The following is a 72,089-nucleotide window of genomic DNA, read 5'->3' as shown; positions in this document are numbered from 1 at the left end:
GTCATATTAATTATCGGTAACTTCTCTCGTATTCTTCGTCAACTTCACGGTCATATTTTAGATGATGGAAGATTGCATCCAATTCAATATAGCATGCAAAGAGATTTCAAAATATCGTTCCGAACAATGGACACTGCTGCAAACACATGAAGCAAGCCTGAGAGATGGCACAAACCCAACCTGCGTATTTCCTCACTCCACTCACATTTAGAACCCATCAAAGCCAAGTGTGCCACGGACCCTCTTAATGAAGCTATCAGGCCAAGCTTCATTAGTGACCATGGCCGCTCACTGCAGCAGTAGCACCAGCGGTAGTGACCATGCCATCGACATTGTTAACGGACATGGGATTGTCAACCGGCATGGATCACACGAAGAATGTTCGCCTTCCAATTTCACAGAAGACAGCGAAGACGATGCCAAGGCCTCAAATCCTCGAGATTTCATGGCGATTTTCAGAGAACAGCTCTGCGAGATACTGGAGGTATATCAGCCATACTCGTTTGTGTTTTCACATTTTCTGGCCTCCTCCTTTTCTCATAATCCCTCTTTACTGTGGAATTCGTTGACTAAAACGCTGCCCATATAGAGAGTTCGTAGCTCTCTTGACAATTGGGCAATTTGTACTCGATACATTTTAGTTTTACATAAAACCCTATGTACGTTGTCAGCTCCAGGGGAAATCATTGGTTTTAGAATTTCGTTTGGCCATCCCGCAACAGACCTTATCCTGGAGAAGGTCTCTCAAACATTATATTTGTCAACAACTTAGAGAAGGAAAAACCCTTATTACCAATTATTTCTCGCTCTGTACTGTTGAACCCTTATGACAAATTATTTATAACCCTCTAATTTGAACACTTTGAAGGATCTTTCCCCAGCGTGCTATTTCATTTTCTATCTTTCAAATTGAATGTTTCGAGATACTGCACTAGCCACAACGATTGTCTTTCTGTTAATACGCCAATTTTAGGGTTTACTGGCCAGCAGCGGAGGTAAGTTATAAATTTCATTAAAACCCATTTCATGCAACGATCCAAAATATCGTTCCGAAACAAAGATTATCACTGAACGCATTCCGGATCTTTCAGTCTTTGGGAAATCCGCTTGATTTCGCAATTTTTGAATTTCGTTAAAATTATATTTATTGAGATTTCCATTCGTTATTGCTTTTTAATACTTAGGGTATTTAAAATATTGATGGAGGTTTTCTAAATAAAGTGAATTTTTTTTTAAATATTGGCGGAGGTTTTCCATTAATATATATTTTTTTTAATTTACTTTTTATTTATAAGTTAGAGGTTATTATTCATTAATTTATTCCTAAAAAGGTTATATAACATGTTATCCTTTTATTTTTTAATTTATGTTTTATATTTTTAATTTAAATTATTTTGAATAATTTCTTAATTATATTTTATATTTTTAATTTAAATTAATTTTCAAAAAGTTGTATATAATTATATAATTGTATTTTTTTGTTTTATAATAGTATTTCAAAAAACATTTAATAGCTTATAAAATCACAACCGATGTTATGTACATAGCACCGTTTATACACAACACAAGATATACAACATCGACACATCACTGCATATAATACATGTACACAACACCACAGGTACAACATGTACAACATATACACAACAGTAGTACTTCACATGGAGAGACTACACTCTCTCTAGCAGGCAACCTAGCTTCTAGGGGAAACATTCTTAGAGCACTCTAGTATTCACTTGGATTGGAGAAAGAAGGCAAAGGAAAGCGAGAAAGCACAAGGGAAAATTTGGATCGGTAACTACAGTTGGATTTCTTTGCAGTTATTGAGTTGTGTGTATGACTTCCTTGTTAGTTTTGGAATTCATGGTACATGCATCTAGTTTCTTAGTTATGTGTTGTCATTGGCATGGAGGATTCCCTGGATTGACAGCGGTTTGAGCCTTGTCATTTCCTCGATATCCATGGTGTTGTGGGTTTCCCACTTGATTGTTTTATTATTGTTGCTCATGCACTTATGGTTGTGCTTTGAGTTACTAGTTCTTGGAGCCTTGGTTTGACAAACACTCTGGAAGTCCTAGAATAGCTTGGGTTGAGTTACTAATCCTGGAGCCTTGGTTGGAAAAACGATCTGGAGCCCTTGGTGGGTTAAGTTACTAGTCAGAGAACCTTGGCTGGATAAATTCTCTATAGCCTTGTGGCAGTTGTGGGTTGAGTTAGTAGTCCTAGAGACTGGTTGGAACAAACACTATAGAGCCCTCGACACCTTGGGTAGAGACCGATCTAGGTTGTGTTGGTGATGTCTGAGCATGAGGTGGAATCGATGATGGTTGAGGTGGTTTGGAATTTGGAAGACTCGGTTTGGTTTTGGTTGGTTTATTCCATATGATCATACATTCATGTTTGAAATTTTTATGAATAGTTAATGAATGCATCAGATAATAGATATTATTGGAGCTATTATGAGAGTTCATTAGACCTTCTTGGAGAATCTCAAATAAGTTCCAGGCCCCTATGTTCAGATATGCATTCATTACTTGTAGATTTCATGTTCACCATATGTTTGACGAAATGATTGTCATGCTTAGGCTTGGTTAGATAAATTTATTTACTAAGTTTTTTATGAATGGATTTGTGTTGATGTTATATATAATTCTAGAAAGTCTCACTAAGTTTTGGGCAGTGTTTGGGAGACAAGCCCTGAAAAGGTGGAAATTATTTTGGGGACGTAGGCTTAGAACTAAGCAATTGGGTGAGATGGATGTTGATGCTATTTTGGATCGGTTTGTACATATATTTAAGGTTATGATATTCATGTATGAGGCGATATAATTGTGATATTGTGTCATACTAATATGGACTGACTTGTGCAAATGTGATAGCCTCCCCTGAGATACATTGAGGTATGAGTGTGATTATGTCATATGTTTGGTTTATCTAACATGATATGTTTACAGTTTGTCTCAATCAAGTAAACTCATATTAATGGTAATTAAATCCCATCATGCTTGAATGCTATTTTTTTCTTTTTAAAATATTTTGTGCATTTAATAATTATATATAATGGCATAAATAGGATAATTGATGTAACTCGAGTAGTTCAATTGGAAGCCATGGGATCTAAGAGTGGTTGTAATAGTAGTAGTTGTTGAAATTTCACTAGTCATATTTTCCTAATCATTATATTCGATTTAAAAAATCCAATCTCATATGATTAGCATGAATAAGCACTTACCACTAGAGACAGGTGACTAGTATTTTGATGGTCAAAAGCACAAAGAGGAGTTATGGAGGTGAGCTTCATTGAAATAATCTATAAAAAAAACATTTCCAAATATTAATATAATAAAAGTGAAGAAATGAAATCCGATTACAAACTTAGATATGTTATTTCTGACCATTTTAACTGAAGTAATTCATACCTTTATCTAGCTTTTCAAGGACTACACATAGTTGATGATTTCCTCTAACACAAGTGTAAGCTAGTATATAACATACAACGTAATAATAATTTTCAATTCAATCGCTCAAACAACATTAATCGTTAATTCAACCATCTTTAAAAAAACCATTGACTCAAAAAACAAAACCATATTGATCCGTCATTAATTTAGCAATCAGATGTAAGTCATCAATTCAATAAATATGAAAAGAGAGAAGATTTTTTCAAGCTCTCACTAGACTTTATAAGATTTAAATGACAACATAAGAAAATATTCCTTTTACAAAATTGTGTCACGATAAATAACTTTTATCTTAATGCACCTACTACCTTTTCTATATATGCATTTTATTGATACTTCAGCTTTTTTAGTGTTGTGAAAGAAACTATGTAAAAAGAACAGCAATATTACACTTTTGAGCAACCAGGAATAAGGTTTTGTACAACATTCATGCGATCACTAGTCTATGGCCTTTTGAATTACATTTCATTGAAATTTAATGGATATAAATATATTATGCGTCAAAACAATAAATTATTAATGTTTTATACGTATATATACCCTTTCCTTCTAGTTACGACTGTCTATAAACTGTCCTCTTCTTGATCTCATGTGGATATAACCCTTCTGAGAATACAATGTTGCATTTGACCTCTACTTCTTCTTTGCTATTGTTGATGATCTCAAAAGCCTCAGGATCGTGTATGAGAATTGGTGGAGTTTCATGTTCACTTAGGTCACGAGATGTTCTAGTCAACAAGATCGATGCATGGAAACACTATACAAGATTAACAACCGATGTTAGAAAAGTGTGAAAACGCTGAAAAAATTCAATCGAGTGAAACATCATACAAGTTAAAGAATGAATAAATAGAGCTCATATGCACAAAGAAGTCATGGAAATGATGTTGCATGAGTGGATCCATAAAAGCATTAATTAATTGTAGACAAGTTTTCCTCACTCCGTTGCAAATACGAAGATAAATTAGTGTTGAAAATTGGGTACCTGTGGGATCCATAAAGGCATCATGCATTGCTCACAGATATATTGTTGTATGCAGAAGACCTAATATAGGATATCCCACTGAATAAACCCATTTTCCAATTCCAATAAAGGCAATAGTTGTTTGTGCATTCCATGAAAGGATAAGATGTATGGATATGACAATTGCTCGACAAAATGGTTTGGTTAATCATTGTATGCCATTATTCAAATCTGAGGAACCCTGAGGTATTTTGTCATACACCTCACCCGTCACACACATCATCATAGCAACATCAATAAGCCAGTGGCCATCGTGTACTGGAGTTGCACATAATGACGTATCTCTACAGATAATGGCGATTGTATCCCCAGATGCATAGTCAAGGTGGAGAATGAGGCCAATGTGGTAAAGGAAAGTGTGGTTGTTAATGGAATATTTGATACTTGAAGGAAAATGTTACCTATTGGCATGTCTTTTCACGTGCACATCATATTACGTTCGAATGTTTTTTACTTTAGGGAAATGTTGTTCTAAAAATCAGGTGTGACAAAGCAAATTCACCAGCCCCAATTTGTCAGTTTTAATGATGAATATTGCATTCTTTCATTTAATTCTTAATTGAGTTCAAGTTTTACAGCGAATATTCACTTTATTCTGTGCATGATACTTTGGAGATAGGCTTCTGCCTTATAGTGTACTCCACCTGCAGATGATGAAATAACAAAATATAAGTAGTGAACTCTATGTTTCGACATTAAAGTCCACCTATACTTTAGACATGAGGTTTTAATCTTACACTATGCCCCACCCATAAGTAAAGAGAGTGGAACATTATTATTGTGCAAGATTTGGTTGATATTGAATTGTACCTTTCTTAGCTTATTTCTCTTTAATGAGATTAAAACCTAATAGCTTATATTAATTAACGCGTTAAAATAATGAGATTAAATTTTACAAAAATTAATTAATCTAAAAAAAATTAAAACCATTACTAATTAAACCTCTAAATATTATGTTTAAAAAAATATAAAAATTTAATGTATTAAAATAAAAGTGTTTAAGGTTCGTTGTAATCTTGTGATTGTTGTTTTAGAATTGAATTAGCGATGTCAATTACAAGTGGAAATTATATGCAAGTGGAAATTTTATTGAGTAACACCCCTTGGAATAAGATTTCTCTAAAGTATCAAATGGAAATGTCTCCACGGAGGCAGAATGGTGAAAGAATGCACATGAATGTTGGCTGAGCAGAAGGAATAAATAAAATGAATATATTTTAGATTAAAAATTCCACTCAATGTTTTCAAGATATTATTAAACAAACTTCAATATTACGGGTGAGGCCAATATTCTATAAAGTTTAACCTCTAACCATTGGTTGGGCCACTAACCATAAACAAAGAAAAAAATCATGTATGAATAGTGAAGTCTATAATGAATTTTTCCTACTTACATTAGTATTGCTCACTTAATGCTCAAATGAAATGATTCTGTAATACCCCCTAGCTGATTATCCATGTAAAAAAAATATAAGATGAAGGTAATGGGACATATATTCTAAGACGAATGGTGAGAAGTAGGTGTCACTTTCGGTTTATTTATGGTTAAGGAAATTGGCAAAGGAAATGGAAAAGAAAAAAAAGTATTAATTGGCATTTATTTATGAAAATAATGGAAAATAGGAGAAAAGGAAGGTTAAAGGTCATAAAATTGTCCGAGGATGAAATTGAAAGAAAATGAAGAAAAATAAGGAAAATAGAGGCCTTAATGATAAAAAGACTTTTGAGGATCACTTGACAATCTTTCATCAGTTCAATTTTGGGGCTCTATTCTATTGTCTCATTCTCTTCCCACTTGATTCCTCATAAAGCATGATCCTTGGAAATTTTGTCAGACAATGACATAAACACATACATCTATACATATATAGACATCAACATAATCTAGATCAGAACATCATTACCTAATATTGTAAGATCAAGGTTAATATAACTCCCTTTAGCCTCCATGACATGCACAACATTGAGAAGGACAATTCTCAACATAGCCAACACATCTAATACCTTAGATTCATTCACTTTACCTTTCCTGTCACCTTTCTCATGAATGTCCTACCACCATCCATTTATCCCAATGGACCCAACCAATCAAGCTGAATATCATATTATTTCCTTCAACTATCATTTAATCATGCACGAAGCTTCATTTGGGTCTTACATTACCTGTTGGGTTTCATTTAATGCTTCCCAAGTTCCGTTAACTTCCCTCTTTCCCCAATGAATTCCCAAGTCCCCCAAAACATAAAAGGAAAGAACAAGGAGAAACATGAAGAAAACCATGAAAAACCAAAAACATTATAATACCACAAACAAAGTGGCATGGCCATGTACTAGACATAAAATAATCTGCAAATCAAGTGCAAATAGATCACAAAGCATCGAAATCACAAGACTAGTAAAAAATAACCAGGACTCAACCCCATGGGTTCCTAATGCCTCCAAGGGAAAGATCAACCTCACCCTTCTCCAAGATTCCATGGCCATCTCTTTTTCCATGCAATCCCCTACATCATACTTCCATAAACATGTAACTATTAGTGCACACATAAATGTAACAATATACTTGTTATCTTACCTTGTTGTGTTGAGCACACTTCCTTGTAACTGAACACATACGTATGTTATCTCTCAAGGGACTCCAATTCCTTGATGAATCCCCCATAACATGAAACCAAATGTTACACCTGTCAAATACATGTTCATGAGAATAACATATGTCCACGCAATGTCAGGAAAAATAAAGGATAGGAAGACTTCATGTATTCATGCAAAGCACTCATTCATTTCGAAAAAAGGTCTCCAAACATAGCCAAATGAGTTTTCACCAGATTCTTTTCCTTTATATTTTTCCTTACTACAATGGAGCCTTTATATGTACTATCAGATCACCCTACTGTTATTCATATAAACAAATCATCTGTTACCTTGTCATGCTAATACCAAGCATGTTACCTTGCAACTATTCACACATGTTAGTCACATGTTCCAAAGATCAAGACATAATGTATATTAATTTGAAATCAACCTTTACCAAGACTGTTAGCCATGCCATAATCAACTCATAGTCATTAATCATAATACTACAACTAGCACTGACTTACACTCATGTGCATATTAGTTTTCCCAACGCATATTGTGATAGTAAAATAATTTTAAAACAAGATAATTCCTTCATGCAATATTATAGACAAATACACATATAATGCAATTAATCAAACATTGAGACAAACTGTAAACATATCATGTTAGATAAACCAAACATATGACATAATCACACTCATACCTCAATGTATCTCAGGGGAGGCTATCACATCTGCACAAGTCAGTCCAACACCCACTGGAAGGGAGTTGCAAACCCCTAATATTTTCAGAGAGAAATGATTAAGTATCATTATGGATTGCAAATTATAAGTTTTTGTTCTTGGAGGAGCTATTATATTACAATAAAGGTTAAATAACCAAAATTTTAATGAGTATTAGGTTGGAATCGTGTATTTACAAAATGTAATCCTTCATAAGCTATCCCTTGATAGTTTACTTATGCTTCAAATATTTCCTCACTTTATATTTTTCTTAGGCTTAGTATTTTAGATTAGGGAAGCGATATGAGAAGTTCAACTTATTTGAAGATAGGTAATTCTTGTGCAAACAACAAATGCCTTGATTTATTGAAAGTGAATTTTAATATAAAACCTTATAATTTTCAAATCCTCTTGATATATTCTAACAAGTTGTATAAATTTCATTATTATTACATAGATATAGACAAATTCTTTTAGTTCACTTGTTAGTTAATTATTTTAGGAGTCTCTATTGATGTTATTTCAAATACGTTTTTTTTTGTTGTCCACATCTCATTCACCATATACTCTTACAAATGAGATGGTTCTGCAACAAGATTTCTGCTAGATTGAATTCACTCAATACATAATGAATATGAACCATAATATAAATACAACATTGAATTTAAATATAAATTTTAAGAATAGTAAAAGTATTATAAAAAATGAAATTGTATTGGATATTATATATATATATATATATATATATATATATATATATATATATATATATATTCAATTTTTTTGCTACAAGAAAAAGATTTCACCCTCAAAATTGTCCCTAGATGCAACTTTCAAATAATTCTAAATGCATCAATTTTTTATTATATTATATCATCTATTTAATTATTTTTCCTACACTAATTTAAGATATGAATAAGCCAAAATAAGTCATTTTTTATTTGAAATTAATTGTAATTTCTAACATCATTATTATTACACTATTCCTTTTGTTTTTTATGTCATGTGAATCTTTATATGGCTCACACCCTTAATCTTTGGTTTGAGTAGCCATGACCCAGGGATATCTAAGTTCTCAATATCTCTCGAGGGCACCTGACCTATGCTACAAAACTCTTTAACATGGGTGGATTTTTTCCCATGAGATTTCGAACTGGTAGTATTTTCAACATGAAGTGCCTTAACAAAACACTATGTCACTACCTATTATATGCCCTATAAACTTATTATTACTTTATTTTTAATGTTATGAAATAATATATTAATCTATTCTATAATATACAATATTAAAACAATAATAAAGTGTAAATCTTCACCAGAATCTTATTATATTACTTTTACGTTTATAGTATCCATAAATTGTTTGTCCATGATTTTTTTCTTTAAAAAAAATTAACCATAAACATAAATTTAATTTTGAAAATTTAGAATTATTCTTAGTATAATGATATACTTCATAGTTTCATACTAACTTGATTAATACTCTACAATCACACGTTGGTGAACAATGAAATGTCATAATAAACATGTACGGTGAATCATGGCTACATCAGACATGTTCAGGGTTAAAATTCAAATATGAGGAAGAAAGGGGAAGGGAAAGAAGAACCAAAGTGATTAAATACGGTGCGACTATTCTATTGGTACAATATTGGTACAAAAGAAATTGAATGCGATGGATCCGAAAGAAAATCTACACAAACATGAGACTCGTAGAAACCTCAAAGAAAAAATATTGGGATCATTGATTATTCTATTGATGTGATGGAATATTGGGATCATTTTGAATTAATTTGAATTGGTTAGGTGGGCATATCTATACATTGGGGAAGTGATTTATTCTTAAACAATTTATCCATTGAGGAAGTGGTACAATTAAGGAAAAATAAAGAATATATATATATATATATATATATATATATATATATATATATATATATATATATATAGATATAGATATATAAGTTTTTGTGGGGTTTACTTCTCATTAGGTAATAGGTTCAAATCTTATGGGGAGGGGTTGAGGATGGGAGATACCTTTAGAAAAATAAAACTATCCCAGGGGGTGCATTGAGATTCCAACATGCCTTAATGAAAAGATAGTATGGAACTTGTTATAGTTTTGTTGCAACATAGTGTTAGGTGCCTTTTTGGAGAAGATCATGATTGTTAAGGATCCTATCTTCAAGTTGGGCTCATCAATCGGTACAAAAAAAGAAGACAATTTCTTGGGTGGTTGATAGGGAGAATTCATTGGAGAACACATCTTGGGGACGATATAGAGTCCATTATCATGGGAGCATCCTTCTTCTAGCTTACAAAAGTGCCTTCTTCAAATTTATAATAGATTTTGAGATCTGGGTCTTGTTAAGAGCCTGTAGTACCTCTAAAAGTATTTAATATGGCTTCTAACACCTAGGGAGTACCCCTCTCTCCCTCCCTCTCCCTCTTCCCTCTCACTGTTCCTCTCCCTCTCCCTCTCCCTCTCCCTTTCTCTCTCTCTCTCCCACACTCCCTCTCTCTCCCTCCCCCCTCTTCTCTATCCCTCTCCCCCGTCCTCCCATCTCTCTTTGTCTTTATCTCTCTCCCCCTAACTCCTTCTCCCTCCGTCTCCCTCTCTTTTCCCCTCTCGCCTCCCTCCCTTGTTGCCTCCTTCCATCTCTCTCTCTCTCTCTCCCTCTCCCTCTCTCTCTCTCTCTCTCACATACACACTCTTGCTCCCTCTCCCTCACCCTCTATCACTCCCTCTCCCTCTTCCCTCTCACTGCTCCTATACCTCTCCTACTAATCTCTCTCTCTCCCACGCTGCCTCGCCAACACGTCCCCTCTCCCGCCTCTCTCTCCTCTCTCTCTCTCTCTCTCTCTCTCTCTCTCTCTCTCTCTCTCTCTCTCTCTCTCTCTCTCTCTCTCTCTCCCATATATTCCCCACCTCCCCGACGTCCGTCTATTTGTGCGTGTGACCCCCCCTCTCTCCTCCTCCCTCCCTTTTCCCATCACCCCTCTCTCTAAATAATAACAAAATATAATTCACATAGGTAAAATAAAACATCCCTCTCTCTCTCATAACAAAAGATAATAAAAAATAAAACATCTCTCTCTCGCTCTCTCCCTCACTAATAAAAAAATATATAATAATTTTTTCACATAGTTAAAATAAAACATGTCTCTCTCTCACTAATAAAAAGATACAATAATTTTTTCACATAGGTAAAATAAAACATGTCTCTCTCTCACTAATAACAAAATACAATAATTTTTTCACATAGGTAAAATAATACATTTCTCTCTCATAACAAAATATAATAATTTTTTCACATGGGTAAAATAAAACATCTCTCTCTCTTTTTTAGTAATATCTCTTTCTCATAACAAAATATAATAATTTTTTCACATAGGTAAAATAAAGAATCTCTCTTAACAAAATATAATAATTTTTTTGACATAGATAAAATAAAATAATGGATCCTTTCTGGAAGATTCATTGTTTTATTTTACCTATTTGGAAAAATTATTATACTTGAGAGAAAAGATACAATGTTTTATTTTATCTATGTGAAAAAAGTATTACATTTAAGAAATAAATCCTATTGTACTTTCGATCATAAGATCTAAAAAAATTATTATATTGTAACAACCCTATGGTAATAGCTTGGCGTAAGTTATTCAGTTATGGAATAGTAATTCTTCTTAAAAAAGATCACGAATTAGTTTCAAAAACTAATTCTTATTATCCATAAAGCTATCAATTAAAGAATGGCAGAGGATGCCGCTAAGGGCGGCTTGGAAATTGGAACTGATTCTTGGATTCGGAATGGCGATGAAGTAGATTTTCTTGATCGTTGACAGATTTGAACATTAAAAAAGGTTCTCTGTTAATCATGCCTGTTTAGCATCTATGAGATGTTCGTCATGGTAAGGTCCGCAAGAAGTAATTGGTTTTCTCGTACATCAGTAGGACTTACAGACTTAACGCTATGCTATTCTGGAGAGTCGAAAGATTGCAGCGATACATTGTCAAGAGAGCACTTGGGGTTGGTTCTCCTGTACCCATTGGGACATATGGCTCTAGACGGACAATCACAAGCTCTACCCAGATCAATTTGGCGGGAAATTCCATACAAGCGACCCTTACGGATGACGACCACGTTGCAGAGAGTTGGGTTTATCAACAAACTGGGCAGAAAATAGTAGGGCTTGACATGGAATGGTGGCCCTGTTTTAAAAAAAGAGGATCGCAGAACAAGACTGCCTTGCTCCAGCTCTGTACTGAAAATGACTGCTTGATTATTCAAATGTTGTTTCTGGATTTTATGCCAGAGGCTCTTGTTGGGTTTTTGAAGGATCCGGAGATTAAATTAGTGGGTGCGGGTGTTCGAGCTGACGTTGCTAAGCTCCAGCGTGATCATGGTTTGGAATGTGGAGACCCAGTGGAGCTGGGTCGCTTGGCAGCCGAAAAGTTCGGGAGGCAGAAGCTCAAGCAGGCCGGGCTCAAGGGTTTGGCCATTGAGGTTTTGGGGTTAAATCTTCCCAAGTCCAAAACAGTTTCTATGAGCAATTGGGCCTCAAGGAAGCTTCAAGAGAAGCAGATCGAGTATGCTTGCATTGATGCCTTTGTTTCTTTTTCAATCGGTAAGAAACTCTTGGAGCCTGAAAACTGATTTTGCCTTGTAAGGGCTTTGTTTCTTCCAGTTATTTTTTCCAGATGGTTCCCTTAAGTGACCCTAGGCAGGGCAGGGCAAAACAGGGTTTGAGAATTTTGACGGTAAAGCATGCGGTGAGAGATTATCATTATGGTTATCATATTTAAAGTTTGAAATTATTTGCTTATGCTTGTTTACTTGAGCAAAGGTCTTCTCCGGCTACGGTTAAATCTGAAGCTGATTCCCTGCCCTTTTAATCTGATCTATGGCTACTCCTGTAAGGAGGTGCTTCGGAAAAGTAACAGAAGCTTAGCCCGAAAACACATGCATGTAGTTGTTCATGTATTTATGTTGTTATAGATCTGGTTGCAAGACCATGTATTTATGTTCTAATATATATGCTAGTTAGCTAGTATGTTATGCGTGCTCATGCATATGAGTAGATGTTAAAAGATCTCTTTAGATGTTGATTATTGTTGGAATAATATTGTAACTAATCTTGTTGCCAAGATTGTTGATGACTGCATTGACAGGAAACGATGGCAGATGGTGCCAAGGAAAGTGATGTTTAACATTATGGCAGGAAAAAGGATTATTCGTCCATGCAGATGAAGTCAAGCTGCAGTATTGTCCAATGCTAGAACAATTATGCCACAAGGAATGTTGCATGTGGCGGTATGTAAATAAAAGATTACATGTAAATTGTATTAGCTTTAGCTAGTTATGTGACAGCTTAATGATAATTCATTGTAAAGATTTTAATAACAATGGTTAAGGGATGGAATCCCTTATGAGCCATTGAGTGAGGGGTGAAAACCCTCACGAGCGTTTAATAATAAGATTAAACGTTTGCTGGTTTTCACCCTACGGGGTTTCCAGGGTATATCAGTGTTCCATGGTGTGATTGATGTGATTGCCTTTTTGTGTCAGTTGGATGACGTTGAATCCTTGATGTAGATGGCTCTTTATTTGATGGCATGATTATAATGTTCAAGCATGAGATTAATTAATATGGTTGTGGAAATCATGAAATAGATTAATTAATATGGTTGTGGAAATCATGAAATAGATGCAAGGATTCATGAGATATATTATATTATTACACTACCACAGTGGTGGTTAATGGTTATGTAACTTACCGTCTGTTATTGCAATATACTTGATGCATTAATTCTATGTCTAATGGTTAATGATGATTGTGGAGTTATGAATATGATAAATTACTGGTGGGTAATTTGTATAAAAATGCTAATCTCCTACTTTTACCTGCGAGGTTATCGGGGTATGTGACAAGTGGTATCAGAGCTAAAGGTTGCAGTACTGGCGCCTTTGGGAATTGGTAAGCGGAAAGGATATTGAGGTACGCCATCAGTAGGCATTAACTCAGGTATGAGTTTAATCATTCGCATATTCATTTATGTCGTACACTACTTTTGGCATGGTAGGTGTGATTCATGTTTATAACTTCTTTGAGAAGTAAGTAATAAGTTGTTGCATAACTACGTTCATAACGTTGGATTCCTGATGAGGATAAAAGACAATGAAACTTTTGTCGCACTTACAAACAAAATTGAACACTCATTACACTTAAGAACAATATTGAACACTCATTGAGGAAGTGACAATCAACTACCAACTTTTGATTTGCACATATGGCAATAACAACAATGAATATATTGAACTAGATTGAAATTACAATGAACGAAACTTAATGAGCCAATGCATGAATATAAAATTAGGGGGAACATCCTTGAATAAGATGAAAAATTGTTTAAAAAAGGACATTAGAAGAACCCCTTCAGATATTGAAAAACATGCAATGAGTCAAGCAGCGAGACTTGAGTGTCATAACTAACTTTTGATTTAGCCTGGTCATGGATGCATGAAGATGATTGGTAGTTGAGATTGGTTAGTGTTGTATGACTAACCCATAGAACTTATATGCATTAATTGAATTGGACTAAGATTGCTACAATTCGTAAACAAGTGAAGTTGATTGATGTCACATGCATGGAATGTGTGTGTGAAGATTCTTACTCTCTCTGTGCTATAGTTCCAGTTGTTTATGAGAAGAGTTCTTAATTTTATTCACCATGAGAATGCATGATGAATAGTATATGCTTATGTCCTAATAGTTTTAATGATGATTACCTTCTAATTAACTGAAATCCATTAGCATGGTATGTGCTTATGTTAATCATTACTTGTTGGGAGATAAAAACCATTGGAGCCTCGATTTAATGATGGTTGAATTTATCTCTACTATGGGAATGATGGATTTCTTATGCATGTTGCATTCAGTGTGAGGTTAATTGTAAAGGCATGTTCAGTGGGTAACATTTCTAGGACCCATTCATGGTATAATTACATGTGATAATTACTCATAAATAGACTACCTGTGTTAATACAGTTGTCAGTAAACTCTAACTACCTTCCCCAACTATAGATGCTTCCAAAGGAAATGGAAGCAAGGAGAAGGAAGAAGACCGTGCTGTAGGGACAGACGGAGATGGGAAAAGAATCGCTAAGTCTGGTGATGACCAGATGGAGCAAGTTTTGAGTATCAGAATCTTGCAGAAGACTCTAAGTCTGGGGACGACTAGATAAGCACTCGATGTGCATGTGAGTATTCCCTTGACCATGCTTAAGGAGTTGGAAATGATAACTATAGTGTATTGATGTTAATGATTTTCGTAATGTCTCCTTGAAGTCATTATTCTGAAATGAACACATGGTACTTGTTGCATCTAGTATCAAGTGGTAACTCTCATGCATGTGTGTCACTTAGGAGATTATGCTTCTAATTGCATAAGTAGAGCAATTGCTTCCGGTAAGGGTGGTTTAGTTTGTTAGTTATGCATGTTGATCCAAGGATAAGATAAGTATCTTGCTCACTTTCTTGAAGAACATGTATGAATGTTTTATATGAGAAAGTATTTGAATGCATGCAGTAAAAGAATGGTTCTTTTATAGATTTTCTTAGTAAAGAAAATGCGTTAATGCTTGCAGTTCAAGATTGATTATTTTGTATGTTTTCTTTGTAAAGAAAATAGGTAGTTCCTATTAGGAAGACTCCGCGTGAGTCTTGTGTGTGAAATGCTTGTCTCTTGTCTACAAAATCCTTGCTAAATATAGCCAAAGTATCTTCTTGAGAAAAGAGGATGAGGTACATAAATGTCCTGAGGACATAGCATGGAAGGTGGCCAAGTTTTCTTGAATTAAAATATGTACCTTTATTTGATAAAAGATTCTTGAAAATATATACATATATATATATATATATATATATATATATATATATATATATATATATATATATGCTAATTGCATTATGATTCTAGTTAGTTTCTAAGTTCTAGTGAAACGATTATGCATTACATGCATGATAAAGATAGCTAAAGATGTGCTTCTAGGCACATAGATATTCACATCTATCTTTCTTGAAGAAAGAGTGTATTATATATATACTTAAATATAGTCTCATTCTAGAAGAGTGTGCATACTTCATGTATGAAGATGAAGGATTCTATGAGAGTTTTCTTGAAAATAAAAATAGAGGTTCTTTCCTTAAAGACACATTGGAATAGTGTTCATACAAGAACCAAAATCCTTACTTGTTTCATGAAAAGAACTATGTGCATTGAAGTAAAGTAATTGTGTTAGGAGAACACATGTTGCATATTGGTAGCTATTGTGACTTTGGAATTATAAGTCTGTGTGTACTTAAAGAAAGTGGTCATGTTAGCTTCCTTGAAAAATAATAATCTCTTGGAGAGATTGTCTTGTTGGATGAGCTGTGTTGATTGCTTGATTTTGATGCATAAACGATAAGTAAACCTTGTTTTTGCATCTTGATTTTTATGCCTAAAGATAGATATCTTTAATCATTTCTTGAAAGGGAATCTTGAGAAACCCTCACATCGGAAGATAGAGAAATGAGGATTAAAATGACTTCCTTTAAGGAAGAGGTATGTGGTTTGTTGTATGAAATGATGGTAGTCTTCTAGTGAAGGGAATAAGTGTTGCATACATTAAAGAAGGGCTTATATGATAAGCAATGGTATGCACAAGGATTAGTCATTGTGACATAAGAGTTATGTTCTTGTATGTTAGAGAAATTATGTTTAATTACACTAACGATGCATGACTAAAGCCAGCCATAGTAAACGTAAGATAATACTCCAGTAATGATGATTTGGATTAAGACAACAGACTATGGCAAAAAATTGGAAATGCTGAGAGTATTAACTCAACTGTTGTTGACATTTATACATTAATGAGTATTTGCATATGCTTTTATACATGACAATATTGCATGCATGAACATTCTTGGAAATGGAATATGTGTTAACTGATGCATATTTATAACTAACGTTGCTGATGGGATTAAGTAGTGGTAGCTTAATGGCAACAAGAAAACTCATCACATAAATTGCTGCAATGTGAAATGCAATTATAAATGAGAAAGAATGATGTTATATGATATGCATAAATTATGTTATTTGGAAAATTGCATGCATACAACGTGTATGATGGATATGTTTCCCATCAATCTTGATGTTGTGGACCCATGTTGGGGGTTAAGTGTAAATGCATGATATACATGCATGTTTGTTGTGCTCATGATAATGTTCATATGGTTCATTGTGTAAATTACTTTGAGAAAGAATAATAAAAGAGAAATTTAACATGCCAGACAGTTGCGGATAGTTGGGTTGATGACAGTTACCTGCCCGGAGGGGTTGATGGTACTTGTCTGCCTGGATTGTGAAAGGCTTGAATGCCTTGGGTTGATGACAGTTACCTGCCCGGAGGGGTTGATGGTACTTGTCTGCCCGGATTGTGAAAGGCTTGAATGCCTTGGGTTGATGACAGTTACCTGCCCGGAGGGGTTGATGGTACTTGTCTGCCCGGATTGTGAAAGGCTTGAATGCCTTGGGTTGATGACAGTTACCTGCTCGGAGGGGTTGATGGTACTTGTCTGCCCGGATTGTGAAAGGCTTGAATGCCTTGGGTTGATGGCAGTTACCTGCCCGGAGGGGTTGATGGTACTTGTCTGCCCAGATTTACTCTCCCTGGAGTTCTTGAGCTGGTTGGCCAGTGGAATTCCATGTTAGACCTGGTAAGGTCTCTATCAAAGAAACTGTCTGGATGTGAAAATGACTCGATTTGGTTGTGGGAACCAGTTCCCATGGGTTGGGAATTCTTTAGTCCATTGTGGTCTCATGGCTAAAGGAATTAACTAATCAGCTATATGTTATGTTAAAAATGAATTTTACATATAGTTGTGTAAAATATGTTATGCACATTTAACAAGAAATGAGCATTAGTGCTCAATAAGGAGTAATTGGAAATTTTAATTCCTTTATTGTGTTATTAATGTTGTGAACATCTTGGTGGGAGCTAAGACAGTTCTTGCTTGATGCAGTGATTGACTGTTTGATGATTAGAGAGCTAGGTGCTCTTTTGGTACTTCTCGAAGTACTTTGCGGATGTCTTTAGTGAGAATTCATTCAGTATGCACGTGGAACAGTGATTTATCGTTTGATGATTAGTATTAGTGCTCTTTAAGTACTTGTAAAAGTACTGTGATTTAGAAAGCATCTAACATTGCACAATTGATTGCTAGTCAAAAGTATCTCATTTGACTCAAAATATAGTGACTAATGTGATTGAATTTGTTAGTCATATATTACAGGAATTACTTACCGTGGAGGAATGAAGAGTTTCCAACCACTATTAAAATACTTACATGAAAGTATTCATGGTTTTCAAAATAGATGGTAAGTAATGGTAAGTTGACACAGAAAATTGTTATTATGAATGAATAAGGGCCAAGTGGTGGCGATTAGAAGTTGCATATTTTTGCAATTACGAATGCTTACGACTATTGATGCTTATAACTAATGATATTTCTTATGACTATATCATTAATATTTTGTTTGTCGTCTTTTCTTGGAATGAAATCGTTGATTTCAAAGAGAAAGGATTACATTTTGTGTGGTTTAGATGGTAATACCATGAGTAAAGTTTAAAGTTCCAATGAAAGATGAACACCGAGGACGGTGTTCCTGTTAAGGGGGGGAGTATGTAACAACCCTATGGTAATAGCTTGGCGTAAGTTATTCAGTTATGGAATAGTAATTCTTTTTAAAAAAGATCACGAATTAGTTTCAAAAACTAATTCTTATTATCCATAAAGCTATCAATTAAAGAATGGCAGAGGATGGCGCTAAGGGCGGCTTGGAAATTGGAACTGATTCTTGGATTCGGAACGGCGATGAAGTAGATTTTCTTGATCGTTGACAGATTTGAACATTAAAAAAGGTTCTCTGTTAATCATGCCTATTTAGCATCTATGAGATGTTCGTCATGGTAAGGTCCGCAAGAAGTAATTGGTTTTCTCGTACATCAGTAGGACTTACAGACTTAACGCTATGCTATTCTGGAGAGTCGAAAGATTGCAGCGATACATTGTCAAGAGAGCACTTGGGGTTGGTTCTCCTGTACCCATTGGGACATATGGCTCTAGACGGACAATCACAAGCTCTACCTAGATCAATTTGGCGGGAAATTCCATACAAGCGACCCTTACGGATGACGGCCACGTTGCAGAGAGTTGGGTTTATCAACAAACTAGGCAGAAAATAGTAGGGCTTGACATGGAATGGCGGCCCTGTTTTAAAAAAAGAGGATCGCAGAACAAGACTGCCTTGCTCCAGCTCTGTACTGACAATGGCTGCTTGATTATTCAAATGTTGTTTCTGGATTTTATGCCAGAGGCTCTTGTTGGGTTTTTGAAGGATCCGGAGATTAAATTAGTGGGTGCGGGTGTTCGAGCTGACGTTGCTAAGCTCCAGCGTGATCATGGTTTGGAATGTGGAGACCCAGTGGAGCTGGGTCGCTTGGCAGCCGAAAAGTTCGGGAGGCAGAAGCTCAAGCAGGCCGGGCTCAAGGGTTTGGCCATTGAGGTTTTGGGGTTAAATCTTCCCAAGTCCAAAACAGTTTCTATGAGCAATTGGGCCTCAAGGAAGCTTCAAGAGAAGCAGATCGAGTATGCTTGCATTGATGCCTTTGTTTCTTTTTCAATCGGTAAGAAACTCTTGGAGCCTGAAAACTGATTTTGCCTTGTAAGGGCTTTGTTTCTTCCAGTTATTTTTGCCAGATGGTTCCCTTAAGTGACCCTAGGCAGGGCAGGGCAAAACAGGGTTTGAGAATTTTGACGGTAAAGCATGCGGTGAGAGATTATCATTATGGTTATCATATTTAAAGTTTGAAATTATTTGCTTATGCTTGTTTACTTGAGCAAAGGTCTTCTCCGGCTACGGTTAAATCTGAAGCTGATTCCCTGCCCTTTTAATCTGATCTATGGCTACTCCTGTAAGGAGGTGCTTCGGAAAAGTAACAGAAGCTTAGCCCGAAAACACATGCATGTAGTTGTTCATGTATTTATGTTGTTATAGATCTGGTTGCAAGACCATGTATTTATGTTCTGATATATATGCTAGTTAGCTAGTATGTTATGCGTGCTCATGCATATGAGTAGATGTTAAAAGATCTCTTTAGATGTTGATATTGTAACTAATCTTGTTGCCAAGATTGTTGATGACTGCATTGACAGGAAACGATGGCAGATGGTGCCAAGGAAAGTGATGTTTAACATTATGGCAGGAAAAAGGATTATTCGTCCATGCAGATGAAGTCAAGCTGCAGTATTTTCCAATGCTAGAACAATTATGCCACAAGGAATGTTGCATGTGGCGGTATGTAAATAAAAGATTACATGTAAATTGTATTAGCTTTAGCTAGTTATGTGACAGCTTAATGATAATTCATTGTAAAGATTTTAATAACAATGGTTAAGGGATGGAATCCCTTATGAGCCATTGAGTGAGGGGTGAAAACCCTCACGAGCGTTTAATAATAAGATTAAACGTTTGCTGGTTTTCACCCTACGGGGTTTCCAGGGTATATCAGTGTTCCATGGTGTGATTGATGTGATTGCCTTTTTGTGTCAGTTGGATGACGTTGAATCCTTGATGTAGATGGCTCTTTATTTGATGGCATGATTATAATGTTCAAGCATGAGATTAATTAATATGGTTGTGGAAATCATGAAATAGATTAATTAATATGGTTGTGGAAATCATGAAATAGATGCAAGGATTCATGAGATATATTATATTATTACACTACCACAGTGGTGGTTAATGGTTATGTAACTTACCGTCTGTTATTGCAATTTACTTGATGCATTAATGAACTCTATGTCTAATGGTTAATGATGATTGTGGAGTTATGAATATGATAAATTACTGGTGGGTAATTTGTATAAAAATGCTAATCTCCTACTTTTACCTGCGAGGTTATCGGGGTATGTGACAAGTGGTATCAGAGCTAAAGGTTGCAGTACTGGCGCCTTTGGGAATTGGTAAGCGGAAAGGATATTGAGGTACGCCATCAGTAGGCATTAACTCAGGTATGAGTTTAATCATTTGCATATTCATTTATGTCGTACACTACTTTTGGCATGGTAGGTGTGATTCATGTTTATAACTTCTTTGAGAAGTAAGTAATAAGTTGTTTCATAACTACGTTCATAACGTTGGATTCCTAATGAGGATAAAAGACAATGAAACTTTTGTCGCACTTACAAACAAAATTGAACACTCATTACACTTAAGAACAATATTGAACACTCATTGAGGAAGTGACAATCAACTACCAACTTTTGATTTGCACATATGGCAATAACAACAATGAATATATTGAACTAGATTGAAATTACAATGAACGAAACTTAATGAGCCAATGCATGAATATAAAATTAGGGGGAACATCCTTGAATAAGATGAAAAATTGTTTAAAAAAGGACATTAGAAGAACCCCTTCAGATATTGAAAAACATGCAATGAGTCAAGCAGCGAGACTTGAGTGTCATAACTAACTTTTGATTTAGCCTGGTCATGGATGCATGAAGATGATTGGTAGTTGAGATTGGTTAGTGTTGTATGACTAACCCATAGAACTTATATGCATTAATTGAATTGGACTAAGATTGCTACAATTCGTAAACAAGTGAAGTTGATTGATGTCACATGCATGGAATGTGTGTGTGAAGATTCTTACTCTCTCTGTGCTATAGTTCCAGTTGTTTATGAGAAGAGTTCTTAATTTTATTCACCATGAGAATGCATGATGAATAGTATATGCTTATGTCCTAATAGTTTTAATGATGATTACCTTCTAATTAACTGAAATCCATTAGCATGGTATGTGCTTATGTTAATCATTACTTGTTGGGAGATAAAAACCATTGGAGCCTCGATTTAATGATGGTTGAATTTATCTCTACTATGGGAATGATGGATTTCTTATGCATGTTGCATTCAGTGTGAGGTTAATTGTAAAGGCATGTTCAGTGGGTAACATTTCTAGGACCCATTCATGGTATAATTACATGTGATAATTACTCATAAATAGACTACCTGTGTTAATACAGTTGTCAGTAAACTCTAACTACCTTCCCCAACTATAGATGCTTCCAAAGGAAATGGAAGCAAGGAGAAGGAAGAAGACCGTGCTGTAGGGACAGACGGAGATGGGAAAAGAATCGCTAAGTCTGGTGATGACCAGATGGAGCAAGTTTTGAGTATCAGAATCTTGCAGAAGACTCTAAGTCTGGGGACGACTAGATAAGCACTCGATGTGCATGTGAGTATTCCCTTGACCATGCTTAAGGATTTGGAAATGATAACTATAGTGTATTGATGTTAATGATTTTCGTAATGTCTCCTTGAAGTCATTATTCTGAAATGAACACATGGTACTTGTTGCATCTAGTATCAAGTGGTAACTCTCATGCATGTGTGTCACTTAGGAGATTATGCTTCTAATTGCATAAGTAGAGCAATTGCTTCCGGTAAGGGTGGTTTAATTTGTTAGTTATGCATGTTGATCCAAGGATAAGATAAGTATCTTGCTCACTTTCTTGAAGAACATGTATGAATGTTTTATATGAGAAAGTATTTGAATGCATGCAGTAAAAGAATGGTTCTTTTATAGATTTTCTTGGTAAAGAAAATGCGTTAATGCATGCAGTTCAAGATTGATTATTTTGTATGTTTTCTTCGTAAAGAAAATAGGTAGTTCCTATTAGGAAGACTCCGCGTGAGTCTTGTGTGTGAAATGCTTGTCTCTTGTCTACAAAATCCTTGCTAAATATAGCCAAAGTATCTTCTCGAGAAAAGAGGATGAGGTACATAAATGTCCTGAGGACATAGCATGGAAGGTGGCCAAGTTTTCTTGAATTAAAATATGTACCTTTATTTGATAAAAGCTTCTTGGAAAATATATACATATATATATATATATATATATATATATATATTGCATTATGATTCTAGTTAGTTTCTAAGTTCTAGTGAAACGATTATGCATTACATGCATGATAAAGATAGCTAAAGATGTGCTTCTAGGCACATAGATATTCACATCTATCTTTCTTGAAGAAAGAGTGTATTATATATATACTTAAATATAGTCTCATTCTAGAAGAGTGTGCATACTTCATGTATGAAGATGAAGGATTCTATGAGAGTTTTCTTGAAAATAAAAATAGAGGTTCTTTCCTTAAAGACACATTGGAATAGTGTTCATACAAGAACCAAAATCCTTACTTGTTTCATGAAAAGAACTATGTGCATTGAAGTAAAGTAATTGTGTTAGGAGAACACATGTTGCATATTGGTAGCTATTGTGACTTTGGAATTATAAGTCTGTGTGTACTTAAAGAAAGTGGTCATGTTAGCTTCCTTGAAAAATAATAATCTCTTGGAGAGATTGTCTTGTTGGATGAGCTGTGTTGATTGCTTGATTTTGATGCATAAACGATAAGTAAACCTTGTTTTTGCATCTTGATTTTTATGCCTAAAGATAGATATCTTTAATCATTTCTTGAAAGGGAATCTTGAGAAACCCTCACATCGGAAGATAGAGAAATGAGGATTAAAATGACTTCCTTTAAGGAAGAGGTATGTGGTTTGTTGTATGAAATGATGGTAGTCTTCTAGTGAAGGGAATAAGTGTTGCATACATTAAAGAAGGGCTTATATGATAAGCAATGGTATGCACAAGGATTAGTCATTGTGACATAAGAGTTATGTTCTTGTATGTTAGAGAAATTATGTTTAATTACACTAACGATGCATGACTAAAGCCAGCCATAGTAAACGTAAGATAATACTCCAGTAATGATGATTTGGATTAAGACAACAGACTATGGCAAAAAATTGGAAATGCTGAGAGTATTAACTCAACTGTTGTTGACATTTATACATTAATGAGTATTTTCATATGCTTTTATACATGACAATATTGCATGCATGAACATTCTTGGAAATGGAATATGTGTTAACTGATGCATATTTATAACTAACGTTGCTGATGGGATTAAGTAGTGGTAGCTTAATGGCAACAAGAAAACTCATCACATAAATTGCTGCAATGTGAAATGCAATTATAAATGAGAAAGAATGATGTTATATGATATGCATAAATTATGTTATTTGGAAAATTGCATGCATACAACGTGTATGATGGATATGTTTCCCATCAATCTTGATGTTGTGGACCCATGTTGGGGGTTAAGTGTAAATGCATGATATACATGCATGTTTGTTGTGCTCATGATAATGTTCATATGGTTCATTGTGTAAATTACTTTGAGAAAGAATAATAAAAGAGAAATTTAACATGCCAGACAGTTGCGGATAGTTGGGTTGATGACAGTTACCTGCCCGGAGGGGTTGATGGTACTTGTCTGCCTGGATTGTGAAAGGCTTAAATGCCTTGGGTTGATGATAGTTACCTGCCCGGAGGGGTTGATGGTACTTGTCTGCCCGGATTGTGAAAGGCTTGAATGCCTTGGGTTGATGACAGTTACCTGCCCGGAGGGGTTGATGGTACTTGTCTGCCCGGATTGTGAAAGGCTTGAATGCCTTGGGTTGATGACAGTTACCTGCTCGGAGGGGTTGATGGTACTTGTCTGCCCGGATTGTGAAAGGCTTGAATGCCTTGGGTTGATGGCAGTTACCTGCCCGGAGGGGTTGATGGTACTTGTCTGCCCAGATTTACTCTCCCTGGAGTTCTTGAGCTGGTTGGCCAGTGGAATTCCATGTTAGACCTGGTAAGGTCTCTATCAAAGAAACTGTCTGGATGTGAAAATGACTCGATTTGGTTGTGGGAACCAGTTCCCATGGGTTGGGAATTCTTTAGTCCATTGTGGTCTCATGGCTAAAGGAATTAACTAATCAGCTATATGTTATGTTAAAAATGAATTTTACATATAGTTGTGTAAAATATGTTATGCACATTTAACAAGAAATGAGCATTAGTGCTCAATAAGGAGTAATTGGAAATTTTAATTCCTTTATTGTGTTATTAATGTTGTGAACATCTTGGTGGGAGCTAAGACAGTTCTTGCTTGATGCAATGATTGACTGTTTGATGATTAGAGAGCTAGGTGCTCTTTTGGTACTTCTCGAAGTACTTTGCGGATGTCTTTAGTGAGAATTCATTCAGTATGCACGTGGAACAGTGATTTATCGTTTGATGATTAGTATTAGTGCTCTTTAAGTACTTGTAAAAGTACTGTGATTTAGAAAGCATCTAACATTGCACAATTGATTGCTAGTCAAAAGTATCTCATTTGACTCAAAATATAGTGACTAATGTGATTGAATTTGTTAGTCATATATTACAGGAATTACTTACCGTGGAGGAATGAAGAGTTTCCAACCACTATTAAAATACTTACATGAAAGTATTCATGGTTTTCAAAATAGATGGTAAGTAATGGTAAGTTGACACAGAAAATTGTTATTATGAATGAATAAGGGCCAAGTGGTGGCGATTAGAAGTTGCATATTTTTGCAATTACGAATGCTTACGACTATTGATGCTTATAACTAATGATATTTCTTATGACTATATCATTAATATTTTGTTTGTCGTCTTTTCTTGGAATGAAATCGTTGATTTCAAAGAGAAAGGATTACATTTTGTGTGGTTTAGATGGTAATACCATGAGTAAAGTTTAAAGTTCCAATGAAAGATGAACACCGAGGACGGTGTTCCTGTTAAGGGGGGGAGTATGTAACAACCCTATGGTAATAGCTTGGCGTAAGTTATTCAGTTATGGAATAGTAATTCTTTTTAAAAAAGATCACGAATTAGTTTCAAAAACTAATTCTTATTATCCATAAAGCTATCAATTAAAGAATGGCAGAGGATGGCGCTAAGGGCGGCTTGGAAATTGGAACTGATTCTTGGATTCGGAACGGCGATGAAGTAGATTTTCTTGATTGTTGACAGATTTGAACATTAAAAAAGGTTCTCTGTTAATCATGCCTGTTTAGCATCTATGAGATGTTCGTCATGGTAAGGTCCGCAAGAAGTAATTGGTTTTCTCGTACATCAGTAGGACTTACAGACTTAACGCTATGTTATTCTGGAGAGTCGAAAGATTGCAGCGATACATTGTCAAGAGAGCACTTGGGGTTGGTTCTCCTGTACCCATTGGGACATATGGCTCTAGACGGACAATCACAAGCTCTACCCAGATCAATTTGGCGGGAAATTCCATACAAGCGACCCTTACGGATGACGACCACGTTGCAGAGAGTTGGGTTTATCAACAAACTGGGCAGAAAATAGTAGGGCTTGACATGGAATGGCGGCCCTGTTTTAAAAAAAGAGGATCGCAGAACAAGACTGCCTTGCTCCAGCTCTGTACTGACAATGGCTGCTTGATTATTCAAATGTTGTTTCTGGATTTTATGCCAGAGGCTCTTGTTGGGTTTTTGAAGGATCCGGAGATTAAATTAGTGGGTGCGGGTGTTCGAGCTGACGTTGCTAAGCTCCAGCGTAATCATGGTTTGGAATGTGGAGACCCAGTGGAGCTGGGTCGCTTGGCAGCCGAAAAGTTCGGGAGGCAGAAGCTCAAGCAGGCCGGGCTCAAGGGTTTGGCCATTGAGGTTTTGGGGTTAAATCTTCCCAAGTCCAAAACAGTTTCTATGAGCAATTGGGCCTCAAGGAAGCTTCAAGAGAAGCAGATCGAGTATGCTTGCATTGATGCCTTTGTTTCTTTTTCAATCGGTAAGAAACTCTTGGAGCCTGAAAACTGATTTTGCCTTGTAAGGGCTTTGTTTCTTCCAGTTATTTTTGCCAGATGGTTCCCTTAAGTGACCCTAGGCAGGGCAGGGCAAAACAGGGTTTGAGAATTTTGACGGTAAAGCATGCGGTGAGAGATTATCATTATGGTTATCATATTTAAAGTTTGAAATTATTTGCTTATGCTTGTTTACTTGAGCAAAGGTCTTCTCCGGCTACGGTTAAATCTGAAGCTGATTCCCTGCCCTTTTAATCTGATCTATGGCTACTCCTGTAAGGAGGTGCTTCGGAAAAGTAACAGAAGCTTAGCCCGAAAACACATGCATGTAGTTGTTCATGTATTTATGTTGTTATAGATCTGGTTGCAAGACCATGTATTTATGTTCTGATATATATGCTAGTTAGCTAGTATGTTATGCGTGCTCATGCATATGAGTAGATGTTAAAAGATCTCTTTAGATGTTGATTATTGTTGGAATAATATTGTAACTAATCTTGTTGCCAAGATTGTTGATGACTGCATTGACAGGAAACGATGGCAGATGGTGCCAAGGAAAGTGATGTTTAACATTATGGCAGGAAAAAGGATTATTCGTCCATGCAGATGAAGTCAAGCTGCAGTATTGTCCAATGCTAGAACAATTATGCCACAAGGAATGTTGCATGTGGCGGTATGTAAATAAAAGATTACATGTAAATTGTATTAGCTTTAGCTAGTTATGTGACAGCTTAATGATAATTCATTGTAAAGATTTTAATAACAATGGTTAAGGGATGGAATCCCTTATGAGCCATTGAGTGAGGGGTGAAAACCCTCACGAGCGTTTAATAATAAGATTAAACGTTTGTTGGTTTTCACCCTACGGGGTTTCCAGGGTATATCAGTGTTCCATGGTGTGATTGATGTGATTGCCTTTTTGTGTCAGTTGGATGACGTTGAATCCTTGATGTAGATGGCTCTTTATTTAATGGCATGATTATAATGTTCAAGCATGAGATTAATTAATATGGTTGTGGAAATCATGAAATAGATTAATTAATATGGTTGTGGAAATCATGAAATAGATTAATTAATATGGTTGTGGAAATCATGAAATAGATGCAAGGATTCATGAGATATATTATATTATTACACTACCACAGTGGTGGTTAATGGTTATGTAACTTACCGTCTGTTATTGCAATTTACTTGATGCATTAATGAACTCTATGTCTAATGGTTAATGATGATTGTGGAGTTATGAATATGATAAATTACTGGTGGGTAATTTGTATAAAAATGCTAATCTCCTACTTTTACCTGCGAGGTTATCGGGGTATGTGACAAGTGGTATCAGAGCTAAAGGTTGCAGTACTGGCGCCTTTGGGAATTGGTAAGCGGAAAGGATATTGAGGTACGCCATCAGTAGGCATTAACTCAGGTATGAGTTTAATCATTCGCATATTCATTTATGTCGTACACTACTTTTGGCATGGTAGGTGTGATTCATGTTTATAACTTCTTTGAGAAGTAAGTAATAAGTTGTTGCATAACTACGTTCATAATGTTGGATTCCTGATGAGGATAAAAGACAATGAAACTTTTGTCGCACTTACAAACTAAATTGAACACTCATTACACTTAAGAACAATATTGAACACTCATTGAGGAAGTGACAATCAACTACCAACTTTTGATTTGCACATATGGCAATAACAACAATGAATATATTGAACTAGATTGAAATTACAATGAACGAAACTTAATGAGCCAATGCATGAATATAAAATTAGGGGGAACATCCTTGAATAAGATGAAAAATTGTTTAAAAAAGGACATTAGAAGAACCCCTTCAGATATTGAAAAACATGCAATGAGTCAAGCAGCGAGACTTGAGTGTCATAACTAACTTTTGATTTAGCCTGGTCATGGATGCATGAAGATGATTGGTAGTTGAGATTGGTTAGTGTTGTATGACTAACCCATAGAACTTATATGCATTAATTGAATTGGACTAAGATTGCTACAATTCGTAAACAAGTGAAGTTGATTGATGTCACATGCATGGAATGTGTGTGTGAAGATTCTTACTCTCTCTGTGCTATAGTTCCAGTTGTTTATGAGAAGAGTTCTTAATTTTATTCACCATGAGAATGCATGATGAATAGTATATGCTTATGTCCTAATAGTTTTAATGATGATTACCTTCTAATTAATTGAAATCCATTAGCATGGTATGTGCTTATGTTAATCATTACTTGTTGGGAGATAAAAACCATTGGAGCCTCGATTTAATGATGGTTGAATTTATCTCTACTATGGGAATGATGGATTTCTTATGCATGTTGCATTCAGTGTGAGGTTAATTGTAAAGGCATGTTCAGTGGGTAACATTTCTAGGACCCATTCATGGTATAATTACATGTGATAATTACTCATAAATAGACTACCTGTGTTAATACAGTTGTCAGTAAACTCTAACTACCTTCCCCAACTATAGATGCTTCCAAAGGAAATGGAAGCAAGGAGAAGGAAGAAGACCGTGCTGTAGGGACAGACAGAGATGGGAAAAGAATCGCTAAGTCTGGTGATGACCAGATGGAGCAAGTTTTGAGTATCAGAATCTTGCAGAAGACTCTAAGTCTGGGGACGACTAGATAAGCACTCGATGTGCATGTGAGTATTCCCTTGACCATGCTTAAGGAGTTGGAAATGATAACTATAGTGTATTGATGTTAATGATTTTCGTAATGTCTCCTTGAAGTCATTATTCTGAAATGAACACATGGTACTTGTTGCATCTAGTATCAAGTGGTAACTCTCATGCATGTGTGTCACTTAGGAGATTATGCTTCTAATTGCATAAGTAGAGCAATTGCTTGCGGTAAGGGTGGTTTAGTTTGTTAGTTATGCATGTTGATCCAAGGATAAGATAAGTATCTTGCTCACTTTCTTGAAGAACATGTATGAATGTTTTATATGAGAAAGTATTTGAATGCATGCAGTAAAAGAATGGTTCTTTTATAGATTTTCTTGGTAAAGAAAATGCGTTAATGCATGCAGTTCAAGATTGATTATTTTGTATGTTTTCTTCGTAAAGAAAATAGGTAGTTCCTATTAGGAAGACTCCGCGTGAGTCTTGTGTGTGAAATGCTTGTAGCTTGTCTACAAAATCCTTGCTAAATATAGCCAAAGTATCTTCTTGAGAAAAGAGGATGAGGTACATAAATGTCCTGAGGACATAGCATGGAAGGTGGCCAAGTTTTCTTGAATTAAAATATGTACCTTTATTTGATAAAAGCTTCTTGAAATATATATATATATATATATATATATATATATATATATATATGCTAATTGCATTATGATTCTAGTTAGTTTCTAAGTTCTAGTGAAACGATTATGCATTACATGCATGATAAAGATAGCTAAAGATTTGCTTCTAGGCACATAGATATTCACATCTATCTTTCTTGAAGAAAGAGTGTATTATATATATACTTAAATATAGTCTCATTCTAGAAGAGTGTGCATACTTCATGTATGAAGATGAAGGATTCTATGAGAGTTTTCTTGAAAATAAAAATAGAGGTTCTTTCCTTAAAGACACATTGGAATAGTGTTCATACAAGAACCAAAATCCTTACTTGTTTCATGAAAAGAACTATGTGCATTGAAGTAAAGTAATTGTGTTAGGAGAACACATGTTGCATATTGGTAGCTATTGTGACTTTGGAATTATAAGTCTGTGTGTACTTAAAGAAAGTGGTCATGTTAGCTTCCTTGAAAAATAATAATCTATTGGAGAGATTGTCTTGTTGGATGAGCTGTGTTGATTGCTTGATTTTGATGCATAAACGATAAGTAAACCTTGTTTTTGCATCTTGATTTTTATGCCTAAAGATAGATATCTTTAATCATTTCTTGAAAGGGAATCTTGAGAAACCCTCACATCGGAAGATAGAGAAATGAGGATTAAAATGACTTCCTTTAAGGAAGAGGTATGTGGTTTGTTGTATGAAATGATGGTAGTCTTCTAGTGAAGGGAATAAGTGTTGCATACATTAAAGAAGGGCTTATATGATAAGCAATGGTATGCACAAGGATTAGTCATTGTGACATAAGAGTTATGTTCTTGTATGTTAGAGAAATTATGTTTAATTACACTAACGATGCATGACTAAAGCCAACCATAGTAAACGTAAGATAATACTCCAGTAATGATGATTTGGATTAAGACAACAGACTATGGCAAATAATTGGAAATGCTGAGAGTATTAACTCAACTGTTGTTGAAATTTATACATTAATGAGTATTTGCATATTCTTTTATACATGACAATATTGCATGCATGAACATTCTTGGAAATGGAATATGTGTTAACTGATGCATATTTATAACTAACGTTGTTGATGGGATTAAGTAGTGGTAGCTTAATGGCAACAAGAAAACTCATCACATAAATTGCTGCAATGTGAAACGCAATTATAAATGAGAAAGAATGATGTTATATGATATGCATAAATTATGTTATTTGGAAAATTGCATGCATACAACGTGTATGACGGATATGTTTCCCATCAATCTTGATGTTGTGGACCCATGTTGGGGGTTAAGTGTAAATGCATGATATACATGCATGTTTGTTGTGCTCATGATAATGTTCATATGGTTCATTGTGTAAATTACTTTGAGAAAGAATAATAAAAGAGAAATTTAACATGCCAGACAATTGCGGATAGTTGGGTTGATGACAGTTACCTGCCCGGAGGGGTTGATGGTACTTGTCTGCCCGGATTGTGAAAGGCTTGAATGCCTTGGGTTGATGACAGTTACCTGCCCGGAGGGGTTGATGGTACTTGTCTGCCCGGATTGTGAAAGGCTTGAATGCCTTGGGTTGATGACAGTTACCTGCCCGGAGGGGTTGATGGTACTTGTCTGCCCGGATTGTGAAAGGCTTGAATGCCTTGGGTTGATGACAGTTACCTGCTCGGAGGGGTTGATGGTACTTGTCTGCCCGGATTGTGAAAGGATTGAATGCCTTGGGTTGATGGCAGTTACCTGCCCGGAGGGGTTGATGGTACTTGTCTGCCCAGATTTACTCTCCCTGGAGTTCTTGAGCTGGTTGGCCAGTGGAATTCCATGTTAGACCTGGTAAGGTCTCTATCAAAGAAACTGTCTGGATGTGAAAATGACTCGATTTGGTTGTGGGAACCAGTTCCCATGGGTTGGGAATTCTTTAGTCCATTGTGGTCTCATGGCTAAAGGAATTAACTAATCAGCTATATGTTATGTTAAAAATGAATTTTACATATAGTTGTGTAAAATATGTTATGCACATTTAACAAGAAATGAGCATTAGTGCTCAATAAGGAGTAATTGGAAATTTTAATTCCTTTATTGTGTTATTAATGTTGTGAACATCTTGGTGGGAGCTAAGACAGTTCTTGCTTGATGCAGTGATTGACTGTTTGATGATTAGAGAGCTAGGTGCTCTTTTGGTACTTCTCGAAGTACTTTGCGGATGTCTTTAGTGAGAATTCATTCAGTATGCACGTGGAACAGTGATTTATCGTTTGATGATTAGTATTAGTGCTCTTTAAGTACTTGTAAAAGTACTGTGATTTAGAAAGCATCTAACATTGCACAATTGATTGCTAGTCAAAAGTATCTCATTTGACTCAAAATATAGTGACTAATGTGATTGAATTTGTTAGTCATATATTACAGGAATTACTTACCGTGGAGGAATGAAGAGTTTCCAACCACTATTAAAATACTTACATGAAAGTATTCATGGTTTTCAAAATAGATGGTAAGTAATGGTAAGTTGACACAGAAAATTGTTATTATGAATGAATAAGGGCCAAGTGGTGGCGATTAGAAGTTGCATATTTTTGCAATTACGAATGCTTACGACTATTGATGCTTATAACTAATGATATTTCTTATGACTATATCATTAATATTTTGTTTGTCGTCTTTTCTTGGAATGAAATCGTTGATTTCAAAGAGAAAGGATTACATTTTGTGTGGTTTAGATGGTAATACCATGAGTAAAGTTTAAAGTTCCAATGAAAGATGAACACCGAGGACGGTGTTCCTGTTAAGGGGGGAGTATGTAACAACCCTATGGTAATAGCTTGGTGTAAGTTATTCAGTTATGGAATAGTAATTCTTTTTAAAAAAGATCACGAATTAGTTTCAAAAACTAATTCTTATTATCCATAAAGCTATCAATTAAAGAATGGTAGAGGATGGCGCTAAGGGCGGCTTGGAAATTGGAACTGATTCTTGGATTCGGAACGGCGATGAAGTAGATTTTCTTGATCGTTGACAGATTTGAACATTAAAAAAGGTTCTCTGTTAATCATGCCTGTTTAGCATCTATGAGATTTTCGTCATGGTAAGGTCCGCAAGAAGTAATTGGTTTTCTCGTACATCAGTAGGACTTACAGACTTAACGCTATGCTATTCTGGAGAGTCGAAAGATTGCAGCGATACATTGTCAAGAGAGCACTTGGGGTTGGTTCTCCTGTACCCATTGGGACATATGGCTCTAGACGGACAATCACAAGCTCTACCCAGATCAATTTGGCGGGAAATTCCATACAAGCGACCCTTACAGATGACGGCCACGTTGCAGAGAGTTGGGTTTATCAACAAACTGGGCAGAAAATAGTAGGGCTTGACATGGAATGGCGGCCCTGTTTTAAAAAAAGAGGATCGCAGAACAAGACTGCCTTGCTCCAGCTCTGTACTGACAATGGCTGCTTGATTATTCAAATGTTGTTTCTGGATTTTATGCCAGAGGCTCTTGTTGGGTTTTTGAAGGATCCGGAGATTAAATTAGTGGGTGCGGGTGTTCGAGCTGACGTTGCTAAGCTCCAGCGTGATCATGGTTTGGAATGTGGAGACCCAGTGGAGCTGGGTCGCTTGGCAGCCGAAATGTTCGGAAGGCAGAAGCTCAAGCAGGCCGGGCTCAAGGGTTTGGCCATTGAGGTTTTGAAGTTAAATCTTCCCAAGTCCAAAACAGTTTCTATGAGCAATTGGGCCTCAAGGAAGCTTCAAGAGAAGCAGATCGAGTATGCTTGCATTGATGCCTTTGTTTCTTTTTCAATCGGTAAGAAACTCTTGGAGCCTGAAAACTGATTTTGCCTTGTAAGGGCTTTGTTTCTTCCAGTTATTTTTGCCAGATGGTTCCCTTAAGTGACCCTAGGCAGGGCAGGGCAAAACAGGGTTTGAGAATTTTGACGGTAAAGCATGCGGTGAGAGATTATCATTATGGTTATCATATTTAAAGTTTGAAATTATTTGCTTATGCTTGTTTACTTGAGCAAAGGTCTTCTCCGGCTACGGTTAAATCTGAAGCTGATTCCCTGCCCTTTTAATCTGATCTATGGCTACTCCTGTAAGGAGGTGCTTCGGAAAAGTAACAGAAGCTTAGCCCGAAAACACATGCATGTAGTTGTTCATGTATTTATGTTGTTATAGATCTGGTTGCAAGACCATGTATTTATGTTCTCATATATATGCTAGTTAGCTAGTATGTTATGCGTGCTCATGCATATGAGTAGATGTTAAAAGATCTCTTTAGATGTTGATTATTGTTGGAATAATATTGTAACTAATCTTGTTGCCAAGATTGTTGATGACTGCATTGACAGGAAACGATGGCAGATGATGCCAAGGAAAGTGATGTTTAACATTATGGCAGGAAAAAGGATTATTCGTCCATGCAGATGAAGTCAAGCTGCAGTATTGTCCAATGCTAGAACAATTATGCCACAAGGAATGTTGCATGTGGCGGTATGTAAATAAAAGATTACATGTAAATTGTATTAGCTTTAGCTAGTTATGTGACAGCTTAATGATAATTCATTGTAAAGATTTTAATAACAATGGTTAAGGGATGGAATCCCTTATGAGCCATTGAGTGAGGGGTGAAAACCCTCACGAGCGTTTAATAATAAGATTAAACGTTTGCTGGTTTTCACCCTACGGGGTTTCCAGGGTATATCAGTGTTCCATGGTGTGATTGATGTGATTGCCTTTTTGTGTCAGTTGGATGACGTTGAATCCTTGATGTAGATGGCTCTTTATTTGATGGCATGATTATAATGTTCAAGCATGAGATTAATTAATATGGTTGTGGAAATCATGAAATAGATTAATTAATATGGTTGTGGAAATCATGAAATAGATGCAAGGATTCATGAGATATATTATATTATTACACTACCACAATGGTGGTTAATGGTTATGTAACTTACCGTCTGTTATTGCAATTTACTTGATGCATTAATGAACTCTATGTCTAATGGTTAATGATGATTGTGGAGTTATGAATATGATAAATTACTGGTGGGTAATTTGTATAAAAATGCTAATCTCCTACTTTTACCTGCGAGGTTATCGGGGTATGTGACATATATTTTGTTAAAAAAAATGTTTTATTTTACCTATGCTTGAGAGACTCTATTATACTCTCTATCATAGGATCCTAACGTTTTATTTAACAGAAAAACCAGAGATATAAATCTGTGTTTTATATTAAGTATGTGAAAAAATTATTATATTTGAGAAAGTATAATAGGCCCTTGCGTGCGTTCGTCCAATGAAATATAACCGCGACAGTGTGATGACGGTGTAACAACCAACCGAATACAATCCACCTACCTAGCTGAGCTGACACGCTCCCAACCAATAGAATATTAGCAAAACGAGAGATTAGAATATTAGAAAAACGAGAGATTACGGTAACTGCATCTTGAAACGGGTTTTTTTTAAGAGACGACGGATTAGGTTTAGGAAGAAAGAACAGAGCTTCACTCATTTCTTTTGATGTTTTATATAGTTATTTTTGACGTTGCATATAGTTATATGTTCTGGATTCTAATTGAGAGAAGTTAATTGTTATATGGTCTGGATTCCAATTGAGAGAAGTTAATTGTTGGCTTCTATTCGGTGTAAGAATCATCTACACCGAATCATCTATATTTCCGTCAACTTAACAACACCAAAAAGTTCCAAGTAAATCGATATTTAAAGCAGCAACACCACAAAGTAACAATACCAAAAAATTCCAAGTAAATCGATATTTAAAGCAGCAACACCACAAAGTAACAACACCAAAAAGTTCCAAATAAATCGATATTTAAAGCAGCAACACCACAGTCAAGCAGGTATTGAGAAGTAACTATAAGGTACGTTAAAGCTGCTTGCTCCATAGTGGTGCTCACTCCGTGGTTTGTCCATTCTATATGAGCAGTAAAGAAGCTGAAATAAATCCAGAAATAATTGGTAAATTTGTAATACTAAAATGAAAGAGATTAGAGATTTAATAAATCAAATGAAAAAAGATCTGCCTCACCTCATCCATCCATAGAGAAGTGACATGGAGATTGCATTGGCCGCTTTCATTGCCTATAGAATTTCTTGGAATTTTCCCTTTTCTTTTGGAAGCTGAAGATGAGAAAAACAAAAAATGCAGAAATAATCAATAAATTGCCATTATTAGAGATTTAATAAATCAAATGAAAACAAGCTTTGCCTCACCTCATCCATCGAGAAGAAGTCTGGAGATTGCATTGACCAATTTAGCTGTACAGGAATCCCTCTGCTTAGGATTTTTCATTCTCTGCTTCATGCTTTGTGGCTCTCAAACATAATTTGACACAAAAGGAACACATAGAAACAAAAATAATAATGACATATATAAATGCAAACCCAAACAGATGCACAAGAACAAAACACAGAGACATGGAAAAAGAGAACGTTGTTTCATAGTGAGCACATTAGACTACCACCACATCAGACTACGAGAAAAGAGGACATTCTATGAAGAAAAGAATATTATAAAAAAAATATTATATTTTAATCATCAATATTCACATATTTAAAAAAAAAAATATTTATGATTATAAATTTATCTTGAAGAAAATATCTAAAATAGAAAATGATTAATAAAATTTATATTTATAAAATAGTTAATGATTTTTTGTTAATTTAAATATCATTAGTCAAAATATGTTATTTTTTTTATAATTTAGTTATAATTATTTAAAATATAAAAAGATAACATAAAACCAAAGGTATTTATGAATCTTACTAGTTGTATTTATAAGATATTCGAAGTTTAAATTTAAGGCTAAAAATTATTGGTATAATCTTTATTTTATTTGAAATTTAAAATTTTAACTATTTTTTATTATAACTTTCTACAAGTTTTAAATAATTTAAAAGTGAAATTTTTTTTAGGGGTATAATTTTTTAAAATTAAATTGATATCAAATTACACAATATTAAAATATTTTTTCTAATATAACATTAAAATCTTTTTTCTATGGTACACTAGATTGTAAACTATTAAATAAAATTTTAAGTGAAATAGAAAAATCATAAGTTAATTGAATCCATCAATTGTACATGAAAATATCAATGGTGCTTAGTCCAATGGCTCAAGCGCTTTGGCAAAGGCTTAGTTATAATGGGTGGGAGGTCTAGTGATCGACCTCACTACTCCTTCTCTCGCGCACACTAGTCAACAAAAAAATTTCCCACGGGGTTTTGGATTGACGGTAAATGGGTGCACTATTAAGGCACTCCTTGCGATATGTCACTAGTTCAAATCCCCTGTGGGTGCTTACCTACCAAAAAAAAAGAAAATATCAATAGTGCCTAACTAGAAATACTAGACTTGGTTTGTTATAGAACCTTTACTCAATGCTAGCGAGTTCTTCCATCCCCAATAGGATGCAATTTAAGGAAAATTTAGTCAAGTAGATATATTTTCATTTTCATTTTAATATTTTAATTGTTATTATACTCGAATATATTTTCAATTTTATTTAAAAAGTTTAGTAAAAGTAATCAATTAAAGAATTATTTAGTATTTATATCATTATTATAGTCATAATTGGATAGAAATAAGGAAGCAAATTGTCAAAATATTATTCTATATGTCTTCTCTCAACCTTCTAGAGTAAACATCAAATTCATTACTTCTTGTGTTTCTTCCTTAACTCAAGAGGTACGAGAGATCTTAAGAGTCTCACTTAGTAATGATCAACATCCTCATATAGTTAGTTTGGTTTATAGGCTATAGGAGTCATCAAGTCTAGAAATTGTCCAAACACCTTAACCTAGAAAGTTACATAGCATCAATGAAATCCACATTTAATAATATAATCAAATATTCCAACACCATGTTGTTTTCTCCAATAAAAATGAGGATAAGGTTAATAAAGATATGCCATCTAACAAAATCATACATTTAATCTAGTTAATTGGGTTACAATGTGTCTAACCCATATTTCCCATGGGAGCATAGACTTTATGAACTTCACGCTTCCTTTTAGGATAAAATCAAGCAAATGGGCATAACACATTCTAATCTCTAGAGATTAAAAAAAAGGTAGTAAGTTGCCAAAAAAAATATAATGATCTACATCCAAAAATTCTATTGTTTGTTACTCATACCCCCCAAATAGGAACCTCATTTTAGAAGCTTCTTCATCATTCATGGAACAAAATAAACCCTTGTAACATTCTTAATTTAATGGGGGAAAAGACAAGGATTAAGGATATGGGACAACAAATGAGGAGGCACTCACTAATAGTGCATCTTATTGTATGATCAAGTTTAGTACTCCATAATATTGTCTTCCATTTCAAGAGAAAATAGAGGAGGGCATTTTGTCTCTTAAACCTCTTTGATTTAAGAGCAATTATCATCGCATGTATAATTGTTCCTACCCTAGGAAAAAAAAACCATTATGCTAATAAGAAGCACATGGTGGAAGTATCATTATATCGCCTTCATTTCCCATGAATATCTCCCTATTTCTCCACAAAATGGAAAAGGATGTAGTGAAAGAATTCTAGACCATGTCAAGATCTAGCTTCTTAGCGGTTTTCTAAGACATCTTTTTCTCTACAAGGATACATCCCATAGATGTAAAGATGAAGAACACACATATTTCCTATTTGAAGCAACAATGAACACATACATGATGTTAGGTGTAAATATATCCCATGTAGTTGGATTTGAGACATATAAAATTGATGACCTGAAGCTTTTAATATAGAAATATATTGGAAAATTCCAATATAATATGGGAAGGATAAAAAAAAATAATGAGTTTAATTCAACGATCATGAAATAAACAAATTATATAATTTGGTAAATTAAAAAGGAATCTTTCTTCTATCAATTTACCTTGGTATTAGAAAAAGATGGCAAACAGGTTGGTGGTAATAAATATGAAGCACAAGACCAGGAGAAACAACATATCAACTAACTCCATGGTTGTTGTAGTCTCACTAGTGAACATAAACTACATTTTTGTTTAAATATAAGCATGTATATTTTTCTACCACATGGGGAAAATAAAGAATGAAAAAATTTAAACAAAATGTTAAATATTTAGTATGCCTAGTCACAAATATGATTATGTCACAATTGCACTAAAATTCCTTATGAGTAGTCCACCACTATGCCCTGTTTTCATAAATAAAAATAAGGTTATACTAGTATATTTTAAATAACATTCAAAATAAAAATTTTATAAGATTATACCTAGACATTGCAGGCATTTTGACATGGATGTATAACTCAATAAAGAGGTATAAATGAAGTGGCAATAACTATGACAAATGAAATGGTGATCGCATCCAATTATGGATGGACATAATCCAAATTGTCAACTTAGAAGGAACCAGCGCCGACATGGAAACTCTCTTAGCTAGTTGAAGGCCAGTGGCACTGAGAAAATTGTTGATATATCCCTCTGGAATAGAGATGGGGTCTCAACTGGCTGGCTTCACCTGGACATCCTACCAAATCTCAAACCCCATTGGCCAATTTTGTTCAATATTTTGAAAGGATATGTTCAAGTTGCCACTGCCAAGTTGGATCAACGAATTTGGACAGGATGCAAGAGCAATATGTACTTAGTCAAAGATGGGTATACTATGCTGTTAAAAGATTCCACACATTTTTCGCCAAGCCGGCTTTGGAAGAAGATATGGAATTCATCCATGGAAAAGTATTGACAGCAGAAAACTTAAAGAAAAGGAACATTTATGGGCCTTCACGCCGTGCCTTATGTGAACAAGGAGAAGAGCACATTCCAAATCCTTTTAGAAAATTATCTCATGCTTTAGAAGTCTCGAAACATGCTTTGTATGCACTAGTATGCTTGGTATGCACTAGGATGCATAAATTAAGATTGAACACCAAATCATCTGATCAGAATATAAGACATTCTAATCGTTCCGAAACCATCATAGCATTATTTAGTATGCTTACTTGCTTTTTCTCCTGGAAAGGTTCCCAAATTCTCCTCGAAAGGTTCACGAAAATAAATTTTTGAATTTGGTTAACAACTCTTCCAATGAGTTACATTTACAAAATTTCCATTCTTTATTGATTTCTATATTTTCTATGGCTATTCAAAGTATACGCAGAAGTTTTCCATAATCATAAAATTTCCAAAACGGATAAAGTATTTATGAGTTGCATAGGGTTTTAAATTTTAATCTTTATCTAAATGGTATTTGTAAGTTTTAGATAATCTCTATTTGATTAAGAAACTTTACAAACTCATTTTAAAAATTTTATTTTTATTTTTATTTTTAAATTAGAAATTATTATTCATAAGTTATAAGTCAGTTTTTTTTAAAATAACTCTTATATATATATATATATATATATATATATATATATATATATATATATTTTTATAATAAAATTAAAAAATATATTTCAATAACTCATAACTACACACAAACACAAAGACAGGCAAAAGGGGAGCGTTGTCTCATAGTGAGCACATGAGACTAGAGGAATACGGATAATTATTCAAAATATTTTATCAATCTTTTTATAATTTAATTATAATTATTTAAAATATTTAAAAAAAATAAAATTAAATAAAAAATAATTAGTTTGTTATTTATATTTATAAAAATAAGGGTCAGGATCGAGATGTAAAGGTGATAGTCATCTAATAAGGATTTGTCTGCACCCAGTATTTTTTTAAATTTGTTGAAAATTATTGTTATAATTTTTATTTTATTTGAAATTTAAATTTTAACCATTTTTTTTATTAGGATTTTTTATATTTTTTAAATAATTTAAAAGTGGAGTATTTTTTTAGGGGTATAATTTTTTTAAATTAAATTGATATTAAATTACACAGTATTAATTTTTTTTTACCATAGTAATATCAAAATCTTTTTGCTATGGACAGTTAAATTTTAAATCACGTCAAATAAAATTTCTAAGTGAAATAGAGAAATCATAAATTAATTGAATCTATCAATTAAACATGAAAATAACAATAGTGCCTGGAATTGATATATTGACTAGAGGTATAGATTGAGTTTGTTATAGAAAGGTTACTCAATGTTAGCCTGTTCTTCCACCCCCATCATGGTCCAATTTAAGGAAAAATTAACCAAATTAATATATTTTTGTTTTCATTTTAATATTTTAATTGTTATTCGATTAAAGTATATTTTTATTTTTATTCAATTTTAATTCATTTTTAAAAAATTTAATAAAAATAATCAATTAAATAATTATTTAGTATTTATATCATTATTATAATTATAATTTAATAGAAAAAAGAAACAAATTGTTAAAACATTATTCTATATTTCTTCCCTCAACCGTGTGGAATAAACATGAACTTCTTTGGTTCTTGAGTTTCTTCCTTAAATTAAAAGGTATATGACATCTTAAGAAATTTCCATTCTTTAAATTTAAGTATATATATATATATATATATATATATATATAATTTATAAAATGCTAATGAATAATGAAATAATTATTATAATTGTTTAACAATATATTATTATTGTCTTAATTTAATAAAATAAAAAAATAAATAGTTAAAAAAATAGTTTATATATTTTTATAAAATTTATAAACAAAACATCAAGTTTCATAATTCTTATTTTTTTTTCCCTTTTCTTTTATTTGATTACTCAACAGTTATGAAACGTTTTAGTAGGGTTTTTCAATTATGGATGATCACCTTCACATATAAGAGATTCCAATGGTTGGGCTCTATAGGTATTGATCACATATATGAATTATCTAAACACTTTAATGTAGTAAGTTGCTGCATGGTTACAATCCAATCCAAACTTAATATGATGACTAATTATGCCAACACCATCTTTGCTTCTCTCCAGAAAATGAAAAATAAAAATGTAAACAAAGATTTTTTCAACCCAACCTTTAGAAAAATGTCTCAGCAAAGTTATATATTTAAGCTAGTTAATTAGTTTATAATGTGTTCAATCCTTATTTCCCACAAGGACCTACATAATAGGGGATTCATGCTTCTTTTTAAGGTAAAATGACCCAAATGGGTACAACAAATTCCTATCTTTCAAGGTCAAATATGGTAGTTAGTTTTCTAAAGAGCATTATTTATTACCCATACTCCCCCAACAATAAACAAATTCAAAAAAATCTTCATCACTCTTGGGAAAAAATAGTCCCTTAACCCTTATTTAACATAAGGCGAAAAAGAAAAAAGCTCAAGGATATGGGAGAACAAAAGATAGAAAGCTCATGTTTATTAATAAATAATATATTTTCCAAGAGCTAGTGGAGGAGGAATGTTTATCTTTGAAACCTCTTTCCTTTCATTGAAGGACACATATCATTGGATGTATAGTTGTCCCTACCCTAGAAAAAAACTTGGCATTATGATGGCATGAAACACAAGGTGGAAGTATCATCATACCACCTTTATTGTTCATGAATATTATGAAGACACTTATGGGAGCATTCCAACTCAAACTTCTTGTTTCTCCACAAACTAGAAGAGGATTCTGTGGAAGCATTCTAGGCTTCACAAAGATGTAACTTATTAGAGGTTTTCTAAGATATGTTTTTCTACCAAGATATATCTGAAAGATAAAGGGTTTAATAATACATCTTTTTTCCCGTTTGTAACAACATATAAATGAATTTAAGCACATATTTTTCCCACATAGTTAGATTCAAAAAATACAAAATAGTTCACATAAAAATATTGATATAGAGGAATATAAACGAATAATTTCTAATAAAAATCACTTTATGAAAATCCATTTTCTCCTAAACCTTTGTAAGGTTCAAATATTGAAGGGACAATGTAAAAAAAAGAATAATAGATAAGAATGAGAAGCAAGTGGGTTTATGAATCACAACCTCATGTTACAAGAATTTTCTCTCCACCACATTAAAGTTGGCCATATCAAAATTAATGGGTTCTATTTTTCTTAGCTCTGTACTATAGTATAAAATTACTCACAAGCTTTAAATTTGATTAATTATTTTGTTTAATAATAAATCATTTTATCTCTAATATTCAATCTTCCAAAAATGTAATTTTTTATTTTTTAATACTAATACATCTCACTTTATAATGATGGTTCATATATTTTAGAGAAATGATTAAGTATCATTATGGATTGCAAATTATAACTTTTTGTTGTTGGAAGAGCTATTATATTACAACAAAGGTTGAATAACCAAAATTTTAATGACTATTAGGTTGGCATCATGTATTTACAAAATGTAATCTTTCATATGCTATCCCTTTATAGTTTACTTATGCTTCAAATATTTCCTCACTTTATATTTTTCTTAGGCTTAGTATTTTAGATTAGGGAAGTGATATGAGAAGTTCAACTTATTTGAAGATAGGTAATTCTTGTGCAAACAACAAATGCCTTGATTTATTGAAAGTGAATTTTAATATAAAACCTTATTATTTTCAAATCCTCTTGATATATTCTAACAAATTGTATAAATTTCATTAATATTACATAAATAAACAAAAATTCTTTTATTTCACTCGTTAGTTAATTATTTTAGGAGTCTCTATTGATGTTATTTCAAATACGTTTTCTTTTTTGTTGTCCACATCTCATTCACCATATACTCTTACAAATGAGATGGTTCAACAAGGTTTCTGCTAGATTGAATTCACTCAATAGATAATTAATATGAACCATAATATAAATACAACATTGAATTTAAATATACTTTTAAGAATAGTAAAAGTATTATAAAAAATGAAATTGTATTGGCTATATATATATATATATATATATATATATATATATATATATATATATATATATTCAATCTTTTTGCTACGAGAAAAACATTTCACCCTCAAAATTGTCCCTAGATGCAACTTTCAAATAATTCTAAATGCATCGATATTTTTATTATATTATATCATCTATTTAATTATCTTTCCTACACTAATTTAAGATATGAATAAATCAAAATAAGTCATTTTTTATTTGAAATTAATAGTAATTTCTAACATCATTATTATTACTCTATTCCTTTTGTTTGTTATGTAATGTGAATCCTTATATGACTCACACCCTTAATCTTTGGTTTGACTAGCCATGACCGAGGGATATCTAAGTTCTCAATATCTCTCGAGGGTACCTGACCTATGCTAAAAAACCCTTTAACATGGATGGATTTTTTCCCAAGAAATTTCAAACTGGTAATATTTTCACCATGGAGTGCCTTAACAAAACACTATGTCACTACCTATTATATGCCCTATAAACTTATTGTTACTTTATTTTTAATGTTATGAAATAATATATTAACATATTCTATAATATAAAATATTAAAACAATAGTAAAATGTAAATCTTCACATGAATCTTATTATATTACTTTTACGTTTATAGTATCCATAAATTGTTTGTCCATGATTTTTTTCTTTAAACAAAATTAACCATAAACATAAATATAATTTTCAAAATTTAGAATTATTCTTAGTATAATGATATATTTCGTAGTTTCATATTAACTTGATTAATACTCTATAATCACACGTTGGTGAACAATGAAATGTAATAATAAACATGTACGGTGAATCATGGCTACATCCGACATGTTCAGGGTTAAAATTCCAATATGAGGAAGAAAGAAGAAGGGAAAAAAAGAACCAAAGTGATTAAATACGGTGTGACTATTGTATTGGTACAAAAAAAATTGCATGCCATGGATCTGGAAGAAAATCTGTACAAACATGAGACTCGCAGAAACCTCAAAGACAAAATATTGGGATCATTGATTATTCTATTGATGTGAAGGAATGTTGGGATCGTTTTGAATTACTTTGAATTGGTTAGGTGGGCATATCTATACATTGGGGAAGTGATGTATGCTTAAACAATTTATCCATTGAGGAAGTGGTACAATTAAGGAAAAATAAAGTATATATATATATATATATATATATATATATATTCTTTATTTTTCCTTAATTGTACCACTTCCTCAATGGATAAATTGTTTAAGCATACATCACTTCCCCAATGTATAGATATGCCCACCTAACCAATTCAAAGTAATTCAAAACGATCCCTATATATATATATATATATATATATATATATATATATATATATATATATATATATATAAGTTTGTGTGGGGCTTACTTCTCATTAGTTAATAGGTTCAAATCTTATGGGGAGGGGTTTTGAGATCTGGGTCTCGTTAAGAACTTGTAGTACCTCTAAAAGTATTTAATATGGCTTCTAACACCTAGGGAGTACACCTCTTTCCCTCCCTCTCCCTCTTCCCTCTACTGTTCCTCTCCCTCTCCCTCTCCCTCTCCCTCTGCCTTTCTCTCTCTCTCCCATGCTCCCTCTCTCTCCCTACCCCCTCCTCTCTATACCTCCCCCTCGTCCTCCTGTCTCTCTCTGTCTCTTCCCCTAACTCCCTCTCCCTCGGTCTCCCTCTCTTTTCCCCTCTCACCTCCCTCCCTTGTTCCCTCCTCTCTCTCTCTCTCTCTCTCTCTCTCTCTCTCTCTCTCTCTCTCTCTCTCTAACCCCCCTCTCTCTCTCTCTATCACTCTTGCTCCCTCTCCCTCACCCTCTTTCCCTCCCTCTCCGTCTTCCCTCTCACACTTCCTATCCCTCTCCTATTCCTCTCTCTCTCACCCACTCTCCCTCGCCAACACGTCCCCCCTCCCGCCTCTTGCTCCTTCCTCCCATCTTTCTCTCTCTCTCTCTCGGATCTCCCTCCATATATTCCCCCCCTCCCCGACGTTTGTCTATCTGCGTGTGTGACCCCCCCTCTCTCCTCCTCCCTCCCTTTTCCCATCACCCCATCTCTCTCTAAATAATAACAAAATACAATTCACATAGGTAAAATAAAACATCCCTCTCTCTCTCTCATAACAAAAGATAATAAAAAATAAAACATCTCTCTCGCTCTCTCCCTCACTAATAAAAAAATATATAATAATTTTTTCACATAGGTAAAATAAAGCATGTCTCCCTCTCACTAATAAAAAGATAGAATCATTTTTTCACATAGGTAAAATAAAACATGTCTCTCGCTCACTAATAACAAAATACAATAATTTTTTCACATAGGTAAAATAAAACATTTCTGTCTCATAACAAAGTATAATAATTTTTTCACATAGGTAAAATAAAGAATCTCTCTTAGTAAAATATAATAATTTTTTCACATAGATAAAATAAAATATCTCTCTAGACAAAATATAATAATTGTTTCACATAGATAAAATAAAATATCTCTCTAGACAAAATATAATTTTTTTTTGAATTCGAGCAGAACGTATATCTGGCTTTTCCGGATTTTTGCTTTTGCGGATTTTTATGTGTACCCTGTTTTTCCGGCTTTTTCTCTTTTGATAACGGTCAAGTTTTACTATTTTCTAAAATCCTACATATCTCTAACGCCATTTTAAATAAATTGGAGAATGATTTTCCTGGGGGATAATTAACTGATTTTCTCTTGGATTTTTCTTCAATTGCATCCAAATGCATAGTATCGCATAGACAACCGAAATGTTTCATGATCTTGACACCGAAATGTTTCATGATCTTGACACTGGGAAATCCGCATCTTCATACAACAATGATCCAATGCATCTGGAGAAAAGAGGACATTCTATGAAGAAAAGAATATTATAAAAAGAATATTATATTTTAATAATCAATATTCACATATTTAAAAAAAAAGGATTATTTATAATTATAAATTTATCGTGAAGAAAATATTTAAAATAGAAAATGATTAATAAAATTTGTATTTATAAAATAATTAATGATTTTTTTATAATTTAAATATCATTAGTCATGTTATTTTTTTTATAATTTAGTTATAATTATTTAGAATATAAAAAATAACATAAAACCAAAGGTATTTATGAATCTTACTAGTTGTATTTATAAGATATTCAAATTTTAAATTTAAAGCTAAAAATTATTGGTATAATCTTTATTTTATTTGAAATTTAAATTTTAACTATTTTTTATTATAATTTTCTACAAGTTTTAAATAATTTAAAAGTGAAAATTTTTTTTAGGGGTATAGTTTTTTAAAATTAAATTGATATCAAATTACACAATATTAAAATAATTTTTCTAATATAACACTAAAATCTTTTTTCTATGGTTCACTAGATTGTAAACTATTAAATAAAATTTTAAGTGAAATAGAAAAACCATAAGTTAATTGAATCCATCAATTGTACATGAAAATACCAATGGTGCTTAGTCCGATGGCTCAAGCGCTTTGGAAAAGGCTTAGTCATAATGGGTGGGAGGTCGAGTGATCGACCTCCCTCCTCCTTCTCTGAAGGTTTTGGATTGACGGTAAATGGGTGCACTATTAAGGCACTCCTTGCGATATGTCACTAGTTCAAATCCCCTGTGGGTGCTTACCTACCAAAAAAAAAGAAAATATCAATAGTGCCTAACTAGAAATACTAGACTTGGTTTGTTATAGAACCGTTACTCAATGCTAGCGAGTTCTTCCATCCCCAAGAGGATGCAATTTAAGGAAAATTTAATCAAGTAGATATATTTTCATTTTCATTTTAATATTTTAATTGTTATTATACTCGAATATATTTTCAATTTTATTTAAAAAGTTTAGTAAAAGTAATCAATTAAAGAATTATTTAGTATTTATATCATTATTATAGTCATAATTGGATAGAAATAAGGAAGCAAATTGTCAAAATATTATTCTATATGTCTTCTCTCAACCTTCTGGAGTAAACATCAAATTCATTACTTCTTGTGTTTCTTCCTTAACTCAAGAGGTACGAGAGATCATAAGAGTCTCACTTAGTAATGATCAACATCCTCATATAGTTAGTTTGGTTTATAGGCTATAGGAGTCATCAAGTCTAGAAATTGTCCAAACACCTTAACCTAGAAAGCTACATAGCATCAATGAAATCCACATTTAATAATATAATCAAATATTCCAACACCATGTTGTTTTCTCCAATAAAAATGAGGATAAGGTTAATGAAGATATGCCATCTAACAAAATCATACATTTAATCTAGTTAATTGGGTTACAATGTGTCTAACCCATATTTACCATGGGAGCATAGACTTTATGAACTTCACGCTTCCTTTTAGGATAAAATCAAGCAAATGGGCATAACACATTCTAATCTCTAGAGGTTAAAAAAAGGTAGTAAGTTGCCAAAAAAAATATAATGATCTACATCCAAAAAGTCTATTATTTGTTACTCATACCCCCAAATAGGAACCTCATTTTAGAAGCTTCTTCATCATTCATGGAACAAAATAATCCCTTGTAACATTCTTAATTTAATGGGGGAAAAGACAAGGATTAAGGATATGGGAGAAAAAATGGTGAGGCACTCAATAATAGTGCATCTTATTGTATGATCAAGTTTAGTACTCCATAATATTGTCTTCCATTTCAAGAGAAAATAGAGGAGGACATTTTGTCTCTTAAACCTCTTTGATTTAAGAGCAATTATCATCCATGTATAATTGTTCCTACCCTAGGAAAAAAACACCATTATGCTAATAAGAAGCACATGGTGGAAGTATCATTATATCGCCTTCATTTCCCATGAATATCTTCCTATTTCTCCACAAAATGGAAAAGGATGTAGTGAAAGAATTCTAGACCATGTCAAGATCTAGCTGCTTAGTGGTTTTCTAAGACATCTTTTCTCTACAAGGATACATCCCATAGATGTAAAGATGAAGAACACACATATTTCCTATTTGAAGCAAAAATGAACACATACATGATGTTAGGTGTAAATATTTCCCATGTAGTTGGATTTGATACATATAAAATTGATGACCTGAAGCTTTTAATATAGAAATATATTGTAAAATTCCAATATAATATGGGAAAGATAAAAAAAAATAATGAGTTTAATTCAACGATCATGAAATAAACAAATTATATAATTTGGTAGATTAAAAAAGAATATTTCTTCTATCAATTTACCTTGGTATTAGAAAAAGATGGCAAACAGGTTGGTGGTAAGAAATATGAAGCACAAGACCATGAGAAACAACATATCAACTAACTCCATGGTTGTTGTAGTCTCACTAGTGAACATAAAATACATTTTTGTTTAAATATATGCATGTATATTTTTCTACCACATGGGGAAAATAAATAAAGAAAAAATTTAAACAAAATGTTAAATATTTAGTATGCCTTGTCACAAATATGATTATGTCACAAATGCACTAAAATTCCTTATGAGTAGTCCACCACTATGCCCTATTTTCATAAATAAAAATAAGGTTATACTAGTATCTTTTAAATAACATCCAAAATAAAATTTTCATAAGATTATACCTAGACATTGCAGGCATTTTGACATGGATGTATAACTCAATAAAGAGGTATAAATAAAGTGGCAATAACTATGACAAATGAAATGGTGATCGCATCCAATTATGGATGGACATAATCCCAATTGTCAACTTAGAAGGAACCAACGCCGACATGGAAACTCTCTTAGCTAGTTGAAGGCCAGTGGCACTGAGAAAATTGTTGATATATCCCTCTGGAATAGAGATGGGGTCTCAACTGGCTGGCTGCACCTGGACATCCTACCAAATCTCAAACCCCATTGGCCAATTTTGTTCAATATTTTGAAAGGATATGCTCAAGTTGCCACTGCCAAGTTGGAGCGACGAATTTGGACAGGATGCAAGAGCAATATGTACTTAGTCAAACATGGGTATACTATGCTGTTAAAATATTCAACACAATTTTCGCCAAGCTGGCTTTGGAAGAAGATATGGAATTCGTCCATGGAAAAGTATTGACTGCAGAAAACTTAAAGAAAAGGAACATTTATGGGCCTTCACGCCGTGCCTTATGTGAACAAGCAGAAGAGCACATTCCAAATCCTTTTAGAAAATTCTCTCATGCTTTAGAAGTCTGGAAACATGATTTGTATGCACTAGTATGCTTGGTATGCACTAGGATGCATAAATTAAGATTGAAAACCAAATCCTCCGAACGGAATATAAGACATTCTAATCGTTCCGAAACAATCATAGCATTATTTAGTATGTTTACTTGCTTTTTCTCTTGGAAAGGTTCCCAAATTCTCCTCGAAAGGTTCACGAAAATAAATTTTTGAATTTGGTTAACAGCTCTTCCAATGAGTTACATTTACAAAATTTCCATTCTTTATTGATTTCTATATTTTCTATGGCTATTCAAAATATACGCAGAAGTTTTCCATAATCATAAAATTTCCAAAACAGATAAAGTATTTATGAGTTGCATAGGGTTTTAAATTTTAATCTTTATCTAAATGGTATCTGTAAGTTTTACATAATCTCTATTTGATTAAGAAACTTTACATACCCATTTTAAAAATTTTAATTTTAATTTTATTTTTAAATTAGAGATTATTATTCATAAGTTATAAGTCAATTTTTTTATATATATATATATATATATATATATATATATATATATATATATATATATAAAATTAAAAAATATATTTCAATAACTCATAACTACACACAAACACAAAGACACGCAAAAGGGGAGCGTTGTCTCATAGTGAGCACATGAGAAGGGATACAGATAATTATTCAAAATATTTTATCAATCTTTTTATAATTTAATTATAATTATTTAAAATATTTAAAAAAAATAAAATCAAATAAAAAATAATTAGTTTGTTATTTATATTTATAAAAATAAGGATCAGGATGGAGATGTAAAGGTGGTAGTCATCTAATAAGGATTTGTCTGCACGTAGTATTTTTTTAAATTTGTTGAAAATTATTGTTACAATTTTTATTTTATTTGAAATTTAAATTTTAACCATTTTTTTTTAGGATTTTTTATATTTTTTAAATAATTTAAAAGTTGAGTAGTTTTTTAGGGTATAATTTTTTTAAATTAAATTGATATTAAATTACACAGTATTAATTTTTTTTTTTACCATAGTAATATTAAAATCTTTTTGCCATGGACAGTTAAATTGTAAATCACATCAAATAAAATTTCTAAGTGAAATAGAGAAATCATAAATTAATTGAATCTATCAATTAAACATGAAAATAACAATAGTGCCTGGAATTGATATATTGACTAGAGGTATAGATTGAGTTTGTTATAGAAAGGTTACTCAGTGTTAGCCCGTTCTTCCACCCCCATCATGGTCCAATTTAAGGAAAAATTAACCAAATTAATATATTTTTGTTTTCATTTTAATATTTTAATTGTTATTCTATTAAAGTATATTTTTATTTTTATTCAATTTTTAATTCATTTTTAAAAAATTTAATAAAAATAATCAATTAAATAATTATTTAGTAATTATATCATTATTGTAATTATAATTTAATAGAAAAAAGAAACAAATTGTTAAAACATTATTCTATATTTCTTATATTTCTTCCGTCAACCGTGTGGAATAAACATCAACTTCTTTGATTCTTGAGTTTCTTCCTTAAATTTAGAGGTATATGACATCTTAAGAAATTTCCATTCTTTAAATTTAAGTTTATATATATATATATATATATATATATATATATATATATATATATATATATATAATATTTCAATAATTTATAAAATACTAATGAATAATGAAATAATTATTATAATTGTTTAACAATATATTATTATTGTCTTAATTTAATAAAATAAAAAAATAAATAGTTAAAAAATAGTTTATATCTTTTTATAAAATTTATAAACAAAACATCAAGTTTCATAATTCTTATTTTTTTTTCCTTTTCTTTTATTTGATGACTCAACAGTTACGAAACGTTTTAGTAGGGTTTTTCAATTAGGGATGATCACCTTCACATATAATGTGTTCAATCCTTATTTCCCACAATGACCTACATAATAGGGGATTCATGCTTCTTTTTAAGGTAAAATGACCCAAATGGGTACAACAAATTCCTATCTTTCAAGGTCAAATATGGTAGTTAGTTTTCTAAAGAGCATTATTTATTACCCATACTCCCCCAACAATAAACAAATTCAAAAAAAATCTTCATTACTCTTGGGAAAAAATAGTCCCTTAACCCTTATTTAACATAAGGAAAAAAAGAAAAAAGCTCAAGGATATGGGAGAACAAAAGATAGAAAGCTCATGTTTATTAATAAATAATATATTTTCCAAGAGCTAGTGGAGGAGGAATGTTTATCTTTGAAACCTCTTTCCTTTCATTGAAGAACACATATCATCGGATGTATAGTTGTCCCTACCCTAGAAAAAAACTTGGCATTATGATGGCATGAAACACAAGGTGGAAGTATCATCATACCACCTTTATTGTTCATGAAAATTATGAAGACACTTATGCGAGCATTCCAACTCAAACTTCTTGTTTCTCCACAAACTAGAAGAGGATTCTGTGGAAGCATTCTAGGCTTCACAAAGATGTAACTTATTAGAGGTTTTCTAAGATATGTTTTTCTACCAAGATATATCTGAAAGATAAAGGGTTTAATAATACATCTTTTTCCCGTTTGTAACACATATAAATGAATTTAAGCACATGTTTTTCCCACATAGTTAGATTCAAAAAATACAAAATAGTTCACATAACAATATTGATATAGAGGAATATAAACGAATAATTTCTAATAAAAATCACTTTATGAAAATCCATTTTCTCCTAAACCTTTGTAAGGTTCAAATATTGAAGGGACAATGTAAAAAAAAGAATAATAGATAAGAATGAGAATCAAGTGGGTTTATGAATCACAACCTCATGTCACAAGAATTTTCTCTCCACCACCTTAAAGTTGGCCATATCAAAATTAATGGGTTCTATTTTTCTTAGCTCTGTACTATAGTATAAAATTACTCACAAGCTTTAAATTTGATTAATTATTTTGTTTAATAATAAATCATTCTATCTCTAATATTCAAGCTTCCAAAAATGTAATTTTTTATTTTTTAACACTAATACATCTCACTTTATTATGATGGTTCATATAAATTTATAATGATGGTTCATATAAATTTATTAATTTTTAATTAATGAAAGTATACTATTCCCATATACTTATTTGAATATACCTACAATATTTTTTTACTGGTAACATTTCACACGCTCTTACATGAAGATCATGTTTTAGGGATTTTGAAAAATTTAAGTTATTGAGTAATAGGCCTAAACTACAAGGAAATATTATAACAATAAAATCACATTAGTATGTTAGTTTTTTTATTATCATAAAACCATCTATTTTTAAGTCTTTCATTATGAACATCCAGTTCAACATCTTATATCATGTATTCCAGAATGAACGAGTTATGAATAACAAGTTCAACTCTTATATTGTAATACTCCTCGTGAAAAGTTAATATCGGTAAATAGTAAAGTTAACCATGAACAAAAACTTTATTTGAAAAGTATAAAACTCTGTTGCTAGTATTATGATAATTAAAATTGTGTTAGTGCTATTTGATTTGAGCATATGATTAATCATGGTTAATAACTGTGGAGGCAGTTAAAATATAAAAAAAACCCTAACTACCTTCAGGAGGTAGTTGAGTCCCTAGAGAAAAAAGGGGAAAGATTGCCAAGTCTGGTAAGGATCAGATGGCAGAAAAAAAAGAAGGAATGCTATGTCTGGTAGTGATCAGATAGCATAGGAAAAAGGAAGAGATTTTCCTGTATTCGTTATGTCTGGTTAGGATCAGATAGCGAGATCTGGCGAGGCCAGTGAAATTGCAGTCAAGAGAGTCTGCAAAAGTGCTTGGGGGTGGAAGATCGAGAAGAATCTTCCTACGGACGGGTGGTTTGACAAGCATTACAAGTAGGTTTGCTGTTAAGCAGGTATGGCTTACTATGTATATCCGCTGAGAAATTTCTTGTGTGGTTCTGTGCTAAGAGAATAGAGATAGTGGAAAGTAATCTGTCTATTTTTTTTTTTTAAAAGGAAAGAACATTAGATTCTATGTGACGGACAGAGACAGAACCTGCATTCTTTATTTGAAATAAAAGTGAAAACATAACGAACAGATCACTGTAATCTTGGCGGTAGCAAGGATTTAATGATAGGGAATAAATACTGTAGAACCCTTTTTCCATATTCAATAATCGAAAACGAAAGACTAGTAATCTTTGTATTCAGAAACCGGAAAGGAAATTATAAACATTCTCTGCTGAAAGAGACTGTAGCATACACTTATATTCACAAAAATGTACACAGAAAGTAAATCTGGTGTGATATGCAGATCAAACAAATCCATATACTAAACTATATTATTGTCCATAGAGAGGTGATGAAATACCTTAAACCTCGGTCAAGTGGACCGCGGGATTAACCAGAGATTGATAACAAAACAGGTTCAACTCAATAACATTTTCTTATAACCGCATAACTGTGTCACATGATTAGAAATATATATATACATTCACGGTTAAAATAATACGAAAACAAATAAGTATGAATGCTGAGGAACTGGCATAATAACCGTGGTCACATGCATGCTCAGCCAAGATTAACTTGCAACCCCGCTCTAGATGAGCCACTCTAGCCGAGCCGTAGCATGTGCTTAGCCAGCGGAGGGCACCAAAGTCGAGTCATGTAATATATGAATTCATTATCTGAAAAGAAAGGAAAACAATAGCTTTACCCTGAATAGGGAGATAATATAAATTAAACATTAAGTCTGCAAACATAGTACAGTACAGAGAAGACGGATAAACCGAAAAACATTATGTGTAGAGCTAAAAGCTTACTAAAACCTTCGTGTCTCATTCAAGTTATTTCAACAAGTCTAAATCAGGAAACAAACCCTTCCACTTCAGCACCATTGTTTAACAAGTTACTGTCGGCGTTCAAAGACAAAGCTAATAGTTAATAGACAGTTACACTTTTACAATGAGACACGGATGAAATGGTCGTGCTCGCTATGCAGCACCTCCTAACAAAGAAATCCGTCTAAGCAGGGGCGAAAAACCCGATAAGCAAAAGTAGAACAGACAAACTGTCAACACGGAAACCCTTGAGCTTGCACAGGGACCCAAATCCGAGAGAGTGACACCCGGCATCCCTGCCCAAGTGAACAAAAGTTCAGCCGTGGCCCTGAAAAGTCCAACATAGAAAGCTTCAGCAGTATATAAGCCTTACCTGGTATTGGGCTAGCAAGTAGCGTGAAGAAGCTTCTCGTCATCGAGGGCTAAACGACAAGCCATCCACCTGAGCACGATAACCAATTCATAAACTGAGAACCTGTTTAGAAGACAATGAAAGACTGAAACGGGAACAGAAAGACTTGTGCCGGCGGTAACCAAAAACTGGTGTGGCGTAAACTATTACCCAAAACATCAAGCTTTGAGAAAATATGAACCAGGTTAGCTTAACATTTTACCTAACGCCGAGGCGCGAAGTTGCTGGAGTAAGAAGGATTTCAGAACAATGCAATCGCCACAGTGTTGTGAGCGGACAGTCACACTAAAATGAAAAATAGAATCAATCGAAAAAGGGAAACACACCTCTTACAAATATCTCATCCGCCTTACCGCATCGTGGCGCAATCTTAATCCTCGATCCGGAGCAGCCTCTTACCACCGTTCGATGGCTTGTTGGAGTTCGGGAAAGATCAGGCGCGAAATGGCAAGCCCAAGGTATCCGGCCGTATGGCGCTTGGAGCCCCGGGCACGCGTAGTCACATGGCGTGTTGCCAGCTGACCGTTCATCCATCCAAATGGACGATGGTGATGTTGCCAGCGGGTTCAACGCACAGTTTCGGATATCTTGGGATTATAAACTGAAGTTCAACAGCAATTGCCATAAATCCAGCATTTAAGATTGACAACCACTCCATGCGTTGTATAGATCCCGCATTTGCAACCGCAGAGTTGTATTATGCCATTACATCAAACTTTGTCAACGTTCAACTATTAACGAACCTTTGAAATAGGTGATAGCATTGAAAGGAGGCAAATATATAATCAGCATAACCATTATATAGAGTGTGTAAGTATGTGTGTAACCATATTTATGTATAAAAGCAAAACTTGAAACTGTGCTGCTCGATAAACCGAGACACATGTAGATATTACAAAAGTGTGTATTCAAGAAATATTAATATGGATCGCATGTATAGTTTATGCATGGTAGATAAACCAAAAAAAAAAAAAAATTACTTTACTTGTATAGCAAGGGAGTGTGACATATATCATGTATTTCAGAATGAACAAATTATGAATAACAACTTCAGTGTCTTATATCATGTATTTGAGAATGAACAATTAATTCAGTATTTACATCATGTATTTCATAATGACCAACAAAGTTCAATGTCTTATATAGTGTATTGTATTTCAGAATGAACAATTAATTCAATAACTATATTGGATTTCCCATTCATGGTAATACCACCACTGCTTTGCCAACAATAGACAAGACATTTATTAAAAAATAAAAAAAAAATTACTTCCCTTACCATTTCAACATTGTACTCTAACCAATACAATTCGTTTAAAAACAAATCTGCAAAAATAATTTGAAAACAATTTCGACCAACATCTTTTTATTACAAAATAAAAAATTACTTTTACGATTTCAGTATTGTACTATGAATAATACAAATCGTTTAAAAATAATTTCGAAAAAATTTCGGCGCGTATTCCCGTCTGCAACGTAGACCTTCTGACAGACCCTGGCAGGGACTACCGGCTACATGCACACTTGTTATTCATAAATTATAAGCTAAAAAAAAACTGTATATTATATAGATATATATATTACTTTATAATAAAATTAAAAAATATATTTCAAGAACTCATAACAACAAACAAACAAAAAGACAGGCAAAAGGGAGCGTTGTCTACGAACAGAAAGTATATCCGGTTTTTCCGGCGTTTTAACTTTCTATGGCTTTTTTTTCGGCTTTTTCTTCTTTTGATAACGTTCAAGTTTTATATAAATATATGGATAATTATTCAAAATATTTTATCAATCTTTTTATAATTTAATTATAATTATTTAAAATATTAAAAAATTAAAATAAAATAAAAAATAATTAGTTTATTATTTATATTTATAAAAATAAGGATCGGGATCGAGATGTAAAGGTGATAGTCATCTAATAGGGATTTGTCTGCACCTAATATTTTTTTAAATTTGTTAAAAATTATTTTTATAATTTTTATTTTATTTGAAATTTAAATTTTAACCATTTTTTTTATTATGATTTTTTATATTTTTTAAATAATTTAAAGGTGAAGTATTTTTTAGGGGTATAATTTTTTAAATTAAATTGATATTAAATTACACAGTATTAATTTTTTTTTTTTTCCATAGTAACATTAAAATCTTTTTGCCATGGACAGTTAAATTGTAAATCACAACAAATAAAATTTCTAAGTGAAATAGAGAAATCATAAATTAATTGAATCTATCAATTAAACATGAAAATAACAATAGTGCTTGGAATTGATATATTGACTAGAGGTATAGATTTAGTTTGTTATAGAAAGGTTACTCAGTGTTAGCCCATTCTTCCACCCCAGCATGGTCCAATTTAAGGAAAAATTAACCAAATTAATATATTTTTGTTTTCATTTTAATCTTTTAATTGTTATTTTACTAAATTATATTTTTATTTTTATTCAATTTTTAATTCATTTTTAAAAAATTTAATAAAAATAATCAATTAAATAATTATTTATTATTTATAACATTTTTATAATTATAATTTAATAGAAAAAAGAAACAAATTGTTAAAACATTATTCTATATTTCTTATATTTCTTCTGTCAACCATGTGGAATAAACATCAACTTCCCTCCCCCACTACTCACTGCCTCTCTTCCTTTCCCTCCCTCTTCCTTCCCCCCTCCTGCCCCCCTCTCTGTATCCTTATCTCCCTCTCCTCTCTCACCCTCCCTCCAACCCTCCCTCCATCTCTCTCCTCTCCCCCCTTCCCTCCCTCTCTTCGTCTCTCTCCCGCTCCCTCTCTGCATAATCCCCACCACTCGCTCCCTCTGTTCCTCTCTATCCCTCCTCCTTCACCACTTCCCCACCTCTCTCTCCCTCTCCCCTGACCCACCCTGCCTCCCTCCTCTCTCCTTCTCCCTCCTCATTAATCACTCCCTCTCTTCCTCTCCCTCCCTCGTCCTCCCCCCTCCTCTCCTACTCTCTATATCCTTCTCTCACTCTCCTCTCACCCCTGCCTCCCTCCCTCCATCTATCTCGTCCTCCCTCTCTTCATCTCCCCAACACTAACTCCATCTCTTCCTCTTTGTCCCGCCTCCGTCCCCACCACCACCACCCCTCTCTCTCCCTATCCCCCCACCTACCACATACCCCCTCTACCTCCCTCTTCTCTCCTTCTCCCTCCCTCCCTCCATCTCCCCCCTCTCTTCCCCTCCTCTCCTCTCTCTCTCCCTCCTCCATCTCTCTCCTCCTCTCTCTCTCCCTCCCTACATCTCTCTCCTCTCTCGTGCTCTCTCCCTCCCTTCTTGTTGCCCTCCACCCCCCTTCGTCTCTTCCTCTCTATCCCTCCTCCTTCGTCGTCGCCACCCCCCTCACTCTCCCTCTCACTCCACCCCCTTGGCCTCCCTCCTCTCTCTCTCCTCCCTCCCCTTGCCTCCCTCTCTGCATACCCCCCCACCATGCGCTCCCTCTCTTCCTCTCTATCCCTCCTCCTTCACCGCCTCTCCCCCCTCTCTCCCCCCCTCCTTCTCTGCATACCGCCCACCACTCGCTCCTTCTGTTCCTCTCTGTCCCTCCTCCTTCACCACTTCCCTCCCTCTCTCTCCCTCTCCCCTCACCCACCTGACCCCCCTCCTCTCTCCTTCTCCCTCCCCATTACTCGCTCCCTCTCTACCTCTCCCTCCCTTGTCCTCACCCCTCCTCTCCTTTGACCCCCTACCTCTTACACTCCTCTGCCCCCCTACCTCCCTCCCTCCATCTCTCTCCTCCTCCCTCTCTTCATCCCCCCAACACTAACTCCCTCTCTTCTTCTCTGTCCCTCCTCCTTCCCCACCTCTACCACCCCTCTCTCTCCCCATCCCCCCACCTACCACCTATCCGCTCTGCCTCCCTCTTCTCTCCTTCTCCCTCCCTCCCTCCATCTCTCCCTCTCTTCCCCTCCCTTCATCCCTCCCTCCATCTCTCTCCTCCTCTCTCTCTCCCATCCTCCATCTCCCTCCTCCTCCCTCTCTCCCTCCCTACATCTCTCTCCCCTCTCGTGCTCTCTCCCTCCCTTCTAGTCGCTCTCCAACCCCCTCTGTCTCTTCCTCTATCCCTCCTCCTTCATCGCCACCCATCTCTCCCTCTCTCCCTCCCTACATCTCTCTCCCCTCTCGTACTCTATCCCTCCCTTCTTGTCGCTCTCCAGCCCCCTCTGTCTCTTCCTCTCTATCCCTCCTCCTTCGCCATCGCCCATCTCTCTCCCTCTCCCTCCACTCGCCTAGCCTCCGTCCTCTCCCTCTCCTCTCTCCCCTTGCCTCCCTCCCTCCGTCTCTCTCCCCCTCCCTCTCTGCATACCCCTCACCACGTTCTACCTCTCTTCCTCTCTGTCCCTCTCCCCCCACCACCCGATCTCCCTCCTCTATCCTTCTCCCTCCCCCATTACTCACTCCCTATCTTCCTCTCCCTCCCTCTTCCTCCCGCCTCCTTTCCCCCTCTTTATATCCTTCTCTCGCTCTCCTCTCTTCCCCTGCCTACCTCCCTCCATCTCTCTCCACCTCCCTCTCTTCCTCTTTGTCCCTCCTCATTCCCCACCTCCACCACCCCTCTCTGTCCCTATGCCACCACCTTCCCCCCCCCCCTCCCCCCCTCCCTCTCCCTCCCTCCATCTCCGCCTCCCTCCCTCCCTCCCTCCATCTCTCCCTCCTCCTCTCCTCTCTCTCTCTCCCTCCCCCCATCTCTCTCCTCCTCTCTCTCTCTCTCCCTCCCTACATCTCTCTCCTCTCTCTCCCTCTCTCTGTACCTTCATGTCCACTCCTCCCCTCCTCCCCCGCTCCTCCGCCTCCCCCACTACTAGCTCCCTCTTCCTACCTCCCCCTCCCTCTCCCACTCTCTATATCCTTCTTTCCCTCTCCTCTATCCCCCTTCCTCCCTCCTTTGTCTCTCTCATCTCTCCCTTTTCCCCCTCTCTCTGTCTCTCTCCTCCCTCCCTCTCTCCATCCCCCCCACGACTCACTCCCTCTCTTCCTCTTTGTCCCTCCTCCTTCCCCAACCCCTTTGCCTCTATCCCTCAATCTCTCTCCTCCCTCCATCTCCCGCACTCGCTCCGTTGTTGTTCCCCTGCCTCCCTCGCTACTCACTCCCTCTCTTCCTGTCCCTCCATCCTCCCCTCTCCTATCTCACTCTCCCTTTCTCTCTCTAATTTTCATGATCAACTGTATACTAACCTAATTTGTCATATCATTTACTAAAATAATAAATAAAAAATAGTAAATAATTATTTCAAGAGTAGTGAGATGTTTTATAATTTGGCATAAGGGATAAGTGTTTACACTAATATTTAAAAAAGAAATACAATTCAATCTCATCCTAAACAAAATATAGATAAATATATATTAACAAGAAATTATTAAAATTTTTATAAATTAAAAAAAATTGATATTTTAAATATTTTTAGATAAGAGATATATATATATATATATATATATATATATATATATATATACTCGGATCATAGGATCTCAGATTTTATGTTTTATTTTACTTGGGTGAAAAAAATACTATAATTTGTTTTTTTATAACATTTTTTTCAATATTATATGTATTTTTCAATGTTCTTTTTACAAGTGGGAAACGTATTTTTCACAATTCCATTAAAACTATTTGTATAATTATTATTTTTATTACCTTTTTTCAATAATATATAAAAGTCATAAAAACATTTTTTTTTTATAGATTATTGAAAGGAATGTAATAAAAATAATAATGATGCAAATATTTTTAATGGAAATTGTTTTCCCGCTTATAAGAAAGAACATTGAAAAATACATATAATATTAAAAAAAATTAACTATAGTAATTTTATAATTGACCTTCGCATGTTTCGTCTAATTTGTGCGTACAATCCAACGAAACACATGCCAACTAGTTAGCTAAGCTGTCATGCTCCCCTACAATAGCAAATTCACACAACGGGGTGGAGATGGAAATACTAAAATCATTATGTAACATCCAACTGAATAGAATCCACCAACCTAGATAGAATATTAGCATAACGCTCTCGTGACTGGATATGATACTCACTGCATCTTGAAACCGGGTTTTTCGATGCGACGAATTAGGTTCAGGTTTAGGAAGAAAGAACAGAGCCTCATTCTTTTGTTTCGTTGAGAACAGAGCCTCTATTGCGTGTTAGCAGAACGTTCTGGTGATAAAACCATCATGGCTTAATTCATGGTGTTCGAGTGATGGCAGAGTTGTGGGACTCTGTATCTCCAAACTCTTAATAGCTAAGCCATAGATGAATGGAGAAATGGAGAAAGACTGTGTTGGCGGCTAAGACATAGAAACAAAATTATGAAGATAAAAATTAAAAATGTTTTAAGAGTAATGCCACCACCCAGAAATCAAACATCTAAACTAAAAGCCGATTCAAACAAAGAGCAACCTGAAATCTGAAGATAAAACTCTTCGGTTAAACTAAATTTGTTCAGAACTATTAAACCATTTATGCTTCAATAATTCACCTTCATTTTCGTGATTCCTAAATCTACGTGAAGGATTGAGCTTGACAACGGGAAAACTTATTCTTTAAGATGCAACTTATTCTTTATGTTCTCAATATATTCTGAAGCCCCACTTTGTATCAGTTATGCAGATACATTTTTTGACCAAAGACTTCTAAATCTTATAAGTAAATTGATATTTAAAGCCACAACACCCGAATCAAGAAGGTATTGAGAAGTAAATGCAAGGTGCCTTTTAACTATTTTTTGTGCGCTGAGTGACTGCCACTCTCTTTTCAATTATGAGGTAATTGAGAGAGAAATCACACGCTATACTTATTTTTCATAGCTATTTCTATATTTCCATATCTAGAAATTAGAAAAACGTCTTTATATTTTTTAACCAAAGAGTTCTGAATCTCATAGATAAATCGATTTTTAAATTAACTACACTACAATCAAATCAAGAAGGTATTGAGAAGTAACTTCCAGGTACCTTAAAACTGCTTGCTCCATAGTCGTGTTCACTCCCTGGTTTTTCCTTTCTATATGCGCACTAAAGAAGCTGAAATAATCAAGAATACCAAAAAAAATTAAGATATAATCAGTAAATTCACAATACTAAAACGAAAGAGATTTAATAAAACAAATGAAAACGAGATCTGCCTTACCTCATCCATCCATCGAGAAGTAGCATGGAGATCGCATTGGATGGTTTGGTTAGGCTATAGAATAGTACTCAAATACCTCTACTTGAGGAATTTTCCCTTCTCTGCTTCATGCTTTGTGGCTCACAGCCTTAATTTCACCCAAAAGGAACACACACAAACAAAAATAATAATGACATACATGCAAACCCACACAGAAACATAAGAATAGGCAAACACAGAGATGAAATAGGTGAGCGTTGTAAAATTCGAAGATAACGTATGTCCGGATTTTTCGGCTTTTCCTCTTCGTGTATCTTGCTTTTTCAGGATTTGCAGTTGGTGTGCCCTGCTTTTTCCAGGTTGTCAAATTTTATTCTAAATATAGAGATAACGGATTCTAAATATAGAGATAACGGTTAGGTTTTTTGAAATGACAATTTAAATAAATTGGAGAATGATAATTAATTAATTGTCATATTAATTATCGGTAACTTCTCTCGTATTCGTCGTCAACTTCACGGTCATATTTGTAGATGATGGAAGATTGCATCCAATTCAATATAGCATGCAAAGAGATTTCAAAATATCGTTCCGAACACTTGACACTGCTGCAAACACATGAAACCCAACCTTCGTATTTCCTCACTCCACTCATATTTAGAACCCATCAAAGCCAAGTGTGCCACGGACCCTCTTAATGAAGCTATCAGGCCAAGCTTCATTAGTGACCATGGCCGCTCACTGCAGCAGTAGCACCAGCGGTAGTGACCATGCCATCGACATTGTTAACGGACATGGGATTGTCAACCGGCATGGATCACACGAAGAATGTTCGCCTTCCAATTTCACAGAAGACAGCGAAGACGATGCCAAGGCCTCAAATCCTCGAGATTTCATGGCGATTTTCAGAGAACAGCTCTGCGAGATACTGGAGGTATATCAGCCACACTCGTTTGTGTTTTCACATTTTCTGGCCTCCTCCTTTTCTCATAATCCCTCTTTACTGTGGAATTCGTTGACTAAAACGCTGCCCATATAGAGAGTTCGTAGCTCTCTTGACAATTGGGCAATTTGTACTCGATACATTTTAGTTTTACATAAAACCCTATGTACGTTGTCAGCTCCAGGGGAAATCATTGGTTTTAGAATTTCGTTTGGCCATCCCGCAACAGACCTTATCCTGGAGAAGGTCCCTCAAACATTATAGTTGTCAACAACTTAGAGAAGGAAAAACCCTTATTACCAATTATTTCTCGCTCTGTACTGTTGAACCCTTATGACAAATTATTTATAACCCTCTAATTTGAACACTTTGAAGGATCTTTCCCCAGCGTGCTATTTCATTTTCTATCTTTCAAATTGAATGTTTCATAGCTGGTTCGAGATACTGCACTAGCCACAACGATTGTCTTTCTGTTAATACGCCAATTTTAGGGTTTACTGGCCACCAGCGGAGGTAAGTTATAAATTTCATTAAAACCCCTAACTAGATTTCATGCAACGATCCAAAATATCGTTCCGAAACAAAGATTATCACTGAACGCATTCCGGATCTTCCAGTCTTTGGGAAATCCGCTTGATACAATACAATGATACATCTTTAAGATTGAATGCACGACATTCTAATCATAGCATCATTTACTATGTATAGTTTATATGGTTTAGTTGCTTTCGCAATTTTTGAATTTCGTTAAAATTATATTTATTGAGATTTCCATTCGTTATTGCTTTTTAATACTTAGGGTATTTAAAATATTGATGGAGGTTTTCTAAATAAAGTGAATTTTTTTTTAAATATTGGCGGAGGTTTTCCATTAATATAATTTTTTTTTAATTTACTTTTTATTTATAAGTTAGAGGTTTTTATTTATTTTTTAATTTATGTTTTATATTTTTAATTTAAATTATTTTGAATAATTTCTTAATTATATTTTATATTTTTAATTTAAATTAATTTTCAAAAAGTTGTATATAATTATATAATTGTATTTTTTTGTTTTATAATAGTATTTCAAAAAATATTTAATATCTTATAAAATCACAACCGATGTTATGTACATAGCACGGTTTATACACAACACCAGATATACAACATCGACACATCACTGCATATAATACATGTACACAACACCACAGGTACAACATGTACAACATATACACAACAGTAGTACTTCACATGGAGAGACTACACTCTCTCTAGCAGGCAACCTAGCTTCTAGGGGAAACATTCTTAGAGCACTCTAGTATTCACTTGGATTGGAGAAAGAAGGCAAAGGAAAGCGAGAAAGCACAAGGGAAAATTTGGATCAGTAACTACAGTTGGATTTCTTTGCAGTTATTGAGTTGTGTGTATGATTTCCTTGTTAGTTTTGGAATTCATGGTACATGCATCTAGTTTCTTAGTTATGTGTTGTCATTGGCATGGAGGATTCCCTGGATTGACAGCGGTTTGAGCCTTGTCATTTCCTCGATATCCATGGTGTTGTGGGTTTCCCACTTGATTGTTTTATTATTGTTGCTCATGCACTTATGGTTGTGCTTTGAGTTACTAGTTCTTGGAGCCTTGGTTTGACAAACACTCTGGAAGTCCTAGAATAGCTTGGGTTGAGTTACTAATCCTGGAGCCTTGGTTGGAAAAACGATCTGGAGCCCTTGGTGGGTTAAGTTACTAGTCAGAGAACCTTGGCTGGATAAATTCTCTATAGCCTTGTGGCAGTTGTGGGTTGAGTTACTAGTCCTAGAGACTGGTTGGAACAAACACTATAGAGCCCTCGACACCTTGGGTAGAGACCGATCTAGGTTGTGTTGGTGATGTCTGAGCATGAGGTGGAATCGATGATGGTTGAGGTGGTTTGGAATTTGGAAGACTCGGTTTGGTTTTGGTTGGTTTATTCCATATGATCATACATTCATGTTTGAAATTTTTATGAATAGTTAATGAATGCATCAGATAATAGATATTATTGGAGCTATTATGAGAGTTCATTAGACCTTCTTGGAGAATCTCAAATAAGTTCCAGGCCCCTATGTTCAGATATGCATTCATTACTTGTAGATTTCATGTTCACCATATGTTTGACGAAATGATTGTCATGGTTAGGCTTGGTTAGATAAATTTATTTACTAAGTTTTTTATGAATGGATTTGTGTTGATGTTATATATAACTCTAGAAAGTCTCACTAAGTTTTGGGCAGTGCTTGGGAGACAAGCCCTGAAAAGGTGGAAATTATTTTGGGGACGTAGGCTTAGAACTAAGCAATTGGGTGAGATGGATGTTGATGCTATTTTGGATCGGTTTGTACATATATTTAAGGTTATGATATTCATGTATGAGGCGATAGAATTGTGATATTGTGTCATACTAATATGGACTGACTTGTGCAAATGTGATAGCCTCCCCTGAGATACATTGAGGTATGAGTGTGATTATGTCATATGTTTGGTTTATCTAACATGATATGTTTACAGTTTGTCTCAATCAAGTAAACTCATATTAATGGTAATGAAATCCCATCATGCTTGAATGCTATTTTTTTCTTTTTAAAATATTTTGTGCATTTAATAATTATATATAATGGCATAAATAGGATAATTGATGTAACTCGAGTAGTTCAATTGGAAGCCATGGGATCTAAGAGTGGTTGTAATAGTAGTAGTTGTTGAAACTTCACTAGTCATATTTTCCTAATCATTATATTCGATTTAAAAAATCCAATCTCATATGATTAGCATGAATAAGCACTTACCACTAGAGACAGGTGACTAGTATTTTGATGGTCAAAAGCACAGAGAGGAGTTATGGAGGTGAGCTTCATTGAAATAATCTATAAAAAAACATTTCCAAATATTAATATAATAAAAGTGAAGAAATGAAATTCGATTACAAACTTAGATATGTTATTTCTGACCATTTTAACTGAAGTAATTCATACCTTTATCTAGCTTTTCAAGGACTACACATAGTTGATGATTTCCTCTAACACAAGTGTAAGCTAGTATATAACATACAACGTAATAATAATTTTCAATTCAATCGCTCAAACAACATTAATCGTTAATTCAACCATCTTTAAAAAAACCATTGACTCAAAAAACAAAACCATATTGATCCGTCATTAATTTAGCAATCAGATGTAAGTCATCAATTCAACAAATATGAAAAGAGAGAAGATTTTTTCAAGCTCTCACTAGACTTTATAAGATTTAAATGACAACATAAGAAAATATTCCTTTTACAAAATTGTGTCACGATAAATAACTTTTATCTTAATGCACCTACTGCCTTTTCTATATATGCATTTTATTGATACTTCAGCTTTTTTAGTGTTGTGAAAGAAACTATGTAAAAAGAGCAGCAATATTACACTTTTGAGCAACCAGGAATAAGGTTTTGTACAACATTCATGCGATCACTAGTCTATGGCCTTTTGAATTACATTTCATTGAAATTTAATGGATATAAATATATTATGCGTCAAAACAATAAATTATTAATGTTTTATACGTATATATACCCTTTCCTTCTAGTTACGACTGTCTATAAACTGTCCTCTTCTTGATCTCATGTGGATATAACCCTTCTGAGAATACAATGTTGCATTTGACCTCTACTTCTTCTTTGCTATTGTTGATGATCTCAAAAGCCTCAGGATCGTGTATGAGAATTGGTGGAGTTTCATGTTCACTTAGGTCACGAGATGTTCTAGTCAACAAGATCGATGCATGGAAACACTATACAAGATTAACAACCGATGTTAGAAAAGTGTGAAAACGCTGAAAAAATTCAATCGAGTGAAACATCATACAAGTTAAAGAATGAATAAATAGAGCTCATATGCACAAAGAAGTCATGGAAATGATGTTGCATGAGTGGATCCATAAAAGCATTAATTAATTGTAGACAAGTTTTCCTCACTCCGTTGCAAATACGAAGATAAATTAGTGTTGAAAATTGGGTACCTGTGGGATCCATAAAGGCATCATGCATTGCTCACAGATATATTGTTGTATGCAGAAGACCTAATATAGGATATCCCACTGAATAAACCCCTTTTCCAATTCCAATAAAGGCAATAGTTGTTTGTGCATTCCATGAAAGGATAAGATGTATGGATATGACAATTGCTCGACAAAATGGTTTGGTTAATCATTGTATGCCATTATTCAAATCTGAGGAACCCTGAGGTATTTTGTCATACACCTCACCCGTCACACACATCATCATAGCAACATCAATAAGCCAGTGGCCATCGTGTACTGGAGTTGCACATAATGACGTATCTCTACAGATAATGGCGATTGTATCCCCAGATGCATAGTCAAGGTGGAGAATGAGGCCAATGTGGTAAAGGAAAGTGTGGTTGTTAATGGAATATTTGATACTTGAAGGAAAATGTTACCTATTGGCATGTCTTTTCACGTGCACATCATATTACGTTCGAATGTTGTTTACTTTAGGGAAATGTTGTTCTAAAAATTAGGTGTGACAAAGCAAATTCACCAGCCCCAATTTGTCAGTTTTAATGATGAATATTGCATCCTTTCATTTAATTCTTAATTGAGTTCAAGTTTTACAGCGAATATTCACTTTATTCTGTGCATGATACTTTGGAGATAGGCTTCTGTCTTATAGTGTACTCCACCTGCAGATGATGAAATAACAAAATATAAGTAGTGAACTCTATGTTTCGACATTAAAGTCCACCTATACTTTAGACATGAGGTTTTAATCTTACACTATGCCCCACCCATAAGTAAAGAGAGTGGAACATTATTATTGTGCAAGATTTGGTTGATATTGAATTGTACCTTTCTTAGCTTATTTCTCTTTAATGAGATTAAAACCTAATAGCTTATATTAATTAACGCGTTAAAATAATGAGATTACATTTTACAAAAATTAATTAATCTAAAAAAAATTAAAACCATTACTAATTAAACCTCTAAATATTATGTTTAAAAAAATATAAAAATTTAATGTATTAAAATAAAAGTGTTTAAGGTTCGTTGTAATCTTGTGATTGTTGTTTTAGAATTGAATTAGCGATGTCAATTACAAGTGGAAATTATATGCAATTGGAAATTTTATTGAGTAACACCCCTTGGAATAAGATTTCTCTAAAGTATCAAATGGAAATGTCTCTACGGAGGCAGAATGGTGAAAGAATGCACATGAATGTTGGCTGAGCAGAAGGAATAAATAAAATGAATATATTTTAGATTAAAAATTCCACTCAATGTTTTCAAGATATTATTAAACAAACTTCAATATTACGGGTGAGGCCAATATTCTATAAAGTTTAACCTCTAACCATTGGTTGGGCCAATAACCATAAACGAAGAAAAAAATCATGTATGAATAGTGAAGTCTATAATGAATTTTTCCTACTTACATTAGTATTGTTCACTTAATGCTCAAATGAAATGATTCTGTAATACCCCCTAGCTGATTATCCATGTAAAAAAAATATAAGATGAAGGTAATGGGACAGATATTCTAAGACGAATGGTGAGAAGTAGGTGTCACTTTCGGTTTATTTATGGTTAAGGAAATTGGCAAAGGAAATGGAAAAGAAAAAAAATGTATTAATTGGCATTTATTTACGAAAATAATGGAAAATAGGAGAAAAGGAAGGTTAAAGGTCATAAAATTGTCCGAGGATGAAATTGAAAGAAAATGAAGAAAAATAAGGAAAATAGAGGCCTTAATGATAAAAAGACTTCTGAGGATCACTTGACAATCTTTCATCAGTTCAATTTTGGGGCTCCATTCTATTGTCTCATTCTCTTCCCACTTGATTCCTCATAAAGCATGATCCTTGGAAATTTTGTCAGACAATGACATAAACACATATATGTATACATATATAGAAATCAACATAATCTAGATCAGAACATCATTACCTAATATTGTAAGATCAAGGTTAATATAACTCCCTTTACCCTCCATGACATGCACAACATTGAGAAGGACAATTCTCAACATAGCCAACACATCTAATACCTTAGATTCATTCACTTTACCTTTCCTGTCACCTTTCTCATGACTGTCCTACCACCATCCATTTATCCCAATGGACCCAACCAATCAAGCTGACTATCATATTATTTCCTTTAACTATCATTTAATCATGCACGAAGCTTCATTTGGGTCTTACATTACCTGTTGGGTTTCATTTAATGCTTCCCAAGTTCCGTTAACTTCCCTCTTTCCCCAATGAATTCCCAAGTCCCCCAAAACATAAAAGGAAAGAACAAGGAGAAACATGAAGAAAACCATGAAAAACCAAAAACATTATAATACCACAAACAAAGTGGCATGGCCATGTACTAGACATAAAATAATCTGCAAATCAAGTGCAAATAGATCACAAAGCATCGAAATCACAAGACTAGTAAAAAATAACCAGGACTCAACCCCATGGGTTCCTAATGCCTCCAAGGGAAAGATCAACCTCACCCTTCTCCAAGATTCCATGGCCATCTCTTTTTCCATGCAATCCCCTACATCATACTTCCATAAACATGTAACTATTAGTGCACACATAAATGTAACAATATACTTGTTATCTTACCTTGTTGTGTTGAGCACACTTCCTTGTAACTGAACACATACGTATGTTATCTCTGAAGGGACTCCAATTCCTTGATGAATCCCCAATAACATGAAACCAAATGTTACACCTGTCAAATACATGTTCATGAGAATAACATATGTCCACGCAATGTCAGGAAAAATAAAGGATAGGAAGACTTCATGTATTCATGCAAAGCACTCATTCATTTCGAAAAAAGGTCTCCAAACATAGCCAAATGAGTTTTCACCAAATTCTTTTCCTTTATATTTTTCCTTACTACAATGGAGCCTTTATATGTACTATCAGATCACCCTACTGTTATTCATATAAACAAATCATCTGTTACCTTGTCATGCTAATACCAAGCATGTTACCTTGCAACTATTCACACATGTTAGTCACATGTTCCAAAGATCAAGACATAATGTATATTAATTTAAAATCAACCTTTACCAAGACTGATAGCCATGCCATAATCAACTCATAGTCATTAATCATAATACTACAACTAGCACTGACTTACACTCATGTGCATATTAGTTTTCCCAACGCATATTGTGATAGTAAAATAATTTGAAAACAAGATAATTCCTTCATGCAATATTATAGACAAATACACATATAATGCAATTAATCAAACATTGAGACAAACTGTAAACATATCATGTTAGATAAACCAAACATATGACATAATCACACTCATACCTCAATGTATCTCAGGGGAGGCTATCACATCTGCACAAGTCAGTCCAACACCCACTGGAAGGGAGTTGCAAACCCCTAATATTTTCAGAGAGAAATGATTAAGTATCATTATGGATTGCAAATTATAAGTTTTTGTTCTTGGAGGAGCTATTATATTACAACAAAGGTTAAATAACCAAAATTTTAATGACTATTAGGTTGGAATCGTGTATTTACAAAATGTAATCCTTCATAAGCTATCCCTTTATAGTTTACTTATGCTTCAAATATTTCCTCACTTTATATTTTTCTTAGGCTTAGTATTTTAGATTAGGGAAGCGATATGAGAAGTTCAACTTATTTGAAGATAGGTAATTCTTGTGCAAACAACAAATGCCTTGATTTATTGAAAGTGAATTTTAATATAAAACCTTATAATTTTCAAATCCTCTTGATATATTCTAACAAGTTGTATAAATTTCATTATTATTACATAGATATAGACAAATTCTTTTAGTTCACTTGTTAGTTAATTATTTTAGGAGTCTCTATTGATGTTATTTCAAATACGTTTTTTTTTTGTTATGAGATGGTTCTGCAACAAGATTTCTGCTAGATTGAATTCACTCAATACATAATGAATATGAACCATAATATAAATACAACATTGAATTTAAATATAAATTTTAAGAATAGTAAAAGTATTATAAAAAATGAAATTGTATTGGATATATATATATATATATATATATATATATATATATATATATATATATATATATATATATATATATATATTCAATTTTTTTGCTACAAGAAAAATATTTCACCCTCAAAATTGTCCCTAGATGCAACTTTCAAATAATTCTAAATGCATCGATTTTTTATTATATTATATCATCTATTTAATTATTTTTCCTACACTAATTTAAGATATGAATAAACCAAAATAAGTCATTTTTTATTTGAAATTAATTGTAATTTCTAACATCATTATTATTACACTATTCCTTTTGTTTTTTATGTCATGTGAATCTTTATATGGCTCACACCCTTAATCTTTGGTTTGAGTAGCCATGACCCAGGGATATCTAAGTTCTCAATATCTCTCGAGGGCACCTGACCTATGCTACAAAACTCTTTAACATGGGTGGATTTTTTCCCATGAGATTTCGAACTGGTAGTATTTTCAACATGAAGTGCCTTAACAAAACACTATGTCACTACCTATTATATGCCCTATAAACTTATTATTACTTTATTTTTAATGTTATGAAATAATATATTAATCTATTCTATAATATACAATATTAAAACAATAATAAAGTGTAAATCTTCACCAGAATCTTATTATATTACTTTTACGTTTATAGTATCCATAAATTGTTTGTCCATGATTTTTTTCTTTAAAAAAAATTAACCATAAACATAAATTTAATTTTGAAAATTTAGAATTATTCTTAGTATAATGATATACTTCATAGTTTCATACTAACTTGATTAATACTCTACAATCACACGTTGGTGAACAATGAAATGTCATAATAAACATGTACGGTGAATCATGGCTACCTCCGACATGTTCAGGGTTAAAATTCAAATATGAGGAAGAAAGGGGAA

The 72,089-nt window shown here is 33.9% G+C and overlaps 4 protein-coding genes across 4 annotated transcripts; all 4 read left to right on the top strand.

Annotated features, from left to right (window-relative positions):
* The first annotated feature begins 11,653 nt into the window (after positions 1–11,653).
* On the top strand, positions 11,654–12,474 carry LOC149249343 (3'-5' exonuclease-like). Its single transcript, XM_089456218.1, has one exon. It carries the CDS (start codon positions 11,762–11,764, stop codon positions 12,443–12,445), a length of 684 nt encoding a protein of 227 aa, XP_089312344.1. The 5' UTR covers positions 11,654–11,761; the 3' UTR covers positions 12,446–12,474.
* A 6,599-nt stretch (positions 12,475–19,073) lies between these two features.
* LOC149249342 (3'-5' exonuclease-like) lies at positions 19,074–19,675 on the top strand. The gene has a single exon (XM_089456217.1). It carries the CDS (start codon positions 19,090–19,092, stop codon positions 19,546–19,548), a length of 459 nt encoding a protein of 152 aa, XP_089312343.1. The 5' UTR covers positions 19,074–19,089; the 3' UTR covers positions 19,549–19,675.
* A 6,139-nt stretch (positions 19,676–25,814) lies between these two features.
* LOC149249341 (3'-5' exonuclease-like) lies at positions 25,815–26,740 on the top strand. Its single transcript, XM_089456216.1, has one exon. The coding sequence runs from the start codon at positions 25,930–25,932 to the stop codon at positions 26,611–26,613; it is 684 nt and encodes a 227-aa protein (XP_089312342.1). The 5' UTR covers positions 25,815–25,929; the 3' UTR covers positions 26,614–26,740.
* A 6,245-nt stretch (positions 26,741–32,985) lies between these two features.
* Positions 32,986–33,834, top strand: LOC149249340 (3'-5' exonuclease-like). Its single transcript, XM_089456215.1, has one exon. The coding sequence runs from the start codon at positions 33,049–33,051 to the stop codon at positions 33,730–33,732; it is 684 nt and encodes a 227-aa protein (XP_089312341.1). The 5' UTR covers positions 32,986–33,048; the 3' UTR covers positions 33,733–33,834.
* Positions 33,835–72,089: the final 38,255 nt, after the last annotated feature.

The sequence above is a fragment of the Pinus tabuliformis genome, chromosome 7, assembly GCF_031772625.1.
Source record: "Pinus tabuliformis cultivar Carrire ecotype Pingquan chromosome 7, CPIR1, whole genome shotgun sequence".
Lineage (NCBI taxonomy): Eukaryota > Viridiplantae > Streptophyta > Pinopsida > Pinales > Pinaceae > Pinus > Pinus tabuliformis.
The sequence above is the reverse complement of the archived record's forward strand: the minus strand, read 5'-3'. Positions and strand labels throughout refer to the sequence as shown.

Bases quoted from the DNA above. Each gene is read 5' to 3' on its own strand.
- LOC149249343 (XM_089456218.1), top strand. From the start codon at position 11,762: ATGCTATTCTGGAGAGTCGAAAGATTGCAGCGATACATTGTCAAGAGA.
- LOC149249342 (XM_089456217.1), top strand. From the start codon at position 19,090: ATGGAATGGCGGCCCTGTTTTAAAAAAAGAGGATCGCAGAACAAGACT.
- LOC149249341 (XM_089456216.1), top strand. From the start codon at position 25,930: ATGTTATTCTGGAGAGTCGAAAGATTGCAGCGATACATTGTCAAGAGA.
- LOC149249340 (XM_089456215.1), top strand. From the start codon at position 33,049: ATGCTATTCTGGAGAGTCGAAAGATTGCAGCGATACATTGTCAAGAGA.